Source organism: Chelon labrosus (assembly GCF_963514085.1).
Source record: "Chelon labrosus genome assembly, contig: SCAFFOLD_35, whole genome shotgun sequence".
In the NCBI taxonomy this organism is placed as follows: domain Eukaryota; kingdom Metazoa; phylum Chordata; class Actinopteri; order Mugiliformes; family Mugilidae; genus Chelon; species Chelon labrosus.
The window spans coordinates 197,109-269,197 of record NW_028181632.1 but is presented as its reverse complement, the minus strand read 5'-3'; positions in this window follow the sequence as shown (position 1 = coordinate 269,197).

Sequence of the window (72,089 nt, the reverse complement as noted above, 5' to 3'; positions counted from 1 at the left end):
TATTTACAAAAAACAATGATGACTGTGACAGGGAAAAGAGTTACCAAAAAACACAATACAAATTTGAAAAAAATATATACAAAAATAACAATACTCTGAAAAATATATAGAGAAAAACTAAAAATATAAAGACATTCTGTATATACAGTGTGGTGGTGGAATAAACTTTACAAATAAATAATTGCTAAAACTTTAAAAAACTATGAGATGGTGAGGTAGTGGTTCGTACGAAAAGGGCAGTGCAAAAAAGCAGATTTATTTGTGCAAAATGACAGTTATTATTGACTCAGGCTGGTGTTGTACAGCCTGATGGCAGCTGGAATGAAGGACCTGCAGTAGCGTTTCTTCTTGCAGCGTGGATGCAGCAGTCTGCTGCTGAAGGAGCTGCTTAGGTCTCCTACAATCGGATGCAGTGGGTGAGAGGGGTTGTCCATGACTGATGTCACCTCAATGCCCAAGGCCTGGATGTTCAAGTACTTTAGGTACTTTAAGTAGTAAGAGTCCATCTGTGTCTCTTATTTGATTGAGTTGTCCACTAAAATCCATTTAAATTTAAAAAAAAATGTTGCTTTTTGGGGCAAATATTGTTACGTGACTAAAATGTGATTAATTGAGATTAATTAATTACAAACCCTCTAATTAATTTGATTAATTTTTTTAATCAAGTCTCACCCCTAGTTTATTGTTACAATGCAGTGATTTAAAACGTATTTATTTGTTATCTCAATTGTTTTATTGTTTTCTATTTTTTTTTATTCAACAGGCAATACAGTCCATGGGTAAGGACTTCTCTCTACTGGATACTCTTATTCTCTCTCTTAACCACTACAGATTTGACATTGTTCCTTTGGCCAGATATGTACCTTATACCTATATGTGTGCTCATTTGAGATATGAAACGTAACCAGTCAGAGTGAAAGCAGCCAATTGAATGGCGAATTTAAGCTATTTTATTGGGTTCATAATTGTAAATCGGTACCTCACCAGCCACGAACCTCACCACACGTCACTGCACACATGTAATAACATTTAGTGCTATCTAATACATGTATAAGCATCACTTTAACACAACAAAGTGATTGAATACAATGAAATAAAAATATAGATAAACCTGGGTTTTGGGTTTTTCAGTTATCTTTTGTTTGGACTGAAATGTGGATTTTCCTTGACCTGAGGGTTATGGTTATTGTTATTTTGTTTCCTGCAGATCTGACACATACTTGGAAGAGGAGGGTGATGCAAGTGATATTAAGCTGACTGAAGTCTTTAATCTAATCACGAGATGCCACTAAACCCTTCACACTAGTCTTTTGTGGTCGCTTATGTCAAATCACTTTACCACCAACACATAATAAAACACCCTCCACAATGAGTGTTGAACTTTGTAAATGAGATTAAATCACCAAGAAATAACTTTTTAGCTTACAGTAAGAAAATGATGACCCCTACTGGTATCTTATGATAAGTGAAAACAAAATCCATATTCCCCATAATCGATGGAAGGCAGAACACAACAGACAAAATAAGGTAAGGCAAAGTAAAGAAATAAAACACATGGTGAGGTAATGTAGAAGGGGAGGTTAGCCTAGCCTTCCTCGTTGTTATGCAGCCTGGTTTCATCTAACAGAGTAGGAGTAACACGATGTGGTTTTGCTGGATGAAGGACCAGCTACCTGTCCTTCTCCCCATCTTAAGACTATAAAATGACATGCAACAAGCTTCAAATGTAGCATGACCTGCAACATCTCGTCCGCGACATCACATTGGTTTTATCTGTTAGTACTGACTGCAGGTGTGTTACAGGGAACAGTGTCAGAATAATTAACTCTTCTTACTCTTTCTGAAAAAATCTTGGTGTCACAAAAATGAAAAGGAAAGAGGAATGAACTTTCTTTGCAAAAATGAGAGCAATAACAATATCAATATCTAAAAGAAAGCACTAGAACTCACAGCTGCAGAGAGACACGAGTTAGTATTTCAGAATTATATAGTTACTTTCAAGTTATTGGAGCTAATCACTGATATATAGTTACCATAGATTAACTGGATCTAATTTTTGCTGACACACATTTTAATTATATTATTGCACGGTTTATTAAAGCTGCAAAAGTTAGGTGGTAGAAAAAGTACAGGCAACTACACTGATTATCACGTTGGACTGTGAGATACAGTATACACCTGGTAGACATAAAAATCTGTAAATTGCAGTGGAAACAGAAGACTGTAATCGATGCATAGTGCTTTCACTTCAGATAAAATAAGAGTTAAATCAAAGACACATTTCCAGTTCTGCTCAACCTAAACCGTCTTGTTCCAGCCAGTGGTGCACAGAAGTCTTCAATAATAGACATTTATGTGCATTTGAGCACATTTAATTGACACCAAAATGAACTTCCTCACGTAGATCGCTGGTTTTCTGACCCAAACTTGACAGAACTAGATGAACTAAACAGTTGATGTGTGGTTGACCCTTCACTTCCTCTTCCCTCGGGTGTGTCTTGGGTGTTGTGCGGTAGCTTTAGCATCATCGCATTCACTGCTGACGTGAGATGTTTTTACACAATTGCTGTGACTTGACATCTAACTGTTCAGTTCCTTTATATGGAAACCAAACATAGCCCACAAACTCAGAGCTTATCCGATTAAAAAAAAAACAAGAAAAAAAACCTTGGGGTGGTATCTCTATCATTCTCAAGCTCGGGTCCTCTACCAGAGCCCTGGGAGTTTAAGGGTTCTGTGCAGTATCTTAGCTGTTCCTCGGACTGCGATCTTCTGTACTAAGGCTTCTGGTGTTGTTCCTGGGATCTGTTGGAGCCACTTCACCTATTTGGGGGTCACTGCCCTGAGTGCTCCTACTACCACAGGAACCACACTCACCTTCCACATCTGTTCAAGCTGTTCTTTCAACCCCTGTTGCCTAAGGCACTGACTTAGCAGTTCATCCTTTGTGGCAATTTTTCTGATGTACTTTTGTCTTTTTGATGTTTCATGCTGGATTTTGGCCTTGGTGCTCTCTAGTCCTCGGCCTTCCTCTTAGTGTACAGTCTCAGGGTGCTGGATTTGGGGTGAAACCCTCCGTGCATGATGAGGAGCTTTCTTGTCTTGATATTTGTGGCTTCTATCTCTTCCTTTGGCCAGCTTATGATCCCAGCAGGGTATCTGAAGACTGTTAGTGCATACATGTTGATGGCTTGGCTCTTGTTCTTGCCATTCAGCTGACTTTTCCGGACTTACCTTACTCTCTGGAGGTATTTGGTTGTGGTTGACTTCCTTGCATCTTCCTCGTGATTAGCCTGGGATACCAAGGTACTTGTAGCTATCTTGGATATCACCTATGTTGCCCTCTGGTAGGTCAACCCTTTCAGTTCTGACCATTTTGCCTCTCTTTGAGACCATCCGGCCACTCTTGTCCAATCCGAATGACATCCCTATGTCATTGCTGTAGATCCCGGTGGTGTGGATTAGTGAGTCGATTTCTCGCTCATTCCTGGCGTATAGCTTGATGTCATCCATGTAGAGAAGGTGGCTGATTGTTGCTCCACTTCAGAATTGGTACCCATAACCACTCTTTGTGATGATCTGACTGAGGGGGTTCAGGCCTATGCAGAACAACAGTGACGATAGGGCATCTCCTTGGTATATGCCGCATTTGATGTTGACTTGGGCTTTGAGTCGGCTTCTAGGGTTGTCTTCCACATTCCCACCGAGTTCTGGATGAAGGCCCTTAGGTTCCTGTTAATCTTATACAGTTCTAGACATTGCAGTATCCATGTGTGGGGCATTGAGTCTTAAGTTTTCTTGTAGTCGATCCAGGCGGTGCACAGGTTGGTCTGTCTGCTCGCACAGTCTCGGGCAACTGCTCTATCGACCAGTAGCTGGTGCTTGGCTCCTCTGGTGTTGCTACCAATTCCCTTCTGAGCCCCGCTCATGTATTCAGCTACCTGCTTACTTATCTTAGCCACGATGATGCCTGCATATATTCTAGGATTACTGTTGCTGTACTATGTATCAGCTTATTGGTCTCAGGGATTGTTGTTAGTGAAGCATTCATATCCACTAGCAGCTCTTCAGGGGGTACTTTAGCCAGCTTCGATTTTCGTCGGGAGTTCCAGGTTTCTAATTGGGCCATGATCTTCCTTCTCCCTATATACATATAAACATACACTGCCTGGCCAAAAACAAAAAGTCACCACCTGGATTTAACTAACTATATTAATTGCAGACGTCTTCAATAATAGACATTTATGTGCATTTGAGCGCATTTAACTGACACCAGAATGAACTTCCTCATGCTGATCTGTGGTTTTCTGACCCAATCCTGACAGAACCAGATAAACTAAACAGTTGATGCGTGGTTGAGCCTTTACTACCTCTTCCCTCGGATGTGTCTTGGGTGTTGTACGGTAGCGTTGGTGTCATCACATTCACTGCTGACAGATGTTTTTACACAATTGCTGTGACTTGACATCTAACTGAACAGTTCCTTTATATGGAAATCAAACATAGCCCACAAACTCAGAGGTTATTCAATGTAAAAATACATATATATATATATGTGTGTGTGTGTGCGTGTGTGTGTGTGTGTGTGTGTGTATACTGCCTGGCCCAAAAAAAGTCACCACCTGGATGTAAATAAGCAAATAGGTACGAGCCTCCTATTCGATAATTACTGCATGGGTGATTATCTTTCAGTTAGCAACAAGTTTATTAAATTTAACCCCAACCGATGCAGTGAGTAGCTTCTCATTTCTTAAACAACCATGTCGAAAGACACATCCCGTGGTCCTGGAAAAGATGTTAGTCTGTTTGAGAAGGGTCAAATCATGCATCAAGCAGAGAATGATAATGCCAACATTAGTATTGGTAATGCTAACATCTTTTTCCTTTTCTTTTTTTAATAACCCCGGCAGCAGCCCTCGAGTCACTCTCAAAATTTCCTTCGGGAATTTTCTAGTTATTAGTGCCGAGTGCCTATGACACGAGGCCACTCCTCCCATAGCAAGCTATGGGAGGAGTGGCCTCGTGCCATAGGCACGAGGCCACTATTGATCTTCTGCGTGTTTCTTTGCAGTTTTATTTTTTTTACTTATTATTCATTTTCCGCCCTTTTTCGCCGATTAATGCGGCCCGAACCGGCGAGAGGACCCCAACACATGATATATCAAAACGTGTGTTTTGATCCCGAATCCCGTGCTATTACTTTTATAAGGGATTCGTGAGTTTTTCGCGAATTTATTCGCGAAAAACCGCGATAAATTTCCCATTGAAATGAATGGAGAAGCCCGAAAAAATAAATAAATCAACAGACATTTTCAACAATGAACTGCTCTGGCATACTTTAACCGAGAGACTTCATTTGAACTTTAAAACGTAGGTACTCTTGCCTTCTCTTCAGAGATTCACTTCACTTGTCGACAACTTTTACCGTTTTTAAACTATGAAGCCTCAGAGTTGTGTAGGTTTTTACTCAAATTTCAGGGTTTATAATGGGTGTGTATTGCGCGGAATGTTTGTGCTAGAGTGGATGACATCATCAGCTAGAGTGAGGAGGAGAGAAGAAAATTAGTCAAAAAACTGTACAGAAACTGCTCCCATGGCCACAAATTTCACACGACAGACATAATTTATACATAGAAACGTAGGAAAATTTGTCTTCTCACTCATATCCGTCTGCTAAAGCTGTAAGTCTTATAGTTTTGGCGTCAGACACAAAGATGCGCCAGCAACACCCATCCACAGCTCCATAGACTGCCATGTTAAAAAGGCAGGGAAATTTCTGGAGGAAAGCAGAAGTAACCTTTTTTGAATCGCTTTAAATAGGTCACATTTCTTCATTTTACCCACAAATTGCATATGTAGACGTTCAGGAAAGCCTCAAGATGCCCAAAGTTAAGTCGGTTCAATGATTGGAAATACGGTTTGGCCACAAGTCCTTCCTGTTCGAGGCGTTTTTTCAGCATTTTCTCTCTCTCTCCCCGTCTTCCAACTGACATTCTGACAGGAGCAGTTGACCCTGGTAGCCATGACAACCAGACCCCAACCAGCTTACACACGTTCACACACGCAGCTGCTGGAAAACATGATCTGCCAAAACATTAAAACCCCCTCAAACCATTACTGCAGTACTGTAGGGGGCCAGAACCTGACATTATGACCCCCCCACTCCAACCCCCCCCACCCCCCCTCCCACTATAGCATTACAGACACAGACTGCCAAAACATTATGACCACTTAAGCCATTACAGTACTATAGTTGGGCTGCAGAATCTGACACTATGACCCCCCTCCACTCCATTTAAGCATTACAGTAATAGACTGCCAAAACATTATGACCCCCTAAACCCATTACAGGACTATAGTAGGGAGCCAGAACCTGACACTATGACCCCCCCACTCCAACCCCCCCACCTCCCCTCCCACTATAGCATTACAGACACAGACTGACAAAACATTAGGGACTCTCAGACTGTTACAATGGGGAGACTAAACCGCGGAGTTAGCCTCGAGCTAACCGCGAGCTAGCCTCGAGCTAACGGCAAGCTAACCGGGATTTAACCGCGAGCTAACCGGGACTTAACCGCGAGCTAACCGGGATTTAACCGCAGACCCGCGGGAGTTTGCCGCGAGCTAACGTGGAGGCTAGTGGGGTTAGCCACTAAAACTGTGTCAAACTGAAAAATATATTATTCCATCACATAAAGTAGGAAACGTTTATGGCTTGTAACAACATTAATGATAGTATATATATATAATTGGAGTAATTTAATATAATATGATGTTTTTAATGAAATAAATAATGAGCTGTTGAACACTCATAAGAGTTATATTCAGTATGTTACATAACATTATTTGACATGTCTATTTGTCTGCATATAGTTTTCCTCCAGCTGATCCAGACAGACTGCAGTGACGTCCAACATGAGACAAAGAGCTGGACTAACAGGACAATTTGAAGGTCTTCACTTCATCGCTGATTCCTTGTTACAGCCTGGATGTGTTAAGTTTAATATTGATGTTTTTCTAACTGTAAGACTGTGCCGTAAACTGTTAAACTATTGCTCAGGTAGGAGTAATGAGTTTTATTGTTGAAATTATTATGATTAACGATCAATTGTTACGATTTGCTCGTTCTTTGTCTGGGGATCCTAGTGAGATCCCTCCCACTCTCTTCCTTATTTGATGCTGGCTTTCAGGTGGAGCTGGGAGGGCTCTGCTGCCTGTACCTGCCCTTCAGTTTGTAGAAGGGCGTAAAGGACGACCCTTCTCAGTGTCTCTCTCTCTCAGCCAGGCCTACTGCATCCTCCTCATCCTGTTTGGTTTGTTGTACCCTGCATGACATCAAACTCACACCCATCCAGTCAGAAGGAACCAGGCCTTAAATGACTATTTGAGTTGTGCTTTTTGTTATAGCTGCTGCTCATGGTAGTAAAAACATGCTACTTAGTAAAGACATTCGCGACGTAAGTCGCGAATACTTTCATACCTGTCTTGACCTGACCATTACTTTTTGTAGTCAAACATGAAATTATTTGCAACGTAAGTCGCAAATATTTTCACCAGGATTATATTATGACTATATGAACAGGTGATCATTAAAGCATCATAGCATCTTAGTATAATTGCATTGTAACATCTTAGCATCGTAGCAACATAGTATCTTAGCTTTGTAGCATCTTAGTATCATAGCATCTTAGTATCTTAGCATCATAGCATTGTAGTAGCATCTTGGCATAGTAGCATCATCGTAGCATCGTAGCATCGTACTATCACAGCAATATAGCATGGTATCGCAGACTGCTGCGGCCACTGCATCACTCTCGCGATTTCCCGCAGGGGAATTGTCTAGTTAGTGATGCAGTGCTACGCAATGCAAACTATTGACCCCCCTCATAGCAAAGCTATGGGGGTCAATAGTTTGCAGTGCGAAGCACTGCAAACTATTGTTCTTCACTACGTTTTTCTTCTTATTATTAGTGATGCAGTGCTACGCAATGCAAACTATTGACCCCCCTCATAGCAAAGCTATGGGGGTCAATAGTTTGCAGTGCGAAGCACTGCAAACTATTGTTCTTCACTACGTTTTTCTTCTTATTAGTGATGCAGTGCTACGCAATGCAAACTATTGACCCCCCTCATAGCAAAGCTATGGGGGTCAATAGTTTGCAGTGCGAAGCACTGCAAACTATTGTTCTTCACTACGTTTTTCTTCTTATTATTATTATTATTATTATTATTAAACTTTTTCCTACGCATTTTCGAAACCTTTCAACTCAAATACCGTTCGTCGCACACAGACACAAAATACATCAAAACGTGCGTCTCGATCGGACTCGGTGTGCTTCTATACAGTTCTTTCAAACAAGATTTTTTCGCGACGTAGTCGCGAAAAAACTGCGACAAATTTCCCTATTGAAATGAATGGAGAAGCCCGAAAAAAAAAAAAATTCAACAGACATTTTCAACAATGAACTGCTCTGGCATACTTTAACCGAGAGACTTCATTTAAACTTTAAAACGTAGGTACTCTTGCCTTCTCTTCAGAGATTCACTTCACTTAGCGACAACTTTTACCGTTTTTAAACTATGAAGCCTCAGAGTTGTGTAGGTTTTTACTCAAATTTCAGGGTTTATAATGGGTGTGTATTGCGCGGAATGTTTGTGCTAGAGTGGATGACATCATCAGCTAGAGTGAGGAGGGGAGAAGAAAGTTAGTCAAAAAACTGCACAGAAACTGCTCCCGTGGCCACAAATTTCACACGACAGACATAATTTATACATAGAAACGTAGGAAAATGTGTCTTCTCACTCAAATTCGTCTGCTAAAGCTGTAAGTCTTATAGTTTTGGCGTCAGACACAAAGATGCGCCAGCAACACCCACCCACAGCTCCATAGACTGCCATGTTAAAAAGGCAGGGAAATTTCTGGAGGAAAGCAGACGTAACCTTTCTTTGAATCGCTTTGAATAGGTCACATTTCTTCATTTTACCTACAAATTACACATCTAGACGTTCAGGAAAGCCTCAAGATGCCCAAAGTTAAGTCGGTTCAATGATTGGAAATACGGTTTGGCCACAAGTCCTTCCTGTTCGAGGCGATTTTTCAGCATTTTCTCTCTCTTTCCCCGTCTTCCAACTGACATTCTAACAGGAGCAGTTGACCCTGGTAGCCATGACAACCAGACCCCAACCAGCTTACACACGTTCACACACGCAGCTGCTGGGGACGAGAGGCGGGAAAAGAGCTCTCAGTGGAAAACATGATCTGCCAAAACATTAAAACCCCCCAAACCATTACTGCAGTACTGTAGGGGGCCAGAACCTGACATTATGACCTTTTCCTTTATTTTAAACACAAATTATATCTGTCTGCTTTGCTGAAACTCCTGACACAACATCCCTGACCCGTTTCCTTCATCTTATTAGGTCAGTGAATAGCTAAACTGCTAACAGACGCTAACGACTAGCCGCCCAGTGATTTAGCCGACGACTAGCCTTCCAGCATAGCTCATGTATGTTAGCAAGCTAGCGGAGCTAACGGAGCTAGCTAGCCGCTAGCTTAACGCCGCGGACTCAACCGCGGAGTTAGCCTCGAGCTAACCGCTAACTAACCGCTAGCTAACCGGGATTTAACCGCGGACCCGCGGGAGTTAAACACGAATTAGCCGCGGCAGTTCGCCGTGAGCTAACGCGGAGGCTAGTGGGGTTAGCCGCCGGCTAATTCGCCGCCTTGCTAGCGGGTGCTTATCACAGTAATAATGTTGAAGTTTTACAATTTAAAGGGAAGATATTTTTAAATTAAACTGTGTCAAACTGAAAAATATATTATTCCACCACATAAAGTAGGAAACATTTATGGCTTGCAACAACATTAATGACAGTATATATATATAATTGGAGTAATTTAATATAATATGATGTTTTTAATTAAATAAATAATGAGCTGTTGAACACTCATAAGAGTTATATTAAGTATGTTACATAACATTATTTGACATGTCTATTTGTCTGCCTATAGTTTTCCTCCAGCTGATCCAGACAGACTGCAGTGACGTCCAACATGAGACAAAGAGCTGGACTCGCAGGACAATTCGAAGGTCTTCACTTCATCGCTGATTCCTTGTTACAGCCTGGATGTGTTAAGTTTAATATTATTGTTTATCTAACTGTAAGACTGTGCCGTAAACTGTTAAACTATTGCTCAGGTAGGAGTAATGAGTTTTATTGTTAAAATTATTATGATTAACGAGCAAATTGTAATAATTGATCGTTAATCATAATAATTCACCTGTTCATATAGTCATAATATAATCCTGGTGGGGGTGTGACGATCCCTCCCACTCTCTTCCTTATGTGATGCTGGCTTTCAGGTGGAGCTGGGAGGGGTCTGCTGCCTGTACCTGCCCTTCAGTTTGTAGAAGGGCGTAAAGGACGACCCTTCTCAGTGTCTCTCTCTCTCAGCCAGGCCTACTGCATCCTCCTCATCCTGTTTGGTTTGTTGTACCCTGCATGACATCAAACTCACACCCATCCAGTCAGAAGGAACCAGGCCTTAAATGACTATTTGAGTTGTGCTTTTTGTTATAGCTGCTGCTCATGGTAGTAAAGACATGCTACTTAGTAAAGACATTCGCGACGTAAGTCGTGAATACTTTCATACCTGTCTTGACCTGACCATTACTTTTTGTAGTCAAACATGAAATTATTTGCAACGTAAGTCGCAAATATTTTCACCAGGATTATATTATGACTATATGAACAGGTGATCATTAAAGCATCATAGCATCTTAGTATAATTGCATTGTAGCATCTTAGCATCGTAGCAACATAGTATCTTAGCATCATAGCATTGTAGTAGCATCTTGGCATAGTAGCATCATCATAGCATCGTAGCATCGTACTATCACAGCAATATAGCATGGTATCGCAGACTGCTGCGGCCACTGCATCACTCTCGCGATTTCCCGCAGGGGAATTGTCTAGTTATTATTATTATTATTAAACTTTTTCCTACGCATTTTCGAAACCTTTCAACTCAAATACCGTTCGTCGCACACAGACACAAAATACATCAAAACGTGCGTCTCGATCGGACTCGGTGTGCTTCTATACAGTTCTTCCAAACAAGATTTTTTCGCGACGTAGTCGCGAAAAAACTGCGACAAATTTCCCAATTGAAATGAATGGAGAAGCCCGAAAAAAAAAAAAATTCAACAGACATTTTCAACAATGAACTGCTCTGGCATACTTTAACCGAGAGACTTCATTTAAACTTTAAAACGTAGGTACTCTTGCCTTCTCTTCAGAGATTCACTTCACTTAGCGACAACTTTTACCGTTTTTAAACTATGAAGCCTCAGAGTTGTGTAGGTTTTTACTCAAATTTCAGGGTTTATAATGGGTGTGTATTGCACGGAATGTTTGTGCTAGAGTGGATGACATCATCAGCTAGAGTGAGGAGGGGAGAAGAAAGTTAGTCAAAAAACTGCACAGAAACTGCTCCCGTGGCCACAAATTTCACACGACAGACATAATTTATACATAGAAACGTAGGAAAATTTGTCTTCTCACTCAAATTCGTCTGCTAAAGCTGTAAGTCTTATAGTTTTGGCGTCAGACACAAAGATGCGCCAGCAACACCCACCCACAGCTCCATAGACTGCCATGTTAAAAAGGCAGGGAAATTTCTGGAGGAAAGCAGACGTAACCTTTCTTTGAATCGCTTTGAATAGGTCACATTTCTTCATTTTACCTACAAATTACACATCTAGACGTTCAGGAAAGCCTCAACATGCCCAAAGTTAAGTCGGTTCAATGATTGGAAATACGGTTTGGCCACAAGTCCTTCCTGTTCGAGGCGATTTTTCAGCATTTTCTCTCTCTCTCCCCGTCTTCCAACTGACATTCGAACAGGAGCAGTTGACCCTGGTAGCCATGACAACCAGACCCCAACCAGCTTACACACGTTCACACACGCAGCTGCTGGGGACGAGAGGCGGGAAAAGAGCTCTCAGTGGAAAACATGATCTGCCAAAACATTAAAACCCCCCAAACCATTACTGCAGTACTGTAGGGGGCCAGAACCTGACATTATGACCTTTTCCTTTATTTTAAACACAAATTATATCTGGCTGCTTTGCTGAAACTCCTGACACAACATCCCTGACCCGTTTCCTTCATCTTATTAGGTCAGTGAATAGCTAAACTGCTAACAGACGCTAACGACTAGCCGCCCAGTGATTTAGCCGACGACTAGCCTTCCAGCATAGCTCATGTATGTTAGCAAGCTAGCGGAGCTAACGGAGCTAGCTAGCCGCTACCTTAACGCCGCGGACTCAACCGCGGAGTTAGCCTCGAGCTAACCGCTAACTAACCGCTAGCTAACCGGGATTTAACCGCGGACCCGCGGGAGTTAAACACGAATTAGCCGCGGCAGTTCGCCGTGAGCTAACGCGGAGGCTAGTGGGGTTAGCCGCCGGCTAATTCGCCGCCTTGCTAGCGGGTGCTTATCACAGTAATAATGTTGAAGTTTTACAATTTAAAGGGAAGATATTTTTAAATTAAACTGTGTCAAACTGAAAAATATATTATTCCACCACATAAAGTAGGAAACATTTATGGCTTGCAACAACATTAATGACAGTATATATATAATTGGAGTAATTTAATATAATATGATGTTTTTAATTAAATAAATAATGAGCTGTTGAACACTCACAAGAGTTATATTAAGTATGTTACATAACATTATTTGACATGTCTGTTTGTCTGCCTATAGTTTTCCTCCAGCTGATCCAGACAGACTGCAGTGACGTCCAACATGAGACAAAGAGCTGGACTCGCAGGACAATTTGAAGGTCTTCACTTCATCGCTGATTCCTTGTTACAGCCTGGATGTGTTAAGTTTAATATTATTGTTTATCTAACTGTAAGACTGTGCCGTAAACTGTTAAACTATTGCTCAGGTAGGAGTAATGAGTTTTATTGTTAAAATTATTATGATTAACGACCAAATTGTAATAATTGATCGTTAATCATAATAATTCACCTGTTCATATAGTCATAATATAATCCTGGTGGGGGTGTGACGATCCCTCCCACTCTCTTCCTTATTTGATGCTAGCTTTCAGGTGGAGCTGGGAGGGGTCTGCTGCCTGTACCTGCCCTTCAGTTTGTAGAAGGGCGTAAAGGACGACCCTTCTCAGTGTCTCTCTCTCTCAGCCAGGCCTACTGCATCCTCCTCATCCTGTTTGGTTTGTTGTACCCTGCATGACATCAAACTCACACCCATCCAGTCAGAAGGAACCAGGCCTTAAATGACTATTTGAGTTGTGCTTTTTGTTATAGCTGCTGCTCATGGTAGTAAAGACATGCTACTTAGTAAAGACATTCGCGACGTAAGTCGCGAATACTTTCATACCTGTCTTGACCTGACCATTACTTTTTGTAGTCAAACATGAAATTATTTGCAACGTAAGTCGCAAATATTTTCACCAGGATTATATTATGACTATATGAACAGGTGATCATTAAAGCATCATAGCATCTTAGTATAATTGCATTGTAACATCTTAGCATCGTAGCAACATAGTATCTTAGCTTTGTAGCATCTTAGTATCATAGCATCTTAGTATCTTAGCATCATAGCATTGTAGTAGCATCTTGGCATAGTAGCATCATCGTAGCATCGTAGCATCGTACTATCACAGCAATATAGCATGGTATCGCAGACTGCTGCGGCCACTGCATCACTCTCGCGATTTCCCGCAGGGGAATTGTCTAGTTAGTGATGCAGTGCTACGCAATGCAAACTATTGACCCCTCTCATAGCAAAGCTATGGGGGTCAATAGTTTGCAGTGCGAAGCACTGCAAACTATTGTTCTTCACTACGTTTTTCTTCTTATTATTATTATTAAACTTTTTCCTACGGCCGATTTTCGAAACCTTTCAACTCAAATACCGTTCGTCGCACACAGACACAAAATACGTCAAAACGTGCGTCTCGATCGGACTCGGTGTGCTTCTATACAGTTCTTTCAAACAAGATTTTTTCGCGACGTAGTCGCGAAAAAACTGCGACAAATTTCCCAATTGAAATGAATGGAGAAGCCCGAAAAAAAAAAAAATTCAACAGACATTTTCAACAATGAACTGCTCTGGCATACTTTAACCGAGAGACTTCATTTAAACTTTAAAACGTAGGTACTCTTGCCTTCTCTTCAGAGATTCACTTCACTTGTCGACAACTTTTACCGTTTTTAAACTATGAAGCCTCAGAGTTGTGTAGGTTTTTACTCAAATTTCAGGGTTTATAATGGGTGTGTATTGCGCGGAATGTTTGTGCTAGAGTGGATGACATCATCAGCTAGAGTGAGGAGGGGAGAAGAAAGTTAGTCAAAAAACTGCACAGAAACTGCTCCCGTGGCCACAAATTTCACACGACAGACATAATTTATACATAGAAACGTAGGAAAATGTGTCTTCTCACTCAAATTCGTCTGCTAAAGCTGTAAGTCTTATACTTTTGGCGTCAGACACAAAGATGCGCCAGCAACACCCACCCACAGCTCCATAGACTGCCATGTTAAAAAGGCAGGGAAATTTCTGGAGGAAAGCAGACGTAACCTTTCTTTGAATCGCTTTGAATAGGTCACATTTCTTCATTTTACCTACAAATTACACATCTAGACGTTCAGGAAAGCCTCAAGATGCCCAAAGTTAAGTCGGTTCAATGATTGGAAATACGGTTTGGCCACAAGTCCTTCCTGTTCGAGGCGATTTTTCAGCATTTTCTCTCTCTTTCCCCGTCTTCCAACTGACATTCTAACAGGAGCAGTTGACCCTGGTAGCCATGACAACCAGACCCCAACCAGCTTACACACGTTCACACACGCAGCTGCTGGGGACGAGAGGCGGGAAAAGAGCTCTCAGTGGAAAACATGATCTGCCAAAACATTAAAACCCCCCAAACCATTACTGCAGTACTGTAGGGGGCCAGAACCTGACATTATGACCTTTTCCTTTATTTTAAACACAAATTATATCTGTCTGCTTTGCTGAAACTCCTGACACAACATCCCTGACCCGTTTCCTTCATCTTATTAGGTCAGTGAATAGCTAAACTGCTAACAGACGCTAACGACTAGCCGCCCAGTGATTTAGCCGACGACTAGCCTTCCAGCATAGCTCATGTATGTTAGCAAGCTAGCGGAGCTAACGGAGCTAGCTAGCCGCTAGCTTAACGCCGCGGACTCAACCGCGGAGTTAGCCTCGAGCTAACCGCTAACTAACCGCTAGCTAACCGGGATTTAACCGCGGACCCGCGGGAGTTAAACACGAATTAGCCGCGGCAGTTCGCCGTGAGCTAACGCGGAGGCTAGTGGGGTTAGCCGCCGGCTAATTCGCCGCCTTGCTAGCGGGTGCTTATCACAGTAATAATGTTGAAGTTTTACAATTTAAAGGGAAGATATTTTTAAATTAAACTGTGTCAAACTGAAAAATATATTATTCCACCACATAAAGTAGGAAACATTTATGGCTTGCAACAACATTAATGACAGTATATATATAATTGGAGTAATTTAATATAATATGATGTTTTTAATTAAATAAATAATGAGCTGTTGAACACTCATAAGAGTTATATTAAGTATGTTACATAACATTATTTGACATGTCTGTTTGTCTGCCTATAGTTTTCCTCCAGCTGATCCAGACAGACTGCAGTGACGTCCAACATGAGACAAAGAGCTGGACTCGCAGGACAATTTGAAGGTCTTCACTTCATCGCTGATTCCTTGTTACAGCCTGGATGTGTTAAGTTTAATATTATTGTTTATCTAACTGTAAGACTGTGCCGTAAACTGTTAAACTATTGCTCAGGTAGGAGTAATGAGTTTTATTGTTAAAATTATTATGATTAACGATCAATTGTTACGATTTGCTCGTTCTTTGTCTGGGGATCCTAGTGAGATCCCTCCCACTCTCTTCCTTATGTGATGCTGGCTTTCAGGTGGAGCTGGGAGGGGTCTGCCGCCTGTACCTGCCCTTCAGTTTGTAGAAGGGCGTAAAGGACGACCCTTCTCAGTGTCTCTCTCTCTCAGCCAGGCCTACTGCATCCTCCTCATCCTGTTTGGTTTGTTGTACCCTGCATGACATCAAACTCACACCCATCCAGTCAGAAGGAACCAGGCCTTAAATGACTATTTGAGTTGTGCTTTTTGTTATAGCTGCTGCTCATGGTAGTAAAGACATGCTACTTAGTAAAGACATTCGCGACGTAAGTCGCGAATACTTTCATACCTGTCTTGACCTGACCATTACTTTTTGTAGTCAAACATGAAATTATTTGCAACGTAAGTCGCAAATATTTTCACCAGGATTATATTATGACTATATGAACAGGTGATCATTAAAGCATCATAGCATCTTAGTATAATTGCATTGTAGCATCTTAGCATCGTAGCAACATAGTATCTTAGCTTTGTAGCATCTTAGTATCATGGCATCTCAGTATCTTAGCATCATAGCATTGTAGCATCTTGGCATAGTAGCATCATCGTAGCATCGTAGCATCGTACTATCACAGCAATATAGCATGGTATCGCAGACTGCTGCGGCCACTGCATCACTCTCGCGATTTCCCGCAGGGGAATTGTCTAGTTATTATTAAACTTTTTCCTACGCATTTTCGAAACCTTTCAACTCAAATACCGTTCGTCGCACACAGGTCAAAATACATCAAAACGTGCGTCTCGATCGGACTCGGTGTGCTTCTATACAGTTCTTTCAAACAAGATTTTTTCGCGACGTAGTCGCGAAAAAACTGCGACAAATTTCCCAATTGAAATGAATGGAGAAGCCCGAAAAAAATAAAAATTCAACAGACATTTTCAACAATGAACTGCTCTGGCATACTTTAACCGAGAGACTTCATTTAAACTTTAAAACGTAGGTACTCTTGCCTTCTCTTCAGAGATTCACTTCACTTGTCGACAACTTTTACCGTTTTTAAACTATGAAGCCTCAGAGTTGTGTAGGTTTTTACTCAAATTTCAGGGTTTATAATGGGTGTGTATTGCGCGGAATGTTTGTGCTAGAGTGGATGACATCATCAGCTAGAGTGAGGAGGGGAGAAGAAAGTTAGTCAAAAAACTGCACAGAAACTGCTCCCGTGGCCACAAATTTCACACGACAGACATAATTTATACATAGAAACGTAGGAAAATTTGTCTTCTCACTCAAATTCGTCTGCTAAAGCTGTAAGTCTTATAGTTTTGGCGTCAGACACAAAGATGCGCCAGCAACACCCACCCACAGCTCCATAGACTGCCATGTTAAAAAGGCAGGGAAATTTCTGGAGGAAAGCAGACGTAACCTTTCTTTGAATCGCTTTAATAGGTCACATTTCTTCATTTTACCCACAAACTGCATATGTAGACGTTCAGGAAAGCCTCAAGATGCCCAAAGTTAAGTCGGTTCAATGATTGGAAATACGGTTTGGCCACAAGTCCTTCCTGTTCGAGGCGATTTTTCAGCATTTTCTCTCTCTCTCCCCGTCTTCCAACTGACATTCGAACAGGAGCAGTTGACCCTGGTAGCCATGACAACCAGACCCCAACCAGCTTACACACGTTCACACACGCAGCTGCTGGGGACGAGAGGCGGGAAAAGAGCTCTCAGTGGAAAACATGATCTGCCAAAACATTAAAACCCCCCAAACCATTACTGCAGTACTGTAGGGGGCCAGAACCTGACATTATGACCTTTTCCTTTATTTTAAACACAAATTATATCTGGCTGCTTTGCTGAAACTCCTGACACAACATCCCTGACCCGTTTCCTTCATCTTATTAGGTCAGTGAATAGCTAAACTGCTAACAGACGCTAACGACTAGCCGCCCAGTGATTTAGCCGACGACTAGCCTTCCAGCATAGCTCATGTATGTTAGCAAGCTAGCGGAGCTAACGGAGCTAGCTAGCCGCTACCTTAACGCCGCGGACTCAACCGCGGAGTTAGCCTCGAGCTAACCGCTAACTAACCGCTAGCTAACCGGGATTTAACCGCGGACCCGCGGGAGTTAAACACGAATTAGCCGCGGCAGTTAGCCGTGAGCTAACGCGGAGGCTAGTGGGGTTAGCCGCCGGCTAATTCGCCGCCTTGCTAGCGGGTGCTTATCACAGTAATAATGTTGAAGTTTTACAATTTAAAGGGAAGATATTTTTAAATTAAACTGTGTCAAACTGAAAAATATATTATTCCACCACATAAAGTAGGAAACATTTATGGCTTGCAACAACATTAATGACAGTATATATATAATTGGAGTAATTTAATATAATATGATGTTTTTAATTAAATAAATAATGAGCTGTTGAACACTCATAAGAGTTATATTAAGTATGTTACATAACATTATTTGACATGTCTGTTTGTCTGCCTATAGTTTTCCTCCAGCTGATCCAGACAGACTGCAGTGACGTCCAACATGAGACAAAGAGCTGGACTCGCAGGACAATTTGAAGGTCTTCACTTCATCGCTGATTCCTTGTTACAGCCTGGATGTGTTAAGTTTAATATTATTGTTTATCTAACTGTAAGACTGTGCCGTAAACTGTTAAACTATTGCTCAGGTAGGAGTAATGAGTGTTATTGTTAAAATTATTATGATTAACGGTCAATTGTTACGATTTGCTCGTTCTTTGTCTGGGGATCCTAGTGAGATCCCTCCCACTCTCTTCCTTATTTGATGCTGGCTTTCAGGTGGAGCTGGGAGGGCTCTGCTGCCTGTACCTGCCCTTCAGTTTGTAGAAGGCGAAGCATAAAGGACGACCCTTCTCAGTGTCTCTCTCTCTCAGCCAGGCCTACTGCATCCTCCTCATCCTGTTTGGTTTGTTGTACCCTGCATGACATCAAACTCACACCCATCCAGTCAGAAGGAACCAGGCCTTAAATGACTATTTGAGTTGTGCTTTTTGTTATAGCTGCTGCTCATGGTAGTAAAGACATGCTACTTAGTAAAGACATTCGCGACGTAAGTCGCGAATACTTTCATACCTGTCTTGACCTGACCATTACTTTTTGTAGTCAAACATGAAATTATTTGCAACGTAAGTCGCAAATATTTTCACCAGGATTATATTATGACTATATGAACAGGTGATCATTAAAGCATCATAGCATCTTAGTATAATTGCATTGTAGCATCTTAGCATCGTAGGAACATAGTATCTTAGCTTTGTAGCATCTTAGTATCATAGCATCTTAGTATCTTAGCATCATAGCATTGTAGTAGCATCTTGGCATAGTAGCATCATCATAGCATCGTAGCATCGTACTATCACAGCAATATAGCATGGTATCGCAGACTGCTGCGGCCACTGCATCACTCTCGCGATTTCCCGCAGGGGAATTGTCTAGTTAGTGATGCAGTGCTACGCAATGCAAACTATTGACCCCCCTCATAGCAAAGCTATGGGGGTCAATAGTTTGCAGTGCGAAGCACTGCAAACTATTGTTCTTCACTACGTTTTTCTTCTTATTATTATTATTATTAAACTTTTTCCTACGCATTTTCGAAACCTTTCAACTCAAATACCGTTCGTCACACACAGACACAAAATACATCAAAACGTGCGTCTCGATCGGACTCGGTGTGCTTCTATACAGTTCTTTCAAACAATATTTTTTCGCGACGTAGTCGCGAAAAAACTGCGACAAATTTCCCAATTGAAATGAATGGAGAAGCCCGAAAAAAAATATATTTCAACAGACATTTTCAACAATGAACTGCTCTGGCATACTTTAACCGAGAGACTTCATTTAAACTTTAAAACGTAGGTACTCTTGCCTTCTCTTCAGAGATTCACTTCACTTGTCGACAACTTTTACCGTTTTTAAACTATGAAGCCTCAGAGTTGTGTAGGTTTTTACTCAAATTTCAGGGTTTATAATGGGTGTGTATTGCGCGGAATGTTTGTGCTAGAGTGGATGACATCATCAGCTAGAGTGAGGAGGGGAGAAGAAAGTTAGTCAAAAAACTGCACAGAAACTGCTCCCGTGGCCACAAATTTCACACGACAGACATAATTTATACATAGAAACGTAGGAAAATTTGTCTTCTCACTCAAATTCGTCTGCTAAAGCTGTAAGTCTTATAGTTTTGGCGTCAGACACAAAGATGCGCCAGCAACACCCACCCACAGCTCCATAGACTGCCATGTTAAAAAGGCAGGGAAATTTCTGGAGGAAAGCAGACGTAACCTTTCTTTGAATCGCTTAGAATAGGTCACATTTCGTCATTTTACCCACAAACTGCATATGTAGACGTTCAGGAAAGCCTCAAGATGCCCAAAGTTAAGTCGGTTCAATGATTGGAAATACGGTTTGGCCACAAGTCCTTCCTGTTCGAGGCGATTTTTCAGCATTTTCTCTCTCTTTCCCCGTCTTCCAACTGACATTCTAACAGGAGCAGTTGACCCTGGTAGCCATGACAACCAGACCCCAACCAGCTTACACACGTTCACACACGCAGCTGCTGGGGACGAGAGGCGGGAAAAGAGCTCTCAGTGGAAAACATGATCTGCCAAAACATTAAAACCCCCCAAACCATTACTGCAGTACTGTAGGGGGCCAGAACCTGACATTATGACCTTTTCCTTTATTTTAAACACAAATTATATCTGGCTGCTTTGCTGAAACTCCTGACACAACATCCCTGACCCGTTTCCTTCATCTTATTAGGTCAGTGAATAGCTAAACTGCTAACAGACGCTAACGACTAGCCGCCCAGTGATTTAGCCGACGACTAGCCTTCCAGCATAGCTCATGTATGTTAGCAAGCTAGCGGAGCTAACGGAGCTAGCTAGCCGCTACCTTAACGCCGCGGACTCAACCGCGGAGTTAGCCTCGAGCTAACCGCTAACTAACCGCTAGCTAACCGGGATTTAACCGCGGACCCGCGGGAGTTAAACACGAATTAGCCGCGGCAGTTCGCCGTGAGCTAACGCGGAGGCTAGTGGGGTTAGCCGCCGGCTAATTCGCCGCCTTGCTAGCGGGTGCTTATCACAGTAATAATGTTGAAGTTTTACAATTTAAAGGGAAGATATTTTTAAATTAAACTGTGTCAAACTGAAAAATATATTATTCCACCACATAAAGTAGGAAACATTTATGGCTTGCAACAACATTAATGACAGTATATATATATAATTGGAGTAATTTAATATAATATGATGTTTTTAATTAAATAAATAATGAGCTGTTGAACACTCATAAGAGTTATATTAAGTATGTTACATAACATTATTTGACATGTCTGTTTGTCTGCCTATAGTTTTCCTCCAGCTGATCCAGACAGACTGCAGTGACGTCCAACATGAGACAAAGAGCTGGACTCGCAGGACAATTTGAAGGTCTTCACTTCATCGCTGATTCCTTGTTACAGCCTGGATGTGTTAAGCTTAATATTATTGTTTTTCTAACTGTAAGACTGTGCCGTAAACTGTTAAACTATTGCTCAGGTAGGAGTAATGAGTTTTATTGTTAAAATTATTATGATTAACGATCAATTGTTACGATTTGCTCGTTCTTTGTCTGGGGATCCTAGTGAGATCCCTCCCACTCTCTTCCTTATTTGATGCTGGCTTTCAGGTGGAGCTGGGAGGGGTCTGCTGCCTGTACCTGCCCTTCAGTTTGTAGAAGGGCATAAAGGACGACCCTTCTCAGTGTCTCTCTCTCTCAGCCAGGCCTACTGCATCCTCCTCATCCTGTTTGGTTTGTTGTACCCTGCATGACATCAAACTCACACCCATCCAGTCAGAAGGAACCAGGCCTTAAATGACTATTTGAGTTGTGCTTTTTGTTATAGCTGCTGCTCATGGTAGTAAAGACATGCTACTTAGTAAAGACATTCGCGACGTAAGTCGCGAATACTTTCATACCTGTCTTGACCTGACCATTACTTTTTGTAGTCAAACATGGATTATATTATGACTATATGAACAGGTGATCATTAAAGCATCATAGCATCTTAGTATAATTGCATTGTAGCATCTTAGCATCGTAGCAACATAGTATCTTAGCTTTGTAGCATCTTAGTATCATAGCATCTTAGTATCTTAGCATCATAGCATCTTAGTATAAGGAAAACACACACTTTATGACAACTACAGATGTTTAACATGTGTCTGCTTTGTTATTAGCTTGTTGCTTACATTTACTTATAACATTTGAAAGACATTTAAATTTTTTTGCATTGTCTTTGATAGGATTAAAGGGTTCCTGTGCTTCGACAGCTGAGAGTGATCATCGTTGATTCATCGCCCTCAACCATCGCAGAGCAGTATCGCCACCTCACCCACACACATACATTCACCACACCTTCATCTACACAGATTTAATTTAAGTATAACATATTACATTAATTTGTCTTAGATTATATTATTTTACATTAGGTAGTTAGAGTTTAGGTAAAGGTTAGGGTTTAGGTTAGTTTGATAGGTTTGATAGCCTGTTAAGCTTTGAAAAGTATTTTGTCATGTTTTTTTTTTCTGTCTTTTTTTTTGTCAGCAGGATGCCTAGGAAGTCCAGACGTTCCATGGCGGTGAAGCAGCGCTGGAGGAGGCTCGACCTGGAGGAGCTGAGGTCCACCCCTTCCCCCCTGGAGGTATTTACACAGTAGATAAGCTTCTGTGCCACAATGACATCTGTCTGCGTGAAAATGGCTCTAGAAATGTTACATCTATTGTTTTCTCCTTAACTGCTGAGTTCTGTATGTGTTTGGTCTTAATGTTTCATCAGACGTCCCCCCCGGCCGGAGAGGAGCCTTCCCACCGACCCTGCTCTCAAGCTCGTCCCCCCGTTCGTGCTCGTGAGTATCTCTCAATGATCAATAAATTAATTCATTCATTCAGCATTGTAGCATCTTGGCATAGTAGCATCATCGTAGCATCGTAGCATCGTTCTATCACAGCAATATAGCATGGTATCGCAGACTGCTGCGGCCACTGCATCACTCTCGCGATTTCCCGCAGGGGAATTGTCTAGTTATTATTATTATTATTAAACTTTTTCCTACGCATTTTCGAAACCTTTCAACTCAAATACCGTTCGTCGCACACAGACACAAAATACATCAAAACGTGCGTCTCGATCGGACTCGGTGTGCTTCTATACAGTTCTTCCAAACAAGATTTTTTCGCGACGTAGTCGCGAAAAAACTGCGACAAATTTCCCTATTGAAATGAATGGAGAAGCCCGAAAAAAAAAAAAATTCAACAGACATTTTCAACAATGAACTGCTCTGGCATACTTTAACCGAGAGACTTCATTTAAACTTTAAAACGTAGGTACTCTTGCCTTCTCTTCAGAGATTCACTTCACTTAGCGACAACTTTTACCGTTTTTAAACTATGAAGCCTCAGAGTTGTGTAGGTTTTTACTCAAATTTCAGGGTTTATAATGGGTGTGTATTGCACGGAATGTTTGTGCTAGAGTGGATGACATCATCAGCTAGAGTGAGGAGGGGAGAAGAAAGTTAGTCAAAAAACTGCACAGAAACTGCTCCCGTGGCCACAAATTTCACACGACAGACATAATTTATACATAGAAACGTAGGAAAATGTGTCTTCTCACTCAAATTCGTCTGCTAAAGCTGTAAGTCTTATAGTTTTGGCGTCAGACACAAAGATGCGCCAGCAACACCCACCCACAGCTCCATAGACTGCCATGTTAAAAAGGCAGGGAAATTTCTGGAGGAAAGCAGACGTAACCTTTCTTTGAATCGCTTTGAATAGGTCACATTTCTTCATTTTACCCACAAATTACACATCTAGACGTTCAGGAAAGCCTCAAGATGCCCAAAGTTAAGTCGGTTCAATGATTGGAAATACGGTTTGGCCACAAGTCCTTCCTGTTCGAGGCGATTTTTCAGCATTTTCTCTCTCTTTCCCCGTCTTCCAACTGACATTCTAACAGGAGCAGTTGACCCTGGTAGCCATGACAACCAGACCCCAACCAGCTTACACACGTTCACACACGCAGCTGCTGGGGACGAGAGGCGGGAAAAGAGCTCTCAGTGGAAAACATGATCTGCCAAAACATTAAAACCCCCCAAACCATTACTGCAGTACTGTAGGGGGCCAGAACCTGACATTATGACCTTTTCCTTTATTTTAAACACAAATTATATCTGGCTGCTTTGCTGAAACTCCTGACACAACATCCCTGACCCGTTTCCTTCATCTTATTAGGTCAGTGAATAGCTAAACTGGTAACAGACGCTAACGACTAGCCGCCCAGTGATTTAGCCGACGACTAGCCTTCCAGCATAGCTCATGTATGTTAGCAAGCTAGCGGAGCTAACGGAGCTAGCTAGCCGCTAGCTTAACGCCGCGGACTCAACCGCGGAGTTAGCCTCGAGCTAACCGCTAAATAACCGCTAGCTAACCGGGATTTAACCGCGGACCCGCGGGAGTTAAACACGAATTAGCCGCGGCAGTTCGCCGTGAGCTAACGCGGAGGCTAGTGGGGTTAGCCGCCGGCTAATTCGCCGCCTTGCTAGCGGGTGCTTATCACAGTAATAATGTTGAAGTTTTACAATTTAAAGGGAAGATATTTTTAAATTAAACTGTGTCAAACTGAAAAATATATTATTCCACCACATAAAGTAGGAAACATTTATGGCTTGCAACAACATTAATGACAGTATATATATATAATTGGAGTAATTTAATATAATATGATGTTTTTAATTAAATAAATAATGAGCTGTTGAACACTCATAAGAGTTATATTAAGTATGTTACATAACATTATTTGCCATGTCTATTTGTCTGCCTATAGTTTTCCTCCAGCTGATCCAGACAGACTGCAGTGACGTCCAACATGAGACAAAGAGCTGGACTCGCAGGACAATTTGAAGGTCTTCACTTCATCGCTGATTCCTTGTTACAGCCTGGATGTGTTAAGTTTAATATTATTGTTTATCTAACTGTAAGACTGTGCCGTAAACTGTTAAACTATTGCTCAGGTAGGAGTAATGAGTTTTATTGTTAAAATTATTATGATTAACGATCAATTGTTACGATTTGCTCGTTCTTTGTCTGGGGATCCTAGTGAGATCCCTCCCACTCTCTTCCTTATTTGATGCTGGCTTTCAGGTGGAGCTGGGAGGGGTCTGCCGCCTGTACCTGCCCTTCAGTTTGTAGAAGGGCGTAAAGGACGACCCTTCTCAGTGTCTCTCTCTCTCAGCCAGGCCTACTGCATCCTCCTCATCCTGTTTGGTTTGTTGTACCCTGCATGACATCAAACTCACACCCATCCAGTCAGAAGGAACCAGGCCTTAAATGACTATTTGAGTTGTGCTTTTTGTTATAGCTGCTGCTCATGGTAGTAAAGACATGCTACTTAGTAAAGACATTCGCGACGTAAGTCGCGAATACTTTCATACCTGTCTTGACCTGACCATTACTTTTTGGAGTCAAACATGAAATTATTTGCAACGTTAGTCGCAAATATTTTCACCAGGATTATATTATGACTATATGAACAGGTGATCATTAAAGCATCATAGCATCTTAGTATAATTGCATTGTAGCATCTTAGCATCGTAGCAACATAGTATCTTAGCTTTGTAGCATCTTAGTATCATAGCATCTTAGTATCTTAGCATCATAGCATTGTAGCATCTTGGCATAGTAGCATCATCATAGCATCGTAGCATCGTACTGTCGCAGCAATATAGCATGGTATCGCAGACTGCTGCGGCCACTGCATCACTCTCGCGATTTCCCGCAGGGGAATTGTCTAGTTATTATTAAACTTTTTCCTACGCATTTTCGAAACCTTTCAACTCAAATACCGTTCGTCGCACACAGACACAAAATACATCAAAACGTGCGTTTCGATCGGACTCGGTGTGCTTCTATACAGTTCTTTCAAACAAGATTTTTTCGCGACGTAGTCGCGAAAAAACTGCGACAAATTTCCCAATTGAAATGAATGGAGAAGCCCGAAAAAAAAAATATTTCAACAGACATTTTCAACAATGAACTGCTCTGGCATACTTTAACCGAGAGACTTCATTTCAACTTTAAAACGTAGGTACTCTTGCCTTCTCTTCAGAGATTCACTTCACTTGTCGACAACTTTTACCGTTTTTAAACTATGAAGCCTCAGATTTGTGTAGGTTTTTACTCAAATTTCAGGGTTTATAATGGGTGTGTATTGCGCGGAATGTTTGTGCTAGAGTGGATGACATCATCAGCTAGAGTGAGGAGGGGAGAAGAAAGTTAGTCAAAAAACTGCACAGAAACTGCTCCCGTGGCCACAAATTTCACACGACAGACATAATTTATACATAGAAACGTAGGAAAATTTGTCTTCTCACTCAAATTCGTCTGCTAAAGCTGTAAGTCTTATAGTTTTGGCGTCAGACACAAAGATGCGCCAGCAACACCCACCCACAGCTCCATAGACTGCCATGTTAAAAAGGCAGGGAAATTTCTGGAGGAAAGCAGACGTAACCTTTCTTTGAATCGCTTTGAATAGGTCACATTTCTTCATTTTACCTACAAATTACACATCTAGACGTTCAGGAAAGCCTCAAGATGCCCAAAGTTAAGTCGGTTCAATGATTGGAAATACGGTTTGGCCACAAGTCCTTCCTGTTCGAGGCGATTTTTCAGCATTTTCTCTCTCTTTCCCCGTCTTCCAACTGACATTCTAACAGGAGCAGTTGACCCTGGTAGCCATGACAACCAGACCCCAACCAGCTTACACACGTTCACACACGCAGCTGCTGGGGACGAGAGGCGGGAAAAGAGCTCTCAGTGGAAAACATGATCTGCCAAAACATTAAAACCCCCCAAACCATCCCTGTCTGCCATGGTGCTTTCACACAGCTGCTGGGCCTCTTAGCTATAGCTCTTCTCATTGACTGAATGACAACTTCATGTTTGACCTTGTCCTTTATTTTAAACACAAATTATATCTGGCTGCTTTGCTGAAACTCCTGACACAACATCCCGGACCCGTTTCCTTCATCTTATTAGGTCAGTGAATAGCTCAACTGCTAACAGACGCTAACGACTAGCCGCCCAGTGATTTAGCCGACGACTAGCCTTCCAGCATAGCTCATGTATGTTAGCAAGCTAGCGGAGCTAACGGAGCTAGCTAGCCGCAACCTTAACGCCGCGGACTCAACCGCGGAGTTAGCCTCGAGCTAACCGCTAGCTAACCGGGATTTAACCGCGGACCCGCGGGAGTTAAACACGAATTAGCCGCGGCAGTTAGCCGATAGCTAACGCGGAGGCTAGTGGGGTTAGCCGCCGGCTAATTCGCCCCGTTGCTAGCGGGAGCTTATCACAGTAATAATGTTAAAGTTTTACAATTTAAAGGGAAGATATTTTTAAATTAAACTGTGTCAAACTGAAAAATATATTATTCCACCACATAAAGTAGGAAACATTTATGGCTTGCAACAACATTAATGACAGTATATATACATAATTGGAGTAATTTAATATAATATGATGTTTTTAATTAAATAAATAATGAGCTGTTGAACACTCATAAGAGTTATATTAAGTATGTTACATAACATTATTTGACATGTCTATTTGTCTGCCTATAGTTTTCCTCCAGCTGATCCAGACAGACTGCAGTGACATCCAACATGAGACGAAGAGCTGGACTCGCAGGACAATTTGAAGGTCTTCACTTCATCGCTGATTCCTTGTTACAGCCTGGATGTGTTAAGTTTAATATTATTGTTTATCTAACTGTAAGACTGTGCCGTAAACTGTTAAACTATTGCTCAGGTAGGAGTAATGAGTTTTATTGTTAAAATGATTATGATTAACGATCAATTGTTACGATTTGCTCGTTCTTTGTCTGGGGATCCTAGTGAGATCCCTCCCACTCTCTTCCTTATTTGATGCTGGCTTTCATGTGGAGCTGGGAGGGGTCTGCTGCCTGTACCTGCCCTTCAGTTTGTAGAAGGGCGTAAAGGACGACCCTTCTCAGTGTCTCTCTCTCTCAGCCAGGCCTACTGCATCCTCCTCATCCTGTTTGGTTTGTTGTACCCTGCATGACATCAAACTCACACCCATCCAGTCAGAAGGAACCAGGCCTTAAATGACTATTTGAGTTGTGCTTTTTGTTATAGCTGCTGCTCATGGTAGTAAAGACATGCTACTTAGTAAAGACATTCGCGACGTAAGTCGCGAATACTTTCATACCTGTCTTGACCTGACCATTACTTTTTGTAGTCAAACATGAAATTATTTGCAACGTTAGTCGCAAATATTTTCACCAGGATTATATTATGACTATATGAACAGGTGATCATTAAAGCATCATAGCATCTTAGTATAATTGCATTGTAGCATCTTAGCATCGTAGCAACATAGTATCTTAGCTTTGTAGCATCTTAGTATCATAGCATCTTAGTATCTTAGCATCATAGCATTGTAGTAGCATCTCGGCATAGTAGCATCATCGTAGCATCGTAGCATCGTACTATCACAGCAATATAGCATGGTATCGCAGACTGCTGCGGCCACTGCATCACTCTCGCGATTTCCCGCAGGGGAATTGTCTAGTTATTATTATTAGTGATGCAGTGCTACGCAATGCAAACTATTGACCCCCCTCATAGCAAAGCTATGGGGGTCAATAGTTTGCAGTGCGAAGCACTGCAAACTATTGTTCTTCACTACGTTTTTCTTCTTATTATTATTATTATTATTAAACTTTTTCCTACGCATTTTCGAAACCTTTCAACTCAAATACCGTTCGTCGCACACAGACACAAAATACATCAAAACGTGCGTCTCGATCGGACTCGGTGTGCTTCTATACAGTTCTTTCAAACAAGATTTTTTCGCGACGTAGTCGCGAAAAAACTGCGACAAATTTCCCTATTGAAATGAATGGAGAAGCCCGAAAAAAAAAAAAATTCAACAGACATTTTCAACAATGAACTGCTCTGGCATACTTTAACCGAGAGACTTCATTTAAACTTTAAAACGTAGGTACTCTTGCCTTCTCTTCAGAGATTCACTTCACTTGTCGACAACTTTTACCGTTTTTAAACTATGAAGCCTCAGAGTTGTGTAGGTTTTTACTCAAATTTCAGGGTTTATAATGGGTGTGTATTGCGCGGAATGTTTGTGCTAGAGTGGATGACATCATCAGCTAGAGTGAGGAGGGGAGAAGAAAGTTAGTCAAAAAACTGCACAGAAACTGCTCCCGTGGCCACAAATTTCACACGACAGACATAATTTATACATAGAAACGTAGGAAAATGTGTCTTCTCACTCAAATTCGTCTGCTAAAGCTGTAAGTCTTATAGTTTTGGCGTCAGACACAAAGATGCGCCAGCAACACCCACCCACAGCTCCATAGACTGCCATGTTAAAAAGGCAGGGAAATTTCTGGAGGAAAGCAGACGTAACCTTTCTTTGAATCGCTTTGAATAGGTCACATTTCTTCATTTTACCTACAAATTACACATCTAGACGTTCAGGAAAGCCTCAAGATGCCCAAAGTTAAGTCGGTTCAATGATTGGAAATACGGTTTGGCCACAAGTCCTTCCTGTTCGAGGCGATTTTTCAGCATTTTCTCTCTCTTTCCCCGTCTTCCAACTGACATTCTAACAGGAGCAGTTGACCCTGGTAGCCATGACAACCAGACCCCAACCAGCTTACACACGTTCACACACGCAGCTGCTGGGGACGAGAGGCGGGAAAAGAGCTCTCAGTGGAAAAGATGATCTGCCAAAACATTAAAACCCCCCAAACCATCCCTGTCTCCCTTGGTGCTTTCACACAGCTGCTGGGCCTCTTAGCTATAGCTCTTCTCATTGACTGAATGACAATTTCTCAGTCATGTTTGACCTTTTCCTTTATTTTAAACACAAATTATATCTGGCTGCTTTGCTGAAACTCCTGACACAACATCCCTGACCCGTTTCCTTCATCTTATTAGGTCAGTGAATAGCTTAACTGCTAACAGACGCTAACGACTAGCCGCCCAGTGATTTAGCCGACGACTAGCCTTCCAGCATAGCGCATGTATGTTAGCAAGCTAGCGGAGCTAACGGAGCTAGCTATCCGCTACCTTAACGCCGCGGACTCAACCGCGGAGTTAGCCTCGAGCTAACCGCTAGCTAACCGGGATTTAACCGCGGACCCGCGGGAGTTAAACACGAATTAGCCGCGGCAGTTAGCCGTGAGCTAACGCGGAGGCTAGTGGGGTTAGCCGCCGGCTAATTCGCCGCGTTGCAAGCCGGGGGCTTATCACAGTAATAATGTTGAAGTTTTACAATTTAAAGGGAAGATATTTTTAAATGAAACTGTGTCAAACTGAAAAATATATTATTCCACCACATAAAGTAGGAAACATTTATGGCTTGCAACAACATTAATGACAGTATATATATAATTGGAGTAATTTAATATAATATGATGTTTTTAATTAAATAAATAATGAGCTGTTGAACACTCATAAGAGTTATATTAAGTATGTTACATAACATTATTTGACATGTCTATTTGTCTGCCTATAGTTTTCCTCCAGCTGATCCAGACAGACTGCAGTGACGTCCAACATGAGACAAAGAGCTGGACTCGCAGGACAATTTGAAGGTCTTCACTTCATCGCTGATTCCTTGTTACAGCCTGGATGTGTTAAGTTTAATATTATTGTTTTTCTAACTGTAAGACTGTGCCGTAAACTGTTAAACTATTGCTCAGGTAGGAGTAATGAGTTTTATTGTTAAAATTATTATGATTAACGATCAACTGTTACGATTTGCTCGTTCTTTGTCTGGGGATCCTAGTGAGATCCTCCCACTCTCTTCCTTATTTGATGCTGGCTTTCAGGTGGAGCTGGGAGGGGTCTGCTGCCTGTACCTGCCCTTCAGTTTGTAGAAGGGCGTAAAGGACGACCCTTCTCAGTGTCTCTCTCTCTCAGCCAGGCCTACTGCATCCTCCTCATCCTGTTTGGTTTGTTGTACCCTGCATGACATCAAACTCACACCCATCCAGTCAGAAGGAACCAGGCCTTAAATGACTATTTGAGTTGTGCTTTTTGTTATAGCTGCTGCTCATGGTAGTAAAGACATGCTACTTAGTAAAGACATTCGCGACGTAAGTCGCGAATACTTTCATACCTGTCTTGACGTGACCATTACTTTTTGCAGTCAAACATGAAATTATTTGCGACGTAAGTCGCAAATAATTTCACCAGGATTATATTATGACTATATGAACAGGTGATCATTAAAGCATCATAGCATGGTAGCATCATTAAAGCATCTTAGCATCATAGCATTGTAGCATCATTAAAGCATCTTAGCATTGTAGTATCTTAGCATCATAGCATCTTAGTATAAGGAAAACACACACTTTATGACAACTACAGATGTTTAACATGTGTCTGCTTTGTTATTAGCTTGTTGCTTACATTTACTTATAACATTTGAAAGACATTTCAATTTTTTTGCATTGTCTTTGATAGGATTAAAGGGTTCCTGTGCTTCGACAGCTGAGAGTGATCATCGTTGATTCATCGCCCTCATCCATCGCAGAGCAGTATCGCCACCTCACCCACACACATACATTCACCACACCTTCATCTACACAGATTTAATTTAAGTATAACATATTACATTAATTTGTCTTAGATTAGATTATTTTACATTAGGTAGTTAGAGTTTAGGTAAAGGTTAGGGTTTAGGTTAGTTTGATAGGTTTGATAGCCTGTTAAGCTTTGAAAAGTATTTTGTCTTGTTTTTTTTTCTGTCTATTTTTTGTCAGCAGGATGCCTAGGAAGTCCAGACGTTCCATGGCGGTGAAGCAGCGCTGGAGGAGGCTCGACCTGGAGGAGCTGAGGTCCACCCCTTCCCCCCTGGAGGTATTTACACAGTAGATAAGCTTCTGTGCCACAATGACATCTGTCTGCGTGAAAATGGCTCTAGAAATGTTACATCTATTGTTTTCTCCTTAACTGCTGAGTTCTGTATGTGTTTGGTCTTAATGTTTCATCAGACGTCCCCCCCGGCCGGAGAGGAGCCTTCCCACCGACCCTGCTCTCAAGCTCGTCCCCCCGTTCGTGCTCGTGAGTATCTCTCAATGATCAATAAATTAATTCATTCATTCAGCATTGTAGCATCTTGGCATAGTAGCATCATCGTAGCATCGTAGCATCGTACTATCACAGCAATATAGCATGGTATCGCAGACTGCTGCGGCCACTGCATCACTCTCGCGATTTCCCGCAGGGGAATTGTCTAGTTATTATTATTATTATTAAACTTTTTCCTACGGCCGATTTTCGAAACCTTTCAACTCAAATACCGTTCGTCGCACACAGACACAAAATACATCAAAACGTGCGTCTCGATCGGACTCGGTGTGCTTCTATACAGTTCTTTCAAACAAGATTTTTTCGCGACGTAGTCGCGAAAAAACTGCGACAAATTTCCCAATTGAAATGAATGGAGAAGCCCGAAAAAAAAAAAAAATTCAACAGACATTTTCAACAATGAACTGCTCTGGCATACTTTAACCGAGAGACTTCATTTAAACTTTAAAACGTAGGTACTCTTGCCTTCTCTTCAGAGATTCACTTCACTTGTCGACAACTTTTACCGTTTTTAAACTATGAAGCCTCAGAGTTGTGTAGGTTTTTACTCAAATTTCAGGGTTTATAATGGGTGTGTATTGCGCGGAATGTTTGTGCTAGAGTGGATGACATCATCAGCTAGAGTGAGGAGGGGAGAAGAAAGTTAGTCAAAAAACTGCACAGAAACTGCTCCCGTGGCCACAAATTTCACACGACAGACATAATTTATACATAGAAACGTAGGAAAATGTGTCTTCTCACTCAAATTCGTCTGCTAAAGCTGTAAGTCTTATAGTTTTGGCGTCAGACACAAAGATGCGCCAGCAACACCCACCCACAGCTCCATAGACTGCCATGTTAAAAAGGCAGGGAAATTTCTGGAGGAAAGCAGACGTAACCTTTCTTTGAATCGCTTTAATAGGTCACATTTCTTCATTTTACCCACAAACTGCATATGTAGACGTTCAGGAAAGCCTCAAGATGCCCAAAGTTAAGTCGGTTCAATGATTGGAAATACGGTTTGGCCACAAGTCCTTCCTGTTCGAGGCGATTTTTCAGCATTTTCTCTCTCTCTCCCCGTCTTCCAACTGACATTCGAACAGGAGCAGTTGACCCTGGTAGCCATGACAACCAGACCCCAACCAGCTTACACACGTTCACACGCAGCTGCAGGGGACGAGAGGCGGGAAAAGAGCTCTCAGTGGAAAACATGATCTGCCAAAACATTAAAACCCCCCAAACCATCCCTGTCTGCCATGGTGCTTTCACACAGCTGCTGGGCCTCTTAGCTATAGCTCTTGTCATTGACTGAATGACAACTTCATGTTTGACCTTTTCCTTTATTTTAAACACAAATTATATCTGGCTGCTTTGCTGAAACTCCTGACACAACATCCCTGACCCGTTTCCTTCATCTTATTAGGTCAGTGAATAGCTTAACTGCTAACAGACGCTAACGACTAGCCGCCCAGTGATTTAGCCGACGACTAGCCTTCCAGCATAGCTCATGTATGTTAGCAAGCTAGCGGAGCTAACGGAGCTAGCTAGCCGCTACCTTAACGCCGCGGACTCAACCGCGGAGTTAGCCTCGAGCTAACCGCTAGCTAACCGGGATTTAACCGCGGACCCGCGGGAGTTAAACACGAATTAGCCGCGGCAGTTAGCCGATAGCTAACGCGGAGGCTAGTGGGGTTAGCCGCCGGCTAATTCGCCCCGTTGCTAGCTGGAGCTTATCACAGTAATAATGTTAAAGTTTTACAATTTAAAGGGAAGATATTTTTAAATTAAACTGTGTCAAACTGAAAAATATATTATTCCACCACATAAAGTAGGAAACATTTATGGCTTGCAACAACATTAATGACAGTATATATATATATAATTGGAGTAATTTAATATAATATGATGTTTTTAATTAAATAAATAATGAGCTGTTGAACACTCATAAGAGTTATATTAAGTATGTTACATAACATTATTTGACATGTCTATTTGTCTGCCTATAGTTTTCCTCCAGCTGATCCAGACAGACTGCAGTGACGTCCAACATGAGACAAAGAGCTGGACTCGCAGGACAATTTGAAGGTCTTCACTTCATCGCTGATTCCTTGTTACAGCCTGGATGTGTTAAGTTTAATATTATTGTTTTTCTAACTGTAAAACTGTGCGGTAAACTGTTAAACTATTGCTCAGGTAGGAGTAATGAGTTTTATTGTTAAAATTATTATGATTAACGATCAATTGTTACGATTTGCTCGTTCTTTGTCTGGGGATCCTAGTGAGATCCCTCCCACTCTCTTCCTTATTTGATGCTGGCTTTCAGGTGGAGCTGGGAGGGGTCTGCCGCCTGTACCTGCCCTTCAGTTTGTAGAAGGGCGTAAAGGACGACCCTTCTCAGTGTCTCTCTCTCTCAGCCAGGCCTACTGCATCCTCCTCATCCTGTTTGGTTTGTTGTACCCTGCATGACATCAAACTCACACCCATCCAGTCAGAAGGAACCAGGCCTTAAATGACTATTTGAGTTGTGCTTTTTGTTATAGCTGCTGCTCATGGTAGTAAAGACATGCTACTTAGTAAAGACATTCGCGACGTAAGTCGCGAATACTTTCATACCTGTCTTGACGTGACCATTACTTTTTGTAGTCAAACATGGATTATATTATGACTATATGAACAGGTGATCATTAAAGCATCATAGCATGGTAGCATCATGGTAGCATCATTAAAGCATCTTAGCATCATAGCATTGTAGCATCATTAAAGCATCTTAGCATCATAGCATCTTAGTATAAGGAAAACACACACTTTATGACAACTACAGATGTTTAACATGTGTCTGCTTTGTTATTAGCTTGTTGCTTACATTTACTTATAACATTTGAAAGACATTTCAATTTTTTTGCATTGTCTTTGATAGGATTAAAGGGTTCCTGTGCTTCGACAGCTGAGAGTGATCATCGTTGATTCATCGCCCTCAACCATCGCAGAGCAGTATCGCCACCTCACCCACACACATACATTCACCACACCTTCATCTACACAGATTTAATTTAAGTATAACATATTACATTAATTTGTCTTAGATTAGATTATTTTACATTAGGTAGTTAGAGTTTAGGTAAAGGTTAGGGTTTAGGTTAGTTTGATAGGTTTGATAGCCTGTTAAGCTTTGAAAAGTATTTTGTCTTGTTTTTTTTTTCTGTCTATTTTTTGTCAGCAGGATGCCTAGGAAGTCCAGACGTTCCATGGCGGTGAAGCAGCGCTGGAGGAGGCTCGACCTGGAGGAGCTGAGGTCCACCCCTTCCCCCCTGGAGGTATTTACACAGTAGATAAGCTTCTGTGCCACAATGACATCTGTCTGCGTGAAAATGGCTCTAGAAATGTTACATCTATTGTTTTCTCCTTAACTGCTGAGTTCTGTATGTGTTTGGTCTTAATGTTTCATCAGACGTCCCCCCCGGCCGGAGAGGAGCCTTCCCACCGACCCTGCTCTCAAGCTCGTCCCCCCGTTCGTGCTCGTGAGTATCTCTCAATGATAAATAAATTCATTCATTCATTCAGCATTGTAGCATCTTGGCATAGTAGCATCATCGTAGCATCGTAGCATCGTACTATCACAGCAATATAGCATGGTATCGCAGACTGCTGCGGCCACTGCATCACTCTCGCGATTTCCCGCAGGGGAATTGTCTAGTTATTATTAAACTTTTTCCTACGCATTTTCGAAACCTTTCAACTCAAATACCGTTCGTCGCACACAGGTCAAAATACATCAAAACGTGCGTCTCGATCGGACTCGGTGTGCTTCTATACAGTTCTTTCAAACAAGATTTTTTCGCGACGTAGTCGCGAAAAAACTGCGACAAATTTCCCAATTGAAATGAATGGAGAAGCCCGAAAAAAATAAAAATTCAACAGACATTTTCAACAATGAACTGCTCTGGCATACTTTAACCGAGAGACTTCATTTAAACTTTAAAACGTAGGTACTCTTGCCTTCTCTTCAGAGATTCACTTCACTTGTCGACAACTTTTACCGTTTTTAAACTATGAAGCCTCAGAGTTGTGTAGGTTTTTACTCAAATTTCAGGGTTTATAATGGGTGTGTATTGCGCGGAATGTTTGTGCTAGAGTGGATGACATCATCAGCTAGAGTGAGGAGGGGAGAAGAAAGTTAGTCAAAAAACTGCACAGAAACTGCTCCCGTGGCCACAAATTTCACACGACAGACATAATTTATACATAGAAACGTAGGAAAATTTGTCTTCTCACTCAAATTCGTCTGCTAAAGCTGTAAGTCTTATAGTTTTGGCGTCAGACACAAAGATGCGCCAGCAACACCCACCCACAGCTCCATAGACTGCCATGTTAAAAAGGCAGGGAAATTTCTGGAGGAAAGCAGACGTAACCTTTCTTTGAATCGCTTTAATAGGTCACATTTCTTCATTTTACCCACAAACTGCATATGTAGACGTTCAGGAAAGCCTCAAGATGCCCAAAGTTAAGTCGGTTCAATGATTGGAAATACGGTTTGGCCACAAGTCCTTCCTGTTCGAGGCGATTTTTCAGCATTTTCTCTCTCTCTCCCCGTCTTCCAACTGACATTCGAACAGGAGCAGTTGACCCTGGTAGCCATGACAACCAGACCCCAACCAGCTTACACACGTTCACACACGCAGCTGCTGGGGACGAGAGGCGGGAAAAGAGCTCTCAGTGGAAAACATGATCTGCCAAAACATTAAAACCCCCCAAACCATTACTGCAGTACTGTAGGGGGCCAGAACCTGACATTATGACCTTTTCCTTTATTTTAAACACAAATTATATCTGGCTGCTTTGCTGAAACTCCTGACACAACATCCCTGACCCGTTTCCTTCATCTTATTAGGTCAGTGAATAGCTAAACTGCTAACAGACGCTAACGACTAGCCGCCCAGTGATTTAGCCGACGACTAGCCTTCCAGCATAGCTCATGTATGTTAGCAAGCTAGCGGAGCTAACGGAGCTAGCTAGCCGCTACCTTAACGCCGCGGACTCAACCGCGGAGTTAGCCTCGAGCTAACCGCTAACTAACCGCTAGCTAACCGGGATTTAACCGCGGACCCGCGGGAGTTAAACACGAATTAGCCGCGGCAGTTAGCCGTGAGCTAACGCGGAGGCTAGTGGGGTTAGCCGCCGGCTAATTCGCCGCCTTGCTAGCGGGTGCTTATCACAGTAATAATGTTGAAGTTTTACAATTTAAAGGGAAGATATTTTTAAATTAAACTGTGTCAAACTGAAAAATATATTATTCCACCACATAAAGTAGGAAACATTTATGGCTTGCAACAACATTAATGACAGTATATATATAATTGGAGTAATTTAATATAATATGATGTTTTTAATTAAATAAATAATGAGCTGTTGAACACTCATAAGAGTTATATTAAGTATGTTACATAACATTATTTGACATGTCTGTTTGTCTGCCTATAGTTTTCCTCCAGCTGATCCAGACAGACTGCAGTGACGTCCAACATGAGACAAAGAGCTGGACTCGCAGGACAATTTGAAGGTCTTCACTTCATCGCTGATTCCTTGTTACAGCCTGGATGTGTTAAGTTTAATATTATTGTTTATCTAACTGTAAGACTGTGCCGTAAACTGTTAAACTATTGCTCAGGTAGGAGTAATGAGTGTTATTGTTAAAATTATTATGATTAACGGTCAATTGTTACGATTTGCTCGTTCTTTGTCTGGGGATCCTAGTGAGATCCCTCCCACTCTCTTCCTTATTTGATGCTGGCTTTCAGGTGGAGCTGGGAGGGCTCTGCTGCCTGTACCTGCCCTTCAGTTTGTAGAAGGCGAAGCATAAAGGACGACCCTTCTCAGTGTCTCTCTCTCTCAGCCAGGCCTACTGCATCCTCCTCATCCTGTTTGGTTTGTTGTACCCTGCATGACATCAAACTCACACCCATCCAGTCAGAAGGAACCAGGCCTTAAATGACTATTTGAGTTGTGCTTTTTGTTATAGCTGCTGCTCATGGTAGTAAAGACATGCTACTTAGTAAAGACATTCGCGACGTAAGTCGCGAATACTTTCATACCTGTCTTGACCTGACCATTACTTTTTGTAGTCAAACATGAAATTATTTGCAACGTAAGTCGCAAATATTTTCACCAGGATTATATTATGACTATATGAACAGGTGATCATTAAAGCATCATAGCATCTTAGTATAATTGCATTGTAGCATCTTAGCATCGTAGGAACATAGTATCTTAGCTTTGTAGCATCTTAGTATCATAGCATCTTAGTATCTTAGCATCATAGCATTGTAGTAGCATCTTGGCATAGTAGCATCATCATAGCATCGTAGCATCGTACTATCACAGCAATATAGCATGGTATCGCAGACTGCTGCGGCCACTGCATCACTCTCGCGATTTCCCGCAGGGGAATTGTCTAGTTAAACTTTTTCCACACCCGATTTTTCGAAACTTTTCAACTCAAATACCGTTCGTCGCACACAGACACAAAATACATCAAAACGTGCGTCTCGATCGGACTCGGTGTGCTTCTATACAGTTTTTTCAAACAAGATTTTTTCGCGACGTAGTCGCGAAAAAACTGCGACAAATTTCCCAATTGAAATGAATGGAGAAGCCCGAAAAAAAAAATTTCAACAGACATTTTCAACAATGAACTGCTCTGGCATACTTTAACCGAGAGACTTCATTTCAACTTTAAAACGTAGGTACTCTTGCCTTCTCTTCAGAGATTCACTTCACTTATCGACAACTTTTACCGTTTTTAAACTATGAAGCCTCAGAGTTGTGTAGGTTTTTACTCAAATTTCAGGGTTTATAATGGGTGTGTATTGCGCGGAATGTTTGTGCTAGAGTGGATGACATCATCAGCTAGAGTGAGGAGGGGAGAAGAAAGTTAGTCAAAAAACTGCACAGAAACTGCTCCCGTGGCCACAAATTTCACACGACAGACATAATTTATACATAGAAACGTAGGAAAATTTGTCTTCTCACTCAAATTTGTATGCTAAAGCTGTAAGTCTTATAGTTTTGGCGTCAGACACAAAAATGCGCCAGCAACACCCATCCACAGCTCCATAGACTGCCATGTTAAAAAGGCAGGGAAATTTCTGGAGGAAAGCAGAAGTAACCTTTCTTTGAATCGCTTTAAATAGGTCACATTTCTTCATTTTACCCACAAATTACATATCTAGACGTTCAGGAAAGCCTCAAGATGCCCAAAGTTAAGTCGGTTCAATGATTGGAAATACGGTTTGGCCACAAGTCCTTCCTGTTCGAGGCGATATTTCAGCATTTTCTCTCTCTCTCTCCCCGTCTTCCAACTGACATTCTAACAGGAGCAGTTGACCCTGGTAGCCATGACAACCAGACCCCAACCAGCTTACACACGTTCACACACGCAGCTGCTGGGGACGAGAGGCTTCTCCCTCTGCTTCCCCTTCTCTCTCCTGCATCTCGTGCCACATGTTTAGTTACTCCTCTGCCTCCTTTAGTGGTAATGGTATGTGTAACAAATGTAGTTTATTCGTAGCACTGGAGGCGAGGCTTTCCGAATTGGAAGCACGGTTCCGCACCATTGAAAAACAACCAGCAGCTAGCCAGGGCCCTGTAGCCGGTGCGGACCGACCAAGAGTAGCTCCTGTTAGCATAGCTCCAGTTAGCTGTCCCCCGACAGCTCCCGAGCAGCCGGGAAACCAGGGCGGCTGGGTGACGGTTCGAAGGAAGCATAGTCCCACAAGGCCCGTGGAGCACCACCAAACCCTTCACGTCTCCAACCGGTTTTCCCCACTCAGCGACACACCCGCTGAGAAACCAACTCTGGTGATTGGCGACTCTATTTTGCGGAACGTGAAGATAGAGAAACCAGCGACCATAGTTAGATGCATTCCAGGGGCCAGAGCGGGCGACACTAAATCTTACCTTAAACTGCTGGCTAAGGCTAAGGTTAAATACAGTAAAATTGTTATTCACGTCGGCAGTAACGACACTCGGTTACGTCAGTCGGAGGTCACAAAACTTAACGTGGAATCGGTGTGTAAGTTTGCTAAAACTATGTCGGACGCTGTAGTTTTCTCTGGTCCCCTGCCCAATCTGACCAATGATGACATGTTTAGTCGCACGTCGTCATTCCATCGCTGGTTATCTAGGTGGTGTCCAGAAAACAACGTGGCCTTCATTGACAATTGGCACACTTTCTGGGGAAAGCCTGGTCTGATTAGGCGAGATGGCATCCACCCAACTTTAGCGGGTGCTGCTCTCATCTCTAGGAATATGGCCGATTTTATTAACCCCCCGAAACCATGACAACCCAGAGTTCAGACCAGGAGGCGGAGTTGTAGTCTTACACACTTCTCTAGGACTGTCTCACACCCAAAACTCTATCAACTCCATAGATGTTCTGTCTGCTCCCAGATTATTTAAACCAAAAAATAACAACAGAGGAGTTTCTCATAGGAACCTGATACAAATCAGTACAAGTTCATTGGTAGAACAGAAGAATAGGAAAATTAAATGTGGTCTTTTAAATGTCAGATCTCTCTCATCTAAATCTCTTTTAGTGAATGATCTGATAACTGATCATCAGATTGATCTATTTAGTTTGACTGAAACGTGGCTACAGGATGATGAATATGTTAGTTTAAATGAGTCTACGCCACCCAGTCATAGTAATTATCATATTCCTAGAAGCACAGGTAGAGGAGGAGGAGTGGCAGCAATCTTCCACTCTGATTTATCTATTAATCCTAGACCTAAGGAGAGCTTTAATTCATTTGAAAGTCTTACTCTTAGTCTTCCCCATCCAGACCAGAAAATACAAAAACCAATTTTTTTTGTTGTGGTGTATCGCCCACCTGCTCCTTATTCTGAGTTTTTAGCTGAATTCTCTGAGTTTTTATGTGATTTAGTTCTTAGAACAGATAAAGTCATTATAGTAGGTGACTTTAACATCCATGTTGATATTGTCAGTGACAGCCTTAGCTCCTCATTTACATCATTATTAGATTCAATTGGCTTTTCTCAGAACGTAAACGGATCAACTCACAGTTTTAATCACACCTTAGATCTTGTCCTAACATATGGCATAGAAACTGAAGGTTTAACAGTATTTACTCATAACCCTCTTTTGTCTGATCATTTCCTCATAACCTTTGAATTTGCAATAATGGATTACACAGGAACTGAAAAGACATTACATTACAGTAGATGTTTGTCTGACAATGCTGTAACTAGATATAAAGAATTAATTCCTTCTTTATTTACCTCAGTGCCATGTACCAATGTTGTGGACGACAGCAACCACAATTTAACCCCTGCACTAATAGATTATTTTGTCGATGGCACTGCAGCATCGCTTAGTTCAACTTTAAACTTAGTTGCTCCTCTGAAAAAGAAGGTCATAAATAGGAGGAGGCTAGCTCCGTGGTATAATTCACAGTTGCGCTGTTTAAAACAGGCAGTCCGAAAGCTAGAAAGAATCTGGCATTCCACTAATTCTGAAGAAGCTCGCATAGCCTGGAAAGATAGTTTAACAACTTATAAAAAAGCTCTCAGTAGTATTAGAACAGCATATTATTCATCATTAATAGAAGAAAACAAGAACAACCCCAGATTTCTTTTCAGCACTGTAGCCAGGCTGACAAAGAGCCACAGCTCTGTTGAGCCATCTATTCCTTTAGCCCTCAGTAGTAATGACTTCATGAGCTTCTTTACTAATAAAATTGTCGGCATTAGAGAAAATATTCAAGGCATCCTTCCAACAGCTGTTAAAGATGCAAGTACAGCGACATTAGAAACTTCTGTAAGACCTTATCAATATCTGGAATCCTTCTCCCCAGTAGATCTTCTTGAGCTCTCTTCAACAATTACAGCATCTAAACCATCAACCTGTCTTCTAGATCCAATCCCAACTAAATTGCTCAAAGAAGTTTTTCCATTAATTAACACCTCCATATTGAACCAGATAAATTTATCTTTATTAACAGGATATGTGCCTCAGTCTTTTAAGATTGCTGTAATTAAGCCCTTACTCAAGAAAGCCACTCTAGATCCAGATGTTTTAGCCAACTATAGACCAATCTCCAACCTTCCTTTTATTTCCAAAATTCTAGAAAAAGTTGTTGCTAATCAGTTGTGTGACCACTTAAACAAGAATGGTCTGTTTGAAGAGTTTCAGTCAGGTTTTAGAGTTCATCATAGTACAGGAACAGCTTTGGTTAAAGTTACCAATGATCTCCTCATGGCTTCAGACAGTGGACTTGTCTCTATACTTGTTCTGCTAGATCTTAGTGCTGCATTTGACACTATTGATCATAATATTTTACTACAGAGACTTGAATGTGAGGTCAAGATTAAATGAACTGCATTAGACTGGTTTGAATCCTATCTATCTGACAGATTCCAGTTTGTTCATGTCAATAATGATTCCTCTACTTATACAAAAGTAAGTTATGGAGTTCCTCAGGGTTCTGTGCTAGGACCAATACTCTTCACGTTATACATGTTGCCATTAGGCAAGATTATTAGAAAACATGGCATAAACTTTCATAGGGGCAGCCGTGGCCTACTGGTTAGCGCTTTGGGCTTGTGACCGGAGGGTTGCCGGTTCGAACCCCCGACCGGTAGAAAGCGGCTGAAGTGCCCTTGAGCAAGGCACCTAACCCCTCACTGCTCCCCGAGCGCCGCTGTAGCATGGCAGCTCACTGCTCCGGGTTAGTGTGTGCTTCACCTCACTGTGTGCTTTGTGTTCACTAATTCACGGATGGGATAAATGCAGAGACCAAATTCCTTGTATACACAAGTATACTTGGCCGATAGACACTTAATCTCTAATCTTAATCTTAATCTTAAATCTTAATCTTAATCTTAATCTTCATTGCTATGCAGACGACACCCAGCTATATTTATCTATGAAACCAGATGAAACTAATCAGTTGGTTAAACTCCAAGCATGCCTTAAAGACATAAAGGCTTGGATGACCTGTAATTTCCTACTCTTAAACTCAGACAAAACAGAAGTTATTGTATTCGGTCCTAAGCATCTCAGAGATTCATTATCTAATCACGTGGTTTCTTTGGATGGCATTACCTTGGCCTCCAGTACTACTGTAAAAAACCTTGGTGTTATATTTGATGAGGATATGTCCTTTAAATGTCACATAAAGCAAGTGACCAGGACTGCCTTCTTTCACCTGCGTAATATCGTCAAAATTAGGAACATCCTGTCACAGAGTGATGCTGAAAAACTAGTTCATGCATTTGTGTCGTCCAGACTGGATTATTGTAATTCATTACTGTCTGGCTGTCCAAATAGCTCTTTAAAAAGCCTCCAGTTGATTCAAAATGCCGCAGCAAGAGCATTGACAGGAATTAGCAAGAGAGATCATATTACTCCAGTTTTAGCTTCTCTTCACTGGCTCCCTTTAAAGTCTAGAATAGAATTTAAAATCCTCCTCCTTACATACAAGGCCCTTAAAGGCCTAGCTCCATCGTATCTTAAAGACCTTATTGTACCATATCATCCCAGCAGATCACTTCGGTCTGAAAGTGCAGGCCTACTTGTGGTTCCTAGAATTTCAAAAAGTAGAATGGGAGGTAGAGCTTTCAGCTATCAGGCTCCTCTCCTGTGGAACCAGCTCCCAGTTTGGGTTCGGGAGGCAGACACTCTCTCTATTTTTAAGGTCAGGCTTAAGACTTTCCTTTTTGATCAGGCTTATAGTTAGGGCTGGACTAAACCATCCCTTAGTTATGCTGCTATAGGCCTAGGCTGCTGGGGGACGATGCACCAAACACATGTCCTCCTTCTTTCTTCTCTCTCCTCTCTCGCATCCTCCACTTTCTTTTCTCTGGCACAGAGCTCTTGCCCTCTAATTTCCTATATACTACTAGTCATACAATTCTGTGCTATTACTATGTAGAATGTTTACTGCTGTGTGTGTCCCACCCCCCTTCCCCCCCTTCCCCCCCCCCTTCCCCCCTCTTCTTGTGAGTATCTCTGGCCTGGAGTTGTGCGTTTCCTGTAGAGCTCCATACTACATCTGTTGTCGTGGTCTCATCAGCCTGCCCAGTCTTCATGGAATCCTGCAGTTATCCACTCCTACCTGAATGAACAATTCTCCAACCTGCCTATGATTCCTCTTACATTTTCAAACTGTCATGTAACATCATCAGTTTGTATCATAAGATTCCACATGTACACTTTAGTCAGATATGTGTATCTATGACAGATGTATGTTTATCTTGCTGTTCTCTTCTCTCTTTGCTGTTCTCTTCTCTCTTTCTTCTGTCTGTACCCGGCTGGCCTTAGGCAGATGGGTCCCTCCATATGAGCTGGGTTCTGCTCGAGGTTTCTTCCTGTTAAAAGGGAGTTTTTCCTTGCCACCGTTGCCTTCAGGCTTGCTCTGGGGGTTTCAGGCCGGGTTTTTGTAAAGCGTCTTGAGACGATTTGTATTGTTATTGACGCTATATAAATAAAATTGAATTGAATTGAATTGAAAAGAGCTCTCAGTGGAAAACATGATCTGCCAAAACATTAAAACCCCCCAAACCATTACTGCAGTACTGTAGGGGGCCAGAACCTGACATTATGACCTTTTCCTTTATTTTAAACACAAATTATATCTGGCTGCTTTGCTGAAACTCCTGACACAACATCCCTGACCCGTTTCCTTCATCTTATTAGGTCAGTGAATAGCTAAACTGCTAACAGACGCTAACGACTAGCCGCCCAGTGATTTAGCCGACGACTAGCCTTCCAGCATAGCTCATGTATGTTAGCAAGCTAGCGGAGCTAACGGAGCTAGCTAGCCGCTACCTTAACGCCGCGGACTCAACCGCGGAGTTAGCCTCGAGCTAACCGCTAGCTAACCGCTAGCTAACCGGGATTTAACCGCGGACCCGCGGGAGTTAAACACGAATTAGCCGCGGCAGTTAGCCGTGAGCTAACGCGGAGGCTAGTGGGGTTAGCCGCCGGCTAATTCGCCGCCTTGCTAGCGGGTGCTTATCACAGTAATAATGTTGAAGTTTTACAGTTTAAAGAGAAGATATTTTTAAATTAAACTGTGTCAAACTGAAAAATATATTATTCCACCACATAAAGTAGGAAACATTTATGGCTTGCAACAACATTAATGACAGTATATATATAATTGGAGTAATTTAATATAATATGATGTTTTTAATGAAATAAATAATGAGCTGTTGAACACTCATAAGAGTTATATTAAGTATGTTACATAACATTATTTGACATGTCTATTTGTCTGCGTATAGTTTTCCTCCAGCTGATCCAGACAGACTGCAGTGACGTCCAACATGAGACAAAGAGCTGGACTCGCAGGACAATTTGAAGGTCTTCACTTCATCGCTGATTCCTTGTTACAGCCTGGATGTGTTAAGTTTAATATTATTGTTTATCTAACTGTAAGACTGTGCCGTAAACTGTTAAACTATTGCTCAGGTAGGAGTAATGAGTTTTATTGTTAAAATTATTATGATTAACGAGCAATTGTTACGATTTGGTCGTTCTTTGTCTGGGGATCCTAGTGAGATCCCTCCCACTCTCTTCCTTATTTGATGCTGGCTTTCAGGTGGAGCTGGGAGGGGTCTGCTGCCTGTACCTGCCCTTCAGTTTGTAGAAGGGCGTAAAGGACGACCCTTCTCAGTGTCTGTCTCTCTCAGCCAGGCCTACTGCATCCTCCTCATCCTGTTTGGTTTGTTGTACCCTGCGTGACATCAAACTCACACCCATCCAGTCAGAAGGAACCAGGCCTTAAATGACTATTTGAGTTGTGCTTTTTGTTATAGCTGCTGCTCATGGTAGTAAAGACATGCTACTTAGTAAAGACATTCGCGACGTAAGTCGCGAATACTTTCATACCTGTCTTGACCTGACCATTACTTTTTGTAGTCAAACATGAAATTATTTGCAACGTAAGTCGCAAATATTTTCACCGGGATTATGTTATCACTATATGAACAGGTGATCATTAAAGCATCATAGCATCTTAGTATAATTGCATTGTAGCATCTTAGCATCATAGCAACATAGTATCTTAGCTTTGTAGCATCTTAGTATCATAGCATCTTAGTATCTTAGCATCATAGCATTGTAGCATCTTGGCATAGTAGCATCATCATAGCATCGTAGCATCGTACTATCACAGCAATATAGCATGGTATCGCAGACTGCTGCGGCCACTGCATCACTCTCGCGATTTCCCGCAGGGGAATTGTCTAGTTATTAAACTTTTTCCTACGGCCGATTTTCGAAACCTTTCAACTCAAATACCGTTCGTCGCACACAGACACAAAATACATCAAAACGTGCGTCTCGATCGGACTCGGTGTGCTTCTATACAGTTCTTTCAAACAAGATTTTTTCGCGACGTAATTGAAATGAATGGAGAAGCCCGAAAAAAAAAAAAATTCAACAGACATTTTCAACAATGAACTGCTCTGGCATACTTTAACCGAGAGACTTCATTTAAACTTTAAAACGTAGGTACTCTAGCCTTCTCTTCAGAGATTCACTTCACTTATCGACAACTTTTACCGTTTTTAAACTATGAAGCCTCAGAGTTGTGTAGGTTATGATTAAAAATACATAAAAACGTAGGGATTTTTGTTGGCTTTAAGATGGTGTTGGTTTGATTTGTGTGGGACGTACGGTTTGGACTGGAGGCTCCTCTGAGCGAGGAGTGCGGCGCCAGCTTTTCGAATTTTTCCCCATGTGTGTGTATGTGGCGACGTAGTCGCGAAAAAAACGCGATAAATTTCCCATTGAAATGAATGGAGAAGCCCGAAAAAAGCGGCAACATTCCAAAATTTACAGCTTGGCTTTGTCGAGTGATTACTCGGCCATGCTTTGTAGTAGAAACTTGCTTGGAAGTTTGTACGAGGCACGGGAAGTGTAGCTTTCTCTTCCTGAAAACGGCGTTTCGATACCTTTTACGGTTTGGTCAGGGTCGCAGTTTACGTTTTGGTGAAATTTGGGGAAAAAAATTAAAAATCAGCGTTTATAATGGGGCTCTATGGGCCCACTCTGACCGACACTCTAACTTCAGAGTTTCGGTGATATTCTGAAAAAAAAAGGTTCAATCTCACGTGGTGGCCACAGATTTTGAGGTACAGAGATAAAAAATACGTAAAAACGTAGGGATTTTTGTTGGCTTTCAGATGTTGTGGGTTTTATTTGTGTGGGGCGTACGGTTTGGGCTGCAGGCTCCTCCGAGCGAGGAGTGCGCCGACCAGTTTTCGAATTTTTCCCCATGTGTGTGTATGTGGAAAGCGAGAGCGATTTTTCGATGATTTTTCACGTCGCATACTTTTTTTCTAAAACGACTATGGCCACAATTTTCGCAGTAGGCGCGTGGGAACAACACTAAATTGTAGAAAACCCTCGGCTGACGCTCACGATGTGTTCGTTTTCCCGATAGGACTTGTAGTTTTTGATTTATGAGCATTTGTTCGGAGGGCAAATCCTAGTTTGCACTTTCCCTCTGACTCAGGCAGAGGTGAGAGAGAGAGGGAGACTTCAGCAGCAGTTGACCCTGGTAGCCATGACAACCAGACCCCAACCAGCTTACACACGCAGCAGAAGGGGACCAGAGGCGGGAAAAGAGCTCTCAGTGGAAAACAGTATCTGCCAAAACATTAAAACCCCCCCAAACCATTACTGCAGTACTGTAGGGGGCCAGAACCTGACATTATGACCCCCCCACTCCAACTCCCCCACTCCATTTAACCATTACAGTAAGAGACTGCCAAAACAATATGACCACTTAACCCATTACAGGACTATAGTTGGGCTGCAGAATCTGACACTATGACCCCCCTCCACTCCATTTAAGCATTACAGTAATAGACTGCCAAAACATTATGACCCCCTAAACCCATTACAGGACTATAGTAGGGAGCCAGAACCTGACACTATGACCCCCCCACTCCAACCTCCCACCTCCCCTCCCACTATAGCATTACAGACACAGACCGACAAAACATTAGGGACTCTCACAGCATTACATTCATTACAGTAGGGAGGCAGAACACCCCATGAACCCCCCTCCCTCCCTCTCTCCCTCCCTTCTCAGTTGGTGCTTCCACACAGCTGCTGGGCCTCTTAGCTATAGCTCCTCTCATTGACTGAATGACAACTTCTCAGTCATGTTTGACTGACGAGGATTTGCTCGTTCCTTGCCTGGGGATCCTAGTGAGGACAGCCCTCTTAAAGGTGGGGGTGTGACGATCCCTCCCACTCTCTTCCTTATTTGATGCTGGCTTTCAGGTGGAGCTGGGAGGGGTCTGCTGCCTGTACCTGCCCTTCGGTTTGTAGAAGGCGAAGCATAAAGGACGACCCTTCTCAGTGTCTCTCTCTCTCAGCCAGGCCTACTGCATCCTCCTCATCCTGTTTGATTTGTTTTACCCTGCATGACATCAAACTCACACCCATCCAGTCAGTAGGAACCAGGCCTTAAATGACTATTTGAATGCTATGATGCTAAGATGCTACAATGCTATGATGCTAAGATGCTTTAATGATGCTACCATGCTATAATGCTTTAATGATGCTACAATGCTATGATGCATTGTAGTATCTTAGCATCATAGCATCTTAGTATAATTGCATTGTAGCATCTTAGCATCGTAGCAACATAGTATCTTAGCTTTGTAGCATCTTAGTATCATAGCGTCTTAGTATCTTAGCATCATAGCATTGTAGCATCTTGGCATAGTAGCATCATCATCATAGCATCGTAGCATCGTACTGTCACAGCAATATAGCATGTTATCGCAGACTGCTGCGGCCACTGCATCACTCTCGCGATTTCCCGCAGGGGAATTGTCTAGTTCTCTTTCTCTCTCTCTTTCCCGCAAAAATCTCGCAAGACTCTACACAGTAACGTAGACTAGCGTTCCATTTACGAGGGAAAGACAAAATGTGCGACACAGACATGATTTATGATGCACCGCCAAGTCTTAAGTCCAAAGTTTGGAAGAGATTTGGATTTTATAAGACGAACGGAACACTAGTTAAAACCGTTGCAATATGCAAGGAGTGTAAAACAGCACTGAAGTACAGCGGTAGCACGACCAATCTCAACACGCACTCAGTGAGAAGACATGGTGAAACGGCCGCTGAGGAGGCTCGCAACTAGCTCAAAGACACAGAAGGACAAAGATACGGACATTCAAGACTTCTTACAACCGAAACTTAGCCACAACTCAGCCAGAGCCAAGGTAATAACGTCTTCGATAGCCCGTTTCATTGTTAAAGACTTAAGACCGTACAGTGTTGTGGAGAATGAGGGCTTTCGGGACATGATAAATTAGAGTAATAAACACAGTGACATGGTTCTGTATTCACATGTCAAAAACAACAAAAATACTTGTTTGCTAGTCTTTTATTAAACTTATCACTATGAAGGTAAACAATATCACATTTTTAGGATTGATTTAGGATCATTCATAATGTAAAATGTCTACTTTAAACAAGGAACTATATCGGATTACTCTCTAGGCAATTGAATCAGGTCAACTGGACTTGGTTTTTGTCTGTGTCTGCGGGCCAGTCAGACTTGCTGCTAGTCTCTGGAACTGATGAAGGCACTTGGATAAGGAGCAAAACGTCTTCACAGACAAAAACCAAGTCCAGTTGACCTGATTCAATTGCCTAGAGATGCCTTTGACCTGGACAAATGAGAATTTGCACAGACTCATCGGATTACATCATATTGCACTGAATCGTACCGAATCGGATCGGATCAAATCCTACCGAATCGAATCGAATCGTTTGTTTTTAAAATGTATCCTTCCTGAATCGTTTCGTACCCCATGTATCTAGATACGTATCGAATCGTCTTATATTGGAGAGATGCACACCCCTAGTGAACATATAGGTGCACATATATGTAACTATATATGTGCATATATGTACATATGAAAACGGACAATTTTATGCTTGTCACATATATTCAAAATCTATATCAGAACCTATATTAAAACCTATATGTTTATATAGGTTCTTTCCGTGTGGCATGTATTCACTCTGGTGAATTCTTCTCATGATTGTTGACTTTGACACACATACACCTACCTCCTGGAGAGTGTTCTTGATCTGGCCAACTGTTGTGAAGGGTGTTTTCTTCACCACGGAAAGAATTCTTCGGTCATCCACCACAGTTGTTTTCCATGGTTTTCCGGGTCTTTTGGTGTTGCTGAGCTCACCGGTGCGTTCTTTCTTTTTAAGAATGTTCCAAACAGCTGATTTGGCCACACCTAATGTTTTTGCTATCTCTCTGACGGGTTTGTTTTGATCTCAGCCTAATGATGGCTTGCTTCACTGATAGTGACAGCCCTTTGGATCTCATATTGAGAGCTGACAGCAACAGATTCCAAATGCAAATAGAACACTTGAAATGAACTCTATATCTGGGGTTGATGCATGATTTAACCCTTCTCTCTATCTATATCTCTTTATCTGCTCCTTGTAAATGGAATAATGAGGGAATAACACACACCTGGCCATGGAACAGCTGAGCAGCCAATTGTCCCATTACTTTTGGTCCCTTAAAAAGTGGGAGGCACATATAAAAACTGTTGTAATTCCTACACTGTTCACCTGATTTGGATGTAAACACCCTCAAATTAAAGCTGAAAGTCTGCAGTTAAAGCACATCTTGTTCGTTTAATTTCAAATCAATTGTGGTGGTGTATAGAGCCAAAAAGATTAGAATTGTGTCGATGTCCCAATATTTATGGACCTGACTGTACCTGCGCAGCTGTGCAGTCAACTCAATGAGATGCATGGTTGTGTAACCTTTTGCATTGTCTTTCAAGGAGAGCTTATATGCATACATGAATTCATGCAACGACGGAAAGACCTCTGTTTTGTCGTTGCCGATGCAGTTTGACCAGAGGTTTAATTTCCTGATCATGGCCTCTAATTTATATCTCACATTGAATATTGTTGCTGAAAAAATATCACCCAGGCATGTCAGAAACTCTTCATCATGTAAATTCTCAGATACTTGAAAGTCATGGTCACTGAAGAAAAGCTTCAGTTCATCTTTCAGTTCAGAGAAATGTGTCAATACTTTACCTCTTGATAGTCAGCGTGCATCTGTGTGATATAGTAATGTCTCATGATCGCTGCGAATTTCACTGCATAATAAAGTAAATATGCGAGAGTTAAGGGGCCTGGCTTTCACAAAGTTCACCATTTTCACTGTTGTGTCCAAAACATTCTTCAGGCCGGCAGGCATTCCCTTCGCAGCGAGAGCTTCTCGGTGGATACTGCAGTGTACCCAAATGGCATTAGGAGCAACCGCTTGCACGCGCGTTACTACTACGCTGTGTCTCCCAGTCATGGCCTTTGCCCTGTCAGTACAGATGCCAACAAACTGTGTCGACATAAGTCTGTTTGACGTCACAAAGGTGTCCAGCATTTTGAAAATGTCCTTTCCAGTTGTCCTTGTCTCCAGAGGTTTGCAGAAGAGCATGTCCTCCTAAAATGTCCCTTCATGAATGTACCGCACATATACCAGGAGATGTGCCAGACCAGCTACATCTGTTGTCTCATTCAGCTGTAGTGCGTAAAATTCACTGGCTCATGGACTGTATAATTTTTTTGGCCTTTTCCCCCAGCATTGTTGCAACCATATCTGTAGCAGCAGGGAGAATCAAGTCCTCCACAATAGTGTGTGGCTTGCTAGTTTTAGCCACTCGGTAACTCACCATGTAAGATGCTCTTATTAACAGTATCTGTCTCCCGTATGCAAGTCTTACTGGTAGAAAGTCTTCTCAATTCTCACTCAAAAAAAGGAGCATGTTTTGTTTCTAAGTGTCTGCGCAACAATGAAAGTTTCAGTGAGTTCTGAGACAGTACCTTTGCACACTGTGGCCGAATAAATCCACCAGTGCTAATACAAGTAAACCCCCGAAGCAATGTAGTTCTCGTCATATTTGTGCCTTTTTGACAAGGTAGTCTCCCTGCCTGAGGGTGGCGCTGCATGCTTTCCTGCATCAGGAGGCTCCGCATCAGACTCCTCATCGCTGTCCGTGGCTATGCTAGCAGCTTCACTAGCCACATCTGCAGTGCTTCTAGCATCCCGGTCAAAGTTAGACATAAGACATAAGACATGTTTATTAATCCCACATATGGGAAATTTCCTTGTCACAGTAGCACAGAATTTGGCAAAATATATTTACAAAAAACAATGATGACTGTGACAGGGAAAAGAGTTACCAAAAAACACAATACAAATTTGAAAAAAATATATACAAAAATAACAATACTCTGAAAAATATATAGAGAAAAACTAAAAATATAAAGACATTCTGTATATACAGTGTGGTGGTGGAATAAACTTTACAAATAAATAATTGCTAAAACTTTAAAAAACTATGAGATGGTGAGGTAGTGGTTCGTACGAAAAGGGCAGTGCAAAAAAGCAGATTTATTTGTGCAAAATGACAGTTATTATTGACTCAGGCTGGTGTTGTACAGCCTGATGGCAGCTGGAATGAAGGACCTGCAGTAGCGTTTCTTCTTGCAGCGTGGATGCAGCAGTCTGCTGCTGAAGGAGCTGCTTAGGTCTCCTACAATCGGATGCAGTGGGTGAGAGGGGTTGTCCATGACTGATGTCACCTCAATGCCCAAGGCCTGGATGTTCAAGTACTTTAGGTACTTTAAGTAGTAAGAGTCCATCTGTGTCTCTTATTTGATTGAGTTGTCCACTAAAATCCATTTAAATTTAAAAAAAAATGTTGCTTTTTGGGGCAAATATTGTTACGTGACTAAAATGTGATTAATTGAGATTAATTAATTACAAACCCTCTAATTAATTTGATTAATTTTTTTAATCAAGTCTCACCCCTAGTTTATTGTTACAATGCAGTGATTTAAAACGTATTTATTTGTTATCTCAATTGTTTTATTGTTTTCTATTTTTTTTTATTCAACAGGCAATACAGTCCATGGGTAAGGACTTCTCTCTACTGGATACTCTTATTCTCTCTCTTAACCACTACAGATTTGACATTGTTCCTTTGGCCAGATATGTACCTTATACCTATATGTGTGCTCATTTGAGATATGAAACGTAACCAGTCAGAGTGAAAGCAGCCAATTGAATGGCGAATTTAAGCTATTTTATTGGGTTCATAATTGTAAATCGGTACCTCACCAGCCACGAACCTCACCACACGTCACTGCACACATGTAATAACATTTAGTGCTATCTAATACATGTATAAGCATCACTTTAACACAACAAAGTGATTGAATACAATGAAATAAAAATATAGATAAACCTGGGTTTTGGGTTTTTCAGTTATCTTTTGTTTGGACTGAAATGTGGATTTTCCTTGACCTGAGGGTTATGGTTATTGTTATTTTGTTTCCTGCAGATCTGACACATACTTGGAAGAGGAGGGTGATGCAAGTGATATTAAGCTGACTGAAGTCTTTAATCTAATCACGAGATGCCACTAAACCCTTCACACTAGTCTTTTGTGGTCGCTTATGTCAAATCACTTTACCACCAACACATAATAAAACACCCTCCACAATGAGTGTTGAACTTTGTAAATGAGATTAAATCACCAAGAAATAACTTTTTAGCTTACAGTAAGAAAATGATGACCCCTACTGGTATCTTATGATAAGTGAAAACAAAATCCATATTCCCCATAATCGATGGAAGGCAGAACACAACAGACAAAATAAGGTAAGGCAAAGTAAAGAAATAAAACACATGGTGAGGTAATGTAGAAGGGGAGGTTAGCCTAGCCTTCCTCGTTGTTATGCAGCCTGGTTTCATCTAACAGAGTAGGAGTAACACGATGTGGTTTTGCTGGATGAAGGACCAGCTACCTGTCCTTCTCCCCATCTTAAGACTATAAAATGACATGCAACAAGCTTCAAATGTAGCATGACCTGCAACATCTCGTCCGCGACATCACATTGGTTTTATCTGTTAGTACTGACTGCAGGTGTGTTACAGGGAACAGTGTCAGAATAATTAACTCTTCTTACTCTTTCTGAAAAAATCTTGGTGTCACAAAAATGAAAAGGAAAGAGGAATGAACTTTCTTTGCAAAAATGAGAGCAATAACAATATCAATATCTAAAAGAAAGCACTAGAACTCACAGCTGCAGAGAGACACGAGTTAGTATTTCAGAATTATATAGTTACTTTCAAGTTATTGGAGCTAATCACTGATATATAGTTACCATAGATTAACTGGATCTAATTTTTGCTGACACACATTTTAATTATATTATTGCACGGTTTATTAAAGCTGCAAAAGTTAGGTGGTAGAAAAAGTACAGGCAACTACACTGATTATCACGTTGGACTGTGAGATACAGTATACACCTGGTAGACATAAAAATCTGTAAATTGCAGTGGAAACAGAAGACTGTAATCGATGCATAGTGCTTTCACTTCAGATAAAATAAGAGTTAAATCAAAGACACATTTCCAGTTCTGCTCAACCTAAACCGTCTTGTTCCAGCCAGTGGTGCACAGAAGTCTTCAATAATAGACATTTATGTGCATTTGAGCACATTTAATTGACACCAAAATGAACTTCCTCACGTAGATCGCTGGTTTTCTGACCCAAACTTGACAGAACTAGATGAACTAAACAGTTGATGTGTGGTTGACCCTTCACTTCCTCTTCCCTCGGGTGTGTCTTGGGTGTTGTGCGGTAGCTTTAGCATCATCGCATTCACTGCTGACGTGAGATGTTTTTACACAATTGCTGTGACTTGACATCTAACTGTTCAGTTCCTTTATATGGAAACCAAACATAGCCCACAAACTCAGAGCTTATCCGATTAAAAAAAAAACAAGAAAAAAAACCTTGGGGTGGTATCTCTATCATTCTCAAGCTCGGGTCCTCTACCAGAGCCCTGGGAGTTTAAGGGTTCTGTGCAGTATCTTAGCTGTTCCTCGGACTGCGATCTTCTGTACTAAGGCTTCTGGTGTTGTTCCTGGGATCTGTTGGAGCCACTTCACCTATTTGGGGGTCACTGCCCTGAGTGCTCCTACTACCACAGGAACCACACTCACCTTCCACATCTGTTCAAGCTGTTCTTTCAACCCCTGTTGCCTAAGGCACTGACTTAGCAGTTCATCCTTTGTGGCAATTTTTCTGATGTACTTTTGTCTTTTTGATGTTTCATGCTGGATTTTGGCCTTGGTGCTCTCTAGTCCTCGGCCTTCCTCTTAGTGTACAGTCTCAGGGTGCTGGATTTGGGGTGAAACCCTCCGTGCATGATGAGGAGCTTTCTTGTCTTGATATTTGTGGCTTCTATCTCTTCCTTTGGCCAGCTTATGATCCCAGCAGGGTATCTGAAGACTGTTAGTGCATACATGTTGATGGCTTGGCTCTTGTTCTTGCCATTCAGCTGACTTTTCCGGACTTACCTTACTCTCTGGAGGTATTTGGTTGTGGTTGACTTCCTTGCATCTTCCTCGTGATTAGCCTGGGATACCAAGGTACTTGTAGCTATCTTGGATATCACCTATGTTGCCCTCTGGTAGGTCAACCCTTTCAGTTCTGACCATTTTGCCTCTCTTTGAGACCATCCGGCCACTCTTGTCCAATCCGAATGACATCCCTATGTCATTGCTGTAGATCCCGGTGGTGTGGATTAGTGAGTCGATTTCTCGCTCATTCCTGGCGTATAGCTTGATGTCATCCATGTAGAGAAGGTGGCTGATTGTTGCTCCACTTCAGAATTGGTACCCATAACCACTCTTTGTGATGATCTGACTGAGGGGGTTCAGGCCTATGCAGAACAACAGTGACGATAGGGCATCTCCTTGGTATATGCCGCATTTGATGTTGACTTGGGCTTTGAGTCGGCTTCTAGGGTTGTCTTCCACATTCCCACCGAGTTCTGGATGAAGGCCCTTAGGTTCCTGTTAATCTTATACAGTTCTAGACATTGCAGTATCCATGTGTGGGGCATTGAGTCTTAAGTTTTCTTGTAGTCGATCCAGGCGGTGCACAGGTTGGTCTGTCTGCTCGCACAGTCTCGGGCAACTGCTCTATCGACCAGTAGCTGGTGCTTGGCTCCTCTGGTGTTGCTACCAATTCCCTTCTGAGCCCCGCTCATGTATTCAGCTACCTGCTTACTTATCTTAGCCACGATGATGCCTGCATATATTCTAGGATTACTGTTGCTGTACTATGTATCAGCTTATTGGTCTCAGGGATTGTTGTTAGTGAAGCATTCATATCCACTAGCAGCTCTTCAGGGGGTACTTTAGCCAGCTTCGATTTTCGTCGGGAGTTCCAGGTTTCTAATTGGGCCATGATCTTCCTTCTCCCTATATACATATAAACATACACTGCCTGGCCAAAAACAAAAAGTCACCACCTGGATTTAACTAACTATATTAATTGCAGACGTCTTCAATAATAGACATTTATGTGCATTTGAGCGCATTTAACTGACACCAGAATGAACTTCCTCATGCTGATCTGTGGTTTTCTGACCCAATCCTGACAGAACCAGATAAACTAAACAGTTGATGCGTGGTTGAGCCTTTACTACCTCTTCCCTCGGATGTGTCTTGGGTGTTGTACGGTAGCGTTGGTGTCATCACATTCACTGCTGACAGATGTTTTTACACAATTGCTGTGACTTGACATCTAACTGAACAGTTCCTTTATATGGAAATCAAACATAGCCCACAAACTCAGAGGTTATTCAATGTAAAAATACATATATATATATATGTGTGTGTGTGTGCGTGTGTGTGTGTGTGTGTGTGTGTATACTGCCTGGCCCAAAAAAAGTCACCACCTGGATGTAAATAAGCAAATAGGTACGAGCCTCCTATTCGATAATTACTGCATGGGTGATTATCTTTCAGTTAGCAACAAGTTTATTAAATTTAACCCCAACCGATGCAGTGAGTAGCTTCTCATTTCTTAAACAACCATGTCGAAAGACACATCCCGTGGTCCTGGAAAAGATGTTAGTCTGTTTGAGAAGGGTCAAATCATGCATCAAGCAGAGAAAACATCTAAGGAGATTGCAGAAACTACAAAAATTGGGCTAAGAACTGTCCAATGCATTATTAAAAACTGGATGGATAGTGGGGAACCATCGTCTTTGAGGAAGAAATGTGTTTGGAAAAAAATCCTAATTGGATTTTTGGTGAAATCAAATCCAAGAAAAACAACAGTAGAACTCAGGGCTATGTTAAACAGTGAAAGTAAGAGCATTTCCACACGTGCAATGCGACGGGAACTCAAGGGATTGGGACTGAACTGCTGTGCTGCAATTTGCTAGGGAGCATAAAGATTGGACTCTGGAGCAATGGAAGAAGGACATGTGGTCTGATGAGTCCAGATTCACCCTGTTCCAGAGTGATGGGCACATCAGGGTGGGTGGGGGTGCCTGGTCACATTTTTTCTGTGGCACTTTATCCTGTTTTTCTATTGCTTTGAAGCTACAAGCCGCAGGCATGGGAACATTGTTGCTTCATTCACTTCTGCGGCTGCTACATGTTTAGTAAGAAGTTGACCTGTCATTTTCCCACAGAACATGACTTTGCAGAGTACATTGACTAATACGATGTTTCTATACGGCGACTAAAGAATGTGAATTCATCCCTGCCCTTATAAAAACACAAGAACATCACAGCCTTCATGCACACCACTTGCTCATCTCTCAGCTGCTCACTTTGACCTCTCAACTGGTGACTTGCTTCTCATTTTCAGGATGAAGTTCACCGCAGTGTTCCTCATGCTGTCTCTCGTCGTTCTCATGGCTGAGCCTGGGGAGGGTCAGGTTGACCAAATTGGCAACAACCATATCAGCGGAGGCGGTATCAGTCATTCATTTTATTGTGTTTTTTCGCAACAATTGAATGCAAAATACGCAAAATTTAACTTTAAATTATTAAAATATGTGCTAAATTTTATGTATTTTTATCTCTTGCTTTTAATATTCTTAACATTTCACAAAGTTCACCCTAATTGTTTTATTGTTTTATTTTATTCAACAGAAAATGTAGTCCACTGGTAAGACTTCTCTCTACTGGATACATGAACAATTACTTAAGTTACAAAAAAAAAAATGTAATCTCAGTAACAAGTTTTAATTATGGTCTAAATTCTAGGCAGGGGAAAAAGCAGCAGGAGCAGCTGGAGCAACAGGCGAAGCTGAAGCAGCAGGAGCAGCTGGAGCAGCTGGAGCAGCTGAAGCAGCAGGAGCAGCTGGAGCAGCAGGAGCAGCTGGACAAACGTTCCTTCAAAAAACTTTTTGACTAGTTTTCTCGGCTCATGCTACTTTTGTTTGCGCGCACTGCTCAAGAAAATGAGAATGAAATGTCATTCTGCAAGCTTTTAAGGCTTTGATTGGTTGGCCTAAACCTTTACTAATTGCAATTAAAGAGCATTATGAAAAGACAAGCATTCGTCTCTCTGTTGTCTTGATTTTACTGTGTTGCTGAATATCAGAGGTTTCTGATCGTTGGTAAAAAAAAAATGTTTTCCATTTACACATGTAATAACATTTAGTGCTATCTAATACATGTATAAGCATCAGTTTAACACAACAAAGTGAACGAATATACCATGAAATAAGAATATCAGTAATCAGACATTATCAGTGCTAATATTGTAAATAGAATGAACTTTACAGTTTTCTTGTGTTTGGACTGAAATGTGGATTTTCCTTGACCTGAGGGTTATGGTTATTAAGGGTCCATGCAAATGAAGTTGCAGGATCCCTATTGTGTTTGTTGCGATTTTTATTATTAAAATAATAATAATTTATCTTATTCTGCGTAGCTAAAGTGTCTGCCCAGGACAAAATGCAAGTGCGAAAGGCATCAAACCTGGTAACTTGGTAGAAGTCCTAGCGTGTCACTTTGCCATGGTGTCAGTACACATGTCTGCAGCTAGGTGGCACTATAATAAGCCAATTTACAGTTTATCGTTTTACGTTTATTTATCTCTCGAACCGTGTGCCCTAGAAACAAAATTCTTTCTCCCTCTGATTCCTTAGATAGCCCTGGTTCTAATGGACTAGGCCACACCCATTTGTAGCAGCTAGAAAAAGAACCCCCACCAGGTATGCATGTCATACAAATAAAATCTTTTAAGGTGAATTATCTCTCACAAAATAGATTTATTTACCAGCATTTTCAGTGAGCAACAGCAGTTCACTTTTGAAAAAAGAAATCTACCAAACATTTCTACATTTCTAGAACACATTTAGTTATGAATCCACTTGAAACTGAGGTACAAACTCATGTTGTGGATTTTTTTTCCTCTGCTGCTGGTGAAGAATGAAATAGAAACTTCTGCCGGCCGACAAGGTTTTATTTTCTTTGCAAAGAAAAGGTCAATCAACATGCGAGCGGTCAAAATTGAAGAAAGACCCCGAATGTGGGGAAACCTAAGCATTTATACCTGAGGAGCACCCCTTTTGTCCCCCTTTGTCTGCTGCAGGGGTCGGCCCCTCCAGGAAGTGTTGTCACAACCTTTTGTATATTGCAGGTATCGACGCCGACCCCCCGTTGGTGTGTTTTACACTTGGGGTATCCTGCAGGATCTTGCATTTAGGTGCAAAGCCGAGTCCAGACATCACAATCCACAAAAACAAAAGGGCCCAGTATCTCACGTTAGGAAGGGAGAGGTTGGCCATCTCTAGTGGCTGAGACAAAGAAATTAAATTTACCATTACACTCACCACAGCTTAAATGACAAGGGTGTGCTTGAGAGGGCGCACATAACTCTGCAATGTTTGGTTGAATTTGAGAAAGTCTGAGTTTTAAATTGTTCTCCACACAGAGGCTCATTCCGCATTTTGTTTTCATAGCTGTCAGAGCTGAGAATCCACTCTCACAAAAATACGTGGTGGCAAAGGGCATCAAAGCCTTGAGAGGGTGTTTGGTCAGCGCAGGCTGTTCTGTGCGCAGTCCGATCCAGAAATCTGGCAGTGGCTTCTGATTAAATTCCATTTTCAGGGATCCAGCAGGGAGGGAACGACGGAAAGACCTCTGTTTTGTCGTTGCCCATGCAGTTTGACCAGAGGTTCAATTTCCTGATCATGGCCTCTACTTTATCTCTCACACTGAATATTGTCGCTGAGAAAATGTCACCCAGGCATGTCAGAAACTCTTCATCATGTAAATTCTCAGATACTTGAAAGTTATGGTCACTGAAGAAAATCTTCTGTTCATCTTTCAGTTCAGAGAAATGTGTCAATATTTTACCTCTTGATAGCCAACGTGCGTCTGTGTGATATAGTAACGTCTCATGATCGCTGCCCATTTCACTACATAATACAGTAAATATGTGAGAGTTAAGGGGCCTGGCTTTCACAAAGTCCACCATTTTCACTGTTGTGTCCAAAACATTCTTCAGGCTGGCAGGCATTCCCTTCGCAGCGAGACCCTCTCGACATTTGAAAATGTCCTTTCCAGTTGTCCTTGTTTCCAGAGGTTTGCAGAAGAGCATGTCCTCCTAAATTGTCCCTTCATGAATGTACCGCGCATATACCAGGAGATGTGCCAGGCCAGCTACATCTGTTGTCTCATTCAGCTGTAGTGCGTAAAATTCACTGGCTCGAATGCGATGTAATAGCTGTTTTAAAGCGTCCTCTGCTATGTCACTGATGTGCAGAGAAAGTGTGTTGTTTGATGAGGGCATGGACTGTATCATTTTTTTGGCCTTTTCCCCCAGCATTGTTGCAACCATATCTGTAGCAGCAGGGAGAATCGAGTCCTCCACAATAGTGTGTGGCTTGCTAGTTTTAGCCACTCGGTAACTCACCATGTAAGATGCTCTTATTAACAGTATCTGTCTCCCGTATGCAAGTCTTACTGGTAAAAAGTCTTCTCAATTCTCACTCAAAAAAAGGAGCATGTTTTGTTTCTAAGTGTCTGCGCAAATATTGTTACGTGCTGAAAATGTGATTAATTGAGATTAATTAATTACAAACCCTCTAATTAATTTGATTAATTTTTTTAATCAAGTCTCGCCCCTAGTTTATTGTTACAATGCAGTGATTTAAAACGTATTTATTTGTTACCCTAATTGTTTTATTGTTTTCTATTTTTTTTTTATTCAACAGGCAATACAGTCCATGGGTAAGGACTTCTCTCTACTGGATACTCTTATTCTCTCTCTTAACCACTACAGATTTGACATTGTCTTAGTGTACAGTCTCAGGGTGCTGGATTTGGGGTGAAACCCTCTGTGCATGATGAGGAGCTTTCTTGTCTTGATATTTGTGGCTTCTATCTCTTCCTTTGGCCAGCTTATGATCCCAGCAGGGTATCTGAAGACTGTTAGTGCATACATGTTGATGGCTTGGCTCTTGTTCTTGCCATTCAGCTGACTTTTCCGGACTTACCTTACTCTCTGGAGGTATTTGGTTGTGGTTGACTTCCTTGCATCTTCCTCGTGATTAGCCTGGGATACCAAGGTACTTGTAGCTATCTTGGATATCACCTATGTTGCCCTCTGGTAGGTCAACCCTTTCAGTTCTGACCATTTTGCCTCTCTTTGAGACCATCCGGCCACTCTTGTCCAATCCGAATGACATCCCTATGTCATTGCTGTAGATCCCGGTGGTGTGGATTAGTGAGTCGATTTCTCGCTCATTCCTGGCGTATAGCTTGATGTCATCCATGTAGAGAAGGTGGCTGATTGTTGCTCCACTTCAGAATTGGTACCCATAACCACTCTTTGTGATGATCTGACTGAGGGGGTTCAGGCCTATGCAGAACAACAGTGACGATAGGGCATCTCCTTGGTATATGCCGCATTTGATGTTGACTTGGGCTTTGAGTCGGCTTCTAGGGTTGTCTTCCACATTCCCACCGAGTTCTGGATGAAGGCCCTTAGGTTCCTGTTAATCTTATACAGTTCTAGACATTGCAGTATCCATGTGTGGGGCATTGAGTCTTAAGTTTTCTTGTAGTCGATCCAGGCGGTGCACAGGTTGGTCTGTCTGCTCGCACAGTCTCGGGCAACTGCTCTATCGACCAGTAGCTGGTGCTTGGCTCCTCTGGTGTTGCTACCAACTCCCTTCTGAGCCCCGCTCATGTATTCAGCTACCTGCTTACTTATCTTAGCCACGATGATGCCTGCATTTATTCTAGGATTACTGTTGCTGTACTATGTATCAGCTTATTGGTCTCAGGGATTGTTGTTAGTGAAGCATTCATATCCACTAGCAGCTCTTCAGGGGGTACTTTAGCCAGCTTCGATTTTCGTCGGGAGTTCCAGGTTTCTAATTGGGCCATGATCTTCCTTCTCCCTATATACATATAAACATACACTGCCTGGCCAAAAACAAAAAGTCACCACCTGGATTTAACTAACTATATTAATTGCAGACGTCTTCAATAATAGACATTTATGTGCATTTGAGCGCATTTAACTGACACCAGAATGAACTTCCTCATGCTGATCTGTGGTTTTCTGACCCAATCCTGACAGAACCAGATAAACTAAACAGTTGATGCGTGGTTGAGCCTTTACTACCTCTTCCCTCGGATGTGTCTTGGGTGTTGTACGGTAGCGTTGGTGTCATCACATTCACTGCTGACAGATGTTTTTACACAATTGCTGTGACTTGACATCTAACTGAACAGTTCCTTTATATGGAAATCAAACATAGCCCACAAACTCAGAGGTTATTCAATGTAAAAATACATATATATATATGTGTGTGTGTGTGTGCGTGTGTGTGTGTGTGTATACTGCCTGGCCCAAAAAAAGTCACCACCTGGATGTAAATAAGCAAATAGGTACGAGCCTCCTATTCGATAATTACTGCATGGGTGATTATCTTTCAGTTAGCAACAAGTTTATTAAATTTAACCCCAACCGATGCAGTGAGTAGCTTCTCATTTCTTAAACAACCATGTCGAAAGACACATCCCGTGGTCCTGGAAAAGATGTTAGTCTGTTTGAGAAGGGTCAAATCATGCATCAAGCAGAGAAAACATCTAAGGAGATTGCAGAAACTACAAAAATTGGGCTAAGAACTGTCCAATGCATTATTAAAAACTGGATGGATAGTGGGGAACCATCGTCTTTGAGGAAGAAATGTGTTTGGAAAAAAATCCTAATTGGATTTTTGGTGAAATCAAATCCAAGAAAAACAACAGTAGAACTCAGGGCTATGTTAAACAGTGAAAGTAAGAGCATTTCCACACGTGCAATGCGACGGGAACTCAAGGGATTGGGACTGAACTGCTGTGCTGCAATTTGCTAGGGAGCATAAAGATTGGACTCTGGAGCAATGGAAGAAGGACATGTGGTCTGATGAGTCCAGATTCACCCTGTTCCAGAGTGATGGGCACATCAGGGTGGGTGGGGGTGCCTGGTCACATTTTTTCTGTGGCACTTTATCCTGTTTTTCTATTGCTTTGAAGCTACAAGCCGCAGGCATGGGAACATTGTTGCTTCATTCACTTCTGCGGCTGCTACATGTTTAGTAAGAAGTTGACCTGTCATTTTCCCACAGAACATGACTTTGCAGAGTACATTGACTAATACGATGTTTCTATACGGCGACTAAAGAATGTGAATTCATCCCTGCCCTTATAAAAACACAAGAACATCACAGCCTTCATGCACACCACTTGCTCATCTCTCAGCTGCTCACTTTGACCTCTCAACTGGTGACTTGCTTCTCATTTTCAGGATGAAGTTCACCGCAGTGTTCCTCATGCTGTCTCTCGTCGTTCTCATGGCTGAGCCTGGGGAGGGTCAGGTTGACCAAATTGGCAACAACCATATCAGCGGAGGCGGTATCAGTCATTCATTTTATTGTGTTTTTTCGCAACAATTGAATGCAAAATACGCAAAATTTAACTTTAAATTATTAAAATATGTGCTAAATTTTATGTATTTTTATCTCTTGCTTTTAATATTCTTAACATTTCACAAAGTTCACCCTAATTGTTTTATTGTTTTATTTTATTCAACAGAAAATGTAGTCCACTGGTAAGACTTCTCTCTACTGGATACATGAACAATTACTTAAGTTACAAAAAAAAAAATGTAATCTCAGTAACAAGTTTTAATTATGGTCTAAATTCTAGGCAGGGGAAAAAGCAGCAGGAGCAGCTGGAGCAACAGGCGAAGCTGAAGCAGCAGGAGCAGCTGGAGCAGCTGGAGCAGCTGAAGCAGCAGGAGCAGCTGGAGCAGCAGGAGCAGCTGGACAAACGTTCCTTCAAAAAACTTTTTGACTAGTTTTCTCGGCTCATGCTACTTTTGTTTGCGCGCACTGCTCAAGAAAATGAGAATGAAATGTCATTCTGCAAGCTTTTAAGGCTTTGATTGGTTGGCCTAAACCTTTACTAATTGCAATTAAAGAGCATTATGAAAAGACAAGCATTCGTCTCTCTGTTGTCTTGATTTTACTGTGTTGCTGAATATCAGAGGTTTCTGATCGTTGGTAAAAAAAAAATGTTTTCCATTTACACATGTAATAACATTTAGTGCTATCTAATACATGTATAAGCATCAGTTTAACACAACAAAGTGAACGAATATACCATGAAATAAGAATATCAGTAATCAGACATTATCAGTGCTAATATTGTAAATAGAATGAACTTTACAGTTTTCTTGTGTTTGGACTGAAATGTGGATTTTCCTTGACCTGAGGGTTATGGTTATTAAGGGTCCATGCAAATGAAGTTGCAGGATCCCTATTGTGTTTGTTGCGATTTTTATTATTAAAATAATAATAATTTATCTTATTCTGCGTAGCTAAAGTGTCTGCCCAGGACAAAATGCAAGTGCGAAAGGCATCAAACCTGGTAACTTGGTAGAAGTCCTAGCGTGTCACTTTGCCATGGTGTCAGTACACATGTCTGCAGCTAGGTGGCACTATAATAAGCCAATTTACAGTTTATCGTTTTACGTTTATTTATCTCTCGAACCGTGTGCCCTAGAAACAAAATTCTTTCTCCCTCTGATTCCTTAGATAGCCCTGGTTCTAATGGACTAGGCCACACCCATTTGTAGCAGCTAGAAAAAGAACCCCCACCAGGTATGCATGTCATACAAATAAAATCTTTTAAGGTGAATTATCTCTCACAAAATAGATTTATTTACCAGCATTTTCAGTGAGCAACAGCAGTTCACTTTTGAAAAAAGAAATCTACCAAACATTTCTACATTTCTAGAACACATTTAGTTATGAATCCACTTGAAACTGAGGTACAAACTCATGTTGTGGATTTTTTTTCCTCTGCTGCTGGTGAAGAATGAAATAGAAACTTCTGCCGGCCGACAAGGTTTTATTTTCTTTGCAAAGAAAAGGTCAATCAACATGCGAGCGGTCAAAATTGAAGAAAGACCCCGAATGTGGGGAAACCTAAGCATTTATACCTGAGGAGCACCCCTTTTGTCCCCCTTTGTCTGCTGCAGGGGTCGGCCCCTCCAGGAAGTGTTGTCACAACCTTTTGTATATTGCAGGTATCGACGCCGACCCCCCGTTGGTGTGTTTTACACTTGGGGTATCCTGCAGGATCTTGCATTTAGGTGCAAAGCCGAGTCCAGACATCACAATCCACAAAAACAAAAGGGCCCAGTATCTCACGTTAGGAAGGGAGAGGTTGGCCATCTCTAGTGGCTGAGACAAAGAAATTAAATTTACCATTACACTCACCACAGCTTAAATGACAAGGGTGTGCTTGAGAGGGCGCACATAACTCTGCAATGTTTGGTTGAATTTGAGAAAGTCTGAGTTTTAAATTGTTCTCCACACAGAGGCTCATTCCGCATTTTGTTTTCATAGCTGTCAGAGCTGAGAATCCACTCTCACAAAAATACGTGGTGGCAAAGGGCATCAAAGCCTTGAGAGGGTGTTTGGTCAGCGCAGGCTGTTCTGTGCGCAGTCCGATCCAGAAATCTGGCAGTGGCTTCTGATTAAATTCCATTTTCAGGGATCCAGCAGGGAGGGAACGACGGAAAGACCTCTGTTTTGTCGTTGCCCATGCAGTTTGACCAGAGGTTCAATTTCCTGATCATGGCCTCTACTTTATCTCTCACACTGAATATTGTCGCTGAGAAAATGTCACCCAGGCATGTCAGAAACTCTTCATCATGTAAATTCTCAGATACTTGAAAGTTATGGTCACTGAAGAAAATCTTCTGTTCATCTTTCAGTTCAGAGAAATGTGTCAATATTTTACCTCTTGATAGCCAACGTGCGTCTGTGTGATATAGTAACGTCTCATGATCGCTGCCCATTTCACTACATAATACAGTAAATATGTGAGAGTTAAGGGGCCTGGCTTTCACAAAGTCCACCATTTTCACTGTTGTGTCCAAAACATTCTTCAGGCTGGCAGGCATTCCCTTCGCAGCGAGACCCTCTCGACATTTGAAAATGTCCTTTCCAGTTGTCCTTGTTTCCAGAGGTTTGCAGAAGAGCATGTCCTCCTAAATTGTCCCTTCATGAATGTACCGCGCATATACCAGGAGATGTGCCAGGCCAGCTACATCTGTTGTCTCATTCAGCTGTAGTGCGTAAAATTCACTGGCTCGAATGCGATGTAATAGCTGTTTTAAAGCGTCCTCTGCTATGTCACTGATGTGCAGAGAAAGTGTGTTGTTTGATGAGGGCATGGACTGTATCATTTTTTTGGCCTTTTCCCCCAGCATTGTTGCAACCATATCTGTAGCAGCAGGGAGAATCGAGTCCTCCACAATAGTGTGTGGCTTGCTAGTTTTAGCCACTCGGTAACTCACCATGTAAGATGCTCTTATTAACAGTATCTGTCTCCCGTATGCAAGTCTTACTGGTAGAAAGTCTTCTCAATTCTCACTCAAAAAAAGGAGCATGTTTTGTTTCTAAGTGTCTGCGCAACAATGAAAGTTTCAGTGAGTTCTGAGACAGTACCTTTGCACATATAACACACTGTGGCCGAATAAATCCACCAGTGCTAATACAAGTAAACCCCGAAGCAATGTAGTTCTCATCATATTTGTGCCTTTTTGACAAGGTAGTCTCCCTGCCTGAGGGTGGCGCTGCATGCTTTCCTGCATCAGGAGGCTCTGCATCAGACTCCTCATCGCTGTCCGTGGCTATGCTAGCAGCTTCACTAGCCACATCTGCAGTGCTTCTAGCATCCCGGTCAAAGTTAGACATAAGACATAAGACATGTTTATTAATCCCACATATGGGAAATTTCCATGTCACAGTAGCATGGAATTTGGCAAAATATATTTACAAAAAACAATGATGACTGTGATAGGGAAAAGAGTTACCAAAAAACACAATACAAATTTGAAAAAAATATATACAAAAATAACAATACTCTGAAAAATATATAGAGAAAAACTAGAAATATAAAGACATTCTGTATATACAGTGTGGTGGTGGAATAAACTTTACAAATAAATAATTGCTAAAACTTTAAAAAACTATGAGATGGTGAGGTAGTGGTTCGTGCAAAAAGGGCAGTGCAAAAAAGCAGATTTATTTGTGCAAAATGACAGTTATTATTGACTCAGGCTGGTGTTGTACAGCCTGATGGCAGCTGGAATGAAGGACCTGCGGTAGCGTTCCTTCTTGCAGCGTGGATGCAGCAGTCTGCTGCTGAAGGAGCTGCTTAGGTCTCCTACAATCGGATGCAGTGGGTGAGAGGGGTTGTCCATGACTGATGTCACCTCAATGCCCAAGGCCTGGATGTTCAAGTACTTTAGGTACTTTAAGTAGTAAGAGTCCATCTGTGTCTCTTATTTGATTGAGTTGTCCACTAAAATCCATTTAAATTTAAAAAAAAATGTTGCTTTTTGGGGCAAATATTGTTACGTGACTAAAATGTGATTAATTGAGATTAATTAATTACAAACCCTCTAATTAATTTGATTAATTTTTTTAATCAAGTCTCACCCCTAGTTTATTGTTACAATGCAGTGATTTAAAACGTATTTATTTGTTATCTCAATTGTTTTATTGTTTTCTATTTTTTTTTATTCAACAGGCAATACAGTCCATGGGTAAGGACTTCTCTCTACTGGATACTCTTATTCTCTCTCTTAACCACTACAGATTTGACATTGTTCCTTTGGCCAGATATGTACCTTATACCTATATGTGTGCTCATTTGAGATATGAAACGTAACCAGTCAGAGTGAAAGCAGCCAATTGAATGGCGAATTTAAGCTATTTTATTGGGTTCATAATTGTAAATCGGTACCTCACCAGCCACGAACCTCACCACACGTCACTGCACACATGTAATAACATTTAGTGCTATCTAATACATGTATAAGCATCACTTTAACACAACAAAGTGATTGAATACAATGAAATAAAAATATAGATAAACCTGGGTTTTGGGTTTTTCAGTTATCTTTTGTTTGGACTGAAATGTGGATTTTCCTTGACCTGAGGGTTATGGTTATTGTTATTTTGTTTCCTGCAGATCTGACACATACTTGGAAGAGGAGGGTGATGCAAGTGATATTAAGCTGACTGAAGTCTTTAATCTAATCACGAGATGCCACTAAACCCTTCACACTAGTCTTTTGTGGTCGCTTATGTCAAATCACTTTACCACCAACACATAATAAAACACCCTCCACAATGAGTGTTGAACTTTGTAAATGAGATTAAATCACCAAGAAATAACTTTTTAGCTTACAGTAAGAAAATGATGACCCCTACTGGTATCTTATGATAAGTGAAAACAAAATCCATATTCCCCATAATCGATGGAAGGCAGAACACAACAGACAAAATAAGGTAAGGCAAAGTAAAGAAATAAAACACATGGTGAGGTAATGTAGAAGGGGAGGTTAGCCTAGCCTTCCTCGTTGTTATGCAGCCTGGTTTCATCTAACAGAGTAGGAGTAACACGATGTGGTTTTGCTGGATGAAGGACCAGCTACCTGTCCTTCTCCCCATCTTAAGACTATAAAATGACATGCAACAAGCTTCAAATGTAGCATGACCTGCAACATCTCGTCCGCGACATCACATTGGTTTTATCTGTTAGTACTGACTGCAGGTGTGTTACAGGGAACAGTGTCAGAATAATTAACTCTTCTTACTCTTTCTGAAAAAATCTTGGTGTCACAAAAATGAAAAGGAAAGAGGAATGAACTTTCTTTGCAAAAATGAGAGCAATAACAATATCAATATCTAAAAGAAAGCACTAGAACTCACAGCTGCAGAGAGACACGAGTTAGTATTTCAGAATTATATAGTTACTTTCAAGTTATTGGAGCTAATCACTGATATATAGTTACCATAGATTAACTGGATCTAATTTTTGCTGACACACATTTTAATTATATTATTGCACGGTTTATTAAAGCTGCAAAAGTTAGGTGGTAGAAAAAGTACAGGCAACTACACTGATTATCACGTTGGACTGTGAGATACAGTATACACCTGGTAGACATAAAAATCTGTAAATTGCAGTGGAAACAGAAGACTGTAATCGATGCATAGTGCTTTCACTTCAGATAAAATAAGAGTTAAATCAAAGACACATTTCCAGTTCTGCTCAACCTAAACCGTCTTGTTCCAGCCAGTGGTGCACAGAAGTCTTCAATAATAGACATTTATGTGCATTTGAGCACATTTAATTGACACCAAAATGAACTTCCTCACGTAGATCGCTGGTTTTCTGACCCAAACTTGACAGAACTAGATGAACTAAACAGTTGATGTGTGGTTGACCCTTCACTTCCTCTTCCCTCGGGTGTGTCTTGGGTGTTGTGCGGTAGCTTTAGCATCATCGCATTCACTGCTGACGTGAGATGTTTTTACACAATTGCTGTGACTTGACATCTAACTGTTCAGTTCCTTTATATGGAAACCAAACATAGCCCACAAACTCAGAGCTTATCCGATTAAAAAAAAAACAAGAAAAAAAACCTTGGGGTGGTATCTCTATCATTCTCAAGCTCGGGTCCTCTACCAGAGCCCTGGGAGTTTAAGGGTTCTGTGCAGTATCTTAGCTGTTCCTCGGACTGCGATCTTCTGTACTAAGGCTTCTGGTGTTGTTCCTGGGATCTGTTGGAGCCACTTCACCTATTTGGGGGTCACTGCCCTGAGTGCTCCTACTACCACAGGAACCACACTCACCTTCCACATCTGTTCAAGCTGTTCTTTCAACCCCTGTTGCCTAAGGCACTGACTTAGCAGTTCATCCTTTGTGGCAATTTTTCTGATGTACTTTTGTCTTTTTGATGTTTCATGCTGGATTTTGGCCTTGGTGCTCTCTAGTCCTCGGCCTTCCTCTTAGTGTACAGTCTCAGGGTGCTGGATTTGGGGTGAAACCCTCCGTGCATGATGAGGAGCTTTCTTGTCTTGATATTTGTGGCTTCTATCTCTTCCTTTGGCCAGCTTATGATCCCAGCAGGGTATCTGAAGACTGTTAGTGCATACATGTTGATGGCTTGGCTCTTGTTCTTGCCATTCAGCTGACTTTTCCGGACTTACCTTACTCTCTGGAGGTATTTGGTTGTGGTTGACTTCCTTGCATCTTCCTCGTGATTAGCCTGGGATACCAAGGTACTTGTAGCTATCTTGGATATCACCTATGTTGCCCTCTGGTAGGTCAACCCTTTCAGTTCTGACCATTTTGCCTCTCTTTGAGACCATCCGGCCACTCTTGTCCAATCCGAATGACATCCCTATGTCATTGCTGTAGATCCCGGTGGTGTGGATTAGTGAGTCGATTTCTCGCTCATTCCTGGCGTATAGCTTGATGTCATCCATGTAGAGAAGGTGGCTGATTGTTGCTCCACTTCAGAATTGGTACCCATAACCACTCTTTGTGATGATCTGACTGAGGGGGTTCAGGCCTATGCAGAACAACAGTGACGATAGGGCATCTCCTTGGTATATGCCGCATTTGATGTTGACTTGGGCTTTGAGTCGGCTTCTAGGGTTGTCTTCCACATTCCCACCGAGTTCTGGATGAAGGCCCTTAGGTTCCTGTTAATCTTATACAGTTCTAGACATTGCAGTATCCATGTGTGGGGCATTGAGTCTTAAGTTTTCTTGTAGTCGATCCAGGCGGTGCACAGGTTGGTCTGTCTGCTCGCACAGTCTCGGGCAACTGCTCTATCGACCAGTAGCTGGTGCTTGGCTCCTCTGGTGTTGCTACCAATTCCCTTCTGAGCCCCGCTCATGTATTCAGCTACCTGCTTACTTATCTTAGCCACGATGATGCCTGCATATATTCTAGGATTACTGTTGCTGTACTATGTATCAGCTTATTGGTCTCAGGGATTGTTGTTAGTGAAGCATTCATATCCACTAGCAGCTCTTCAGGGGGTACTTTAGCCAGCTTCGATTTTCGTCGGGAGTTCCAGGTTTCTAATTGGGCCATGATCTTCCTTCTCCCTATATACATATAAACATACACTGCCTGGCCAAAAACAAAAAGTCACCACCTGGATTTAACTAACTATATTAATTGCAGACGTCTTCAATAATAGACATTTATGTGCATTTGAGCGCATTTAACTGACACCAGAATGAACTTCCTCATGCTGATCTGTGGTTTTCTGACCCAATCCTGACAGAACCAGATAAACTAAACAGTTGATGCGTGGTTGAGCCTTTACTACCTCTTCCCTCGGATGTGTCTTGGGTGTTGTACGGTAGCGTTGGTGTCATCACATTCACTGCTGACAGATGTTTTTACACAATTGCTGTGACTTGACATCTAACTGAACAGTTCCTTTATATGGAAATCAAACATAGCCCACAAACTCAGAGGTTATTCAATGTAAAAATACATATATATATATATGTGTGTGTGTGTGCGTGTGTGTGTGTGTGTGTGTGTGTATACTGCCTGGCCCAAAAAAAGTCACCACCTGGATGTAAATAAGCAAATAGGTACGAGCCTCCTATTCGATAATTACTGCATGGGTGATTATCTTTCAGTTAG